Raw genomic sequence first — 71,459 nt, forward strand, 5'->3', positions numbered from 1 at the left:
TTTGCAGTATTCGGAGCAAGGGTGGGGCGGAACAACATATTTTGCATATCACGTGACGCCGTATTAACAAATCAACAATTACCTACCCTTTATTCTTCAGGAGTTGCTAAAACGCTTGCAAGAAACGTTTGAGCGAAGCTCCATGGAAATGTGTGAGCGGAATCCTTTAAATCCGAGCTACGTTGGTTCTCTGTTGAATTTTGCTCCACCTGAGTCGCTGTATTTCTCCAACTTGCGGGGTAATGGAGCCCACATACCCGGGCTGCATCAGATCCCTTACAACAGGAGAGAGGTGTGCACGCTCCCGTGGACTTCCTCAAGTTCGTGCACATCCAGACCGGCAGCACCACCAGCACAGAGCCGCGCCTTTGGCGGCTACTGTCCGCCGTTTCTGTCCAATAACTCTGTCTCTGTGAGCGCCAACTCCTCCGGCGGCCACGTCAAGGCGCATTTGGAGGAGTCGGTTCGATGCTTTCAGGACACAAACCACAAGACAGAGGGGTCTGGGAGGACAGAGGAGGTCTACGGCGGGGAGCATGGGGCAGCCAGTGACCGCGGATACTCTGATCTGCACGGCCGGTCTCACGGCTCAGGAGCCCAGATCAATGCGGATTCTGCAGGGGCGCTAAATGTGAACGGCACCAAACTGGAACAGAACTGCTTTCAGCCGCCATCTAGTAACACATGCTCCAGGACGACTTTTGCTGAAGGTTAAGTAGCATGTAGTATTATTTTCCTTCAACAGTTCGAAAATTGTGTGATTATATGTTAAAAAACATCGCAGTGACAGCACAGTTTAGGAACCTGATGTGTGCCTCTGAATAGTCAGCCTAAAGTGCGGCTCATATTATGGCAGTTACCAGCTTCCTAATTACAATAGACTACCCAAAATATAAGCCCCACTGGCTTATATTTGGAGATAGGAGTTATATAGTGTGTGTAGTTGCATAGATTCATTTTTTATTCTTATTGTTGTAAGTTTGCATTTCCTGTGGAGTTAATCTTATTTTGACATTCCTAAAATGTCCTGATAGAAGACGCAGTTTGTAGTAATAGCGCCATTCCATCCTGTAGAAGCTTCAGTGGTCCTGTCTGTAACATTAAACCATTTTACTCTGTTGTGAGCAGCTCAGTAAACAGGATTGCTGTATAAAAACCTGTTTTCACCTCTGCTGTGTTCAGGTGCTCCCTGGTGCTCGTCTCAAGTGAAAACAAGAAAGAAGAGAAAGCCTTACTCGAAGCCACAGCTGGCTGAACTTGAGAATGAATTCATGATGAATGAGTTCATCAACAGACAGAAACGAAAGGAGCTGTCAGACAGACTGGACCTGAGCGACCAACAAGTGAAAATCTGGTTTCAGAACCGGAGGATGAAGAAGAAGCGGCTGATGATGCGCGAACAAGCTTTCTCCGCGTACTGATGACCTTTTGGACTTGATCATGACCAGCTGCGAACACAACCTGTGTTGTAGCCTTGTATGACTGTTGCAGCACATCACCAGCCTTGTCGGTTTGTGGCACTGACTTGTATTAATGGCCAAAATAAGTGTAACAGGATTGTAATCCAGCCACACGACATGGCTAAAGTCAATGAAGTCACAACCATTTCAGTGATATTAAATAGCAGGCGAGTAAAAAAAAAAAAAAAGATTTCAGTCAGGATACAACAGATTTTTATCCAGCTGCTAGTCTCTGATCGAGATTCCTTAAATGCCCAGTTGGCCCTGACTCCTGCTGGGCCCTGGAGTTGTTAAAATACAAGACTTAAGCCTGATTCTCCTTTCCTTTTCAACATGTCGGGGCTGTTAGAGCAGGATTACAGCTCTGCATGTTTTGGGCATTTTTACTAAAGATGGCCTGCGTATTTAGCGGAGGCCCACTGTGGAAGCAGTCAGTCAAGTTCATGTTTACAGAAGAATAAAACATTAACAAAGTCTGTATTTCAAAATATATTATCACTGCATGCCGATTCCCCAATTGCTGCTATTTAGTGAAATTGCAGCCCCCCTCCCAAACTTATTTTAAGTCTGTTTAAATGAGCAGTGTTACATTTTTGTCTTGTGGCCGCGGCCACATTCAAGTTCGGTCTGTGGACAGGAGTTGCGCATGTCTGTGAGTTCAAATGTCTGTGAAACAAATGGGTTTGTGTATGTGAAATGTTCTGGTTGTGTCAGTAAAAGTAACAATTTAACTGTACTGAATGAAGGCCTACTTTTTATCGCCAGAATCGGTTTTGCGATCGTTTATTCACACATCAGATGGTTGCATCAGAACCGCTCTTCCTTTGAAAATCTATCCGTCATAACTAAACACAGACGTGACTGATGTATTTTTAACCTTCAATTTATTTAAAAGACAGTCACGGAAAACATGTTGCAGGCAAACAAATGTGGATGAGACACTTTACGCACGGACCAGCGGTCTTTTATAGTTAATGCAGGCTGCAGATGAATACATTTGTAAATAAAGTACATTGCACATGACGTGTAGCTACATTATTGTGCCTCATGTGGGTGCTTTAAAAAAAAAAAAAAAAAAAAAAAGTACATTTATTAGCTGGGGTATTAAATAGTAACTTTTGGGCTCTCTGGTTGATATTATCATAAATATAATGTATAAAAGTTCGCTGCAGCTCTTCACACCAAATTTGGCTTTTTTTTTCTTTCCCTTGTTTCTTTTCCCCTTTCCCCCTCTTTTTAAATTGCATAATGCTCATATGGATTTATTGAGGAAAATCGATGGAAGACGCAGCGCAGCTGAAACAAACAACCCCCTCACTTTATAAATGACAGTTTTAATATGCATGAAGAGAAAGTATTTGTTGCATTTAGACTCCAACACATTAAGGTCTTCGCGCCGAACGGCATATTCAGATTTTCCTTTGGCAAATATCTGTCATCTCCATCACGAAGCTTTATAAAGAAAAGGATACACGTTTTCATCACAACCCACCGCGTGTTTTGGCGAGCCAAGCTATGACAAAACCCTTTGTTACTCTCTTGGTCCAGATTTTACTAGTAAATACTTAAATACTTACTTAGCACTTTAGCACTATTATTTGAAATCTAAATTTTTACTTATATTTTTGTGTGATTTCAAATTTCCTTGTCATGTGCCTTTCTAATATTCAGCCTCCCTCCCAGTGCAGATTCCTCCTCCCAGCTAAAGCATAATACAGCAGCAGCTCCCTCCTACTGCCAGCTGGAGGTTCCTGTGGCTCTGCGACCAAATGGATCTGCACGAACTCACAAGTCACTATAAGTGACTTTTAATTTCCCTCTATGTGCAGCTACACATCACATCATTTCAGAATTTTGTTTATTGGCCAAATTTGGTTCCACTGTGCGCGTTGGCGATAATTTGGTGACGCATGTGTTAGGACCGCATAACTGTTGGTATTTACCATCACACCAAACTGTTTTGATAAGTGTGGTCCACACTACGGTCGAGAATTTGCAGATTAAGGTTGCAGGTAATAAGTGGTGAGCGGCTAAGGCTGCAGCTATTAAAGAATACCAACCACCAACAGACTAACATTAGTGGACACTGGATCTATTAATGCTGCCTCCCATTACATCATGATCACGTCATCCTCACCTCATTAGCGTGGCTATTTTGTTTCTGTAATACCGCATATTAAAGATTAATGAAAGAAACATTTAAACCTATGACCTTTATAATGAAGAGTGAAGAGATGGTTCTTCCATCTCAGTGGCTTTTATTCTGCAGAACTGTTGAAGTGATATGTTTCTATTTTTTGCCAGTCTTTTTACTTTTATTTTTTGTGTTTTCTGTAATTTGACATAATCTACACTGGGGAGCTGCAGGCCGCTAGTTTTCCAGCTCGGTGGTCGTCTACTCCTTCTTATCCTGAAATCCCAACCACACGCAATCTTTCACCTACGATTAGATTTTATTGGTGAGACTGTTGTTGAACTGCTACACCAAGCTTTCTGTGCAGTACACAACGCTTTCCCCTCAGTATTTGTTGCTTTATTGCTTTACTGCCAAATGCAGCCAGACAGCGCCATGTAGCTCAGGCTAGTCATGATAGTGGGGGCGCCAAAACAAAGTTAAGGTCAAGTTAGTAGCCTTTGCACTGATACCTCCACCAATATCACAGTGGGAGAAAGTATGTAAGTAATTCTCATGAAAGTGAAAATTTCTCTACAACATGAAAAAGGCTGCAGTGGCTTCTTGCCCTGATTTGGTAGAATTGCAGTATTAAGACGCCCGTAAACTGGTTCAGCAACACATCTGGCTGTTTCCAGCGTTCGCCGGCAATGCAGCTTAAAATCTGAAATGTTGAACTGAATTAACGATACACCTTTTTTTTGATTGATTGCAGCTATAATAATTCTGATAATAATGATTATTTAGAAATATAAAAATAGAATGCCACATAAAGCTATAAAGCAAAAGATAAATGAAGAGCAACAAGTTAAATGTGACTATATATATATATATATATATATATAAAAACAAGTTAAGTTTTATTTGCTATTCACTTCTTTAACCTTTTTCCGGCAAATGTAACAGGCAGTTTTTTTTGTTTTTTGTTTTTTTTTTTGTTTAGTCGCACCGTATAGATGTATTTGATTAGAAATGTCCTGTTTTCAGTTATGTCGACTAAAAAAAGAAAATCGTATTGTGCGTCTATTCATTTTTAATGAATGTATTTATTTATTATTGGGTTTTTTCAGTTTGTTTGTTTATTTATTTATTTTTATTTTTTTCTGTTTTTCTTAAGTGCCTGCAGGAACTGGACGTAAAGTCCGGTGAAGGGCTGAAAGCTGATTTTTACCCCCAATAACAATAAACTCAGTCGCCTTTAAGCTTCCTCCACATTGTGTGTGTGACCTGAAAGCTGTGAAGAATCTGAGTCTTTCAGGTCGATCTACACTGAGCTACAGTGCTGAAGGCTCATTTAATGATCCCTGTCCAATACCAGGCTCTGCCAAAACTGTTTTCTTTCAGCATTTCCCTTCCGTTTCTTACCTTGTCGTCAAGAATAAACAGAAAAAAATTGTACTTACGTAGATAAGAAAAAATAAATATTGGTGGCGGCTTGCAGTTGTGAGATTATCCGTGGAGCCCAGAGACGAAGGCCTGGAGACTGCAGGCATGGTTGCTTTCGCGCAATAAAATGATTTGGGTGCAGAGGCTTGTTGGTGAATGCTTGGTGAACATCACCTACACCACAGATGGTCAGAGCTGGTTGTTTTGGACTTGGCAATGCTCCACTCAGTGATTCATGCTTGCAATTGATTCAGCTTATGCTTTTGTTACATCCAAAATCAACTTCTCCTGCAGTCGCTTCGCCTGCATACCGAGGGCTGTTTTATTTGGCTGTTTTCAAACGCGTTCATCTGCAGCGACTATTAGAGTGTAACAAATGACAAAAAAAAAACCCAAGCAACAGTTGATCTTTTAACATTCTCATGCAAAAGGGGATTTAAAGTTGAGGCACACATGGGGCAGTTCGCACGCACAGCAACCGTTTATATAAAAAAAATATAGTTGTAAAGCAGTTCTTGTTTTTTCTCTTGAGTCGTCTCCGCTTTCATTCTGCACAGCTGCAGCCAAGAGCCTTTTATCTGACAATGATTTTAAATACTTTCCTTCTGGCGTTTGTTTGTGTGTGTGTTTAACTGTGCTCCAACCATCGTGGTGCCCGGTGATTATATGCAATGAACCCTAAAATGTATTTGCATAAAACCGACTCAATGGGTCGCTTGTGAATCACATGCAGCCTTCTGCTGTAACTGTGCAGCGACGGTGCAGGCGCGGTGGCCTTGATGCTGCTCTCCTCGGGCTTTGCATTAAGCGCGGAGGTCAACTTCAATGTTTTCCTGCCTAACTGTTGCTACAGAAAAAAAAAATCATGCCTCCTCCAAAGTAGACAAATTAATCGTGGAACGAGCCTGTGCCATTGATGTCATTACATATCATTACATGATGGAGCTGGTGCTGCTGCAAAGCTTTAAATCAAATATTCCAGCTGTGGTTCACAAATTTCTCTTTTTTTCCCTGAGCTATAGGGCAGAAGGCTGGAGAGGAGTTTCCTCTGCAGCCAGGGAGCCAATGAAGTCTCTTGCATGCGCTCACATGAGTTTCTCCGGACAGTTTTTAATGACTGATATTGATGTATGGTAATTTCTTAGCTGGATCACATGACACAATTACCTCAAGAATCGATCAAGATGTATTGCAGGTCTGCCTACGTTTCCGATTTTTTCTCCCTGGTGGGGTCTTTCCACGCGCCTGTGGTGCTATAGATGGACAAAGTTTAGCACAGTCAGGCTGCCAATTCCTTTCCTCTCTTGCAAAGAGGGAAAGGGAAGAAGAGATATGACGGAATACGATGATCGCAGCTGTGCGTCAAATATGTATTTACCGAGCTGCACTTATTACGTTTCGACGCCTGATTTCACATCAGTCTCCTCCTTTTTACCGCAGACCACATCGTGTCAGATTAATTTCCCCTATTCTCCCAACATAGCCCAGGTCCAACCTGTTCGAGAAGTCGCTTTCAGGGATTATGGACTGGACCATCCCAGCAAATGGCACTACAGGGGCAATTATGCGTCTTACTATTCAACGGAAGAGATAATGCACCGGGACCTAATCCAGTCCTCCAGCAGCAGAGCGGATGTGATTTTCAAAAATGAGTCCTTGTACGGGCACCACGGCGGGACCAGCTCGCCGTGCAATTTCTTCACGGGAGTCGGCCGGAACGGGGTGCTCCCCCAGGGCTTCGACCAGTTCTTTGACACCCCTAACTCGGACAAGCCCGGCGCGGATCTCCCCAACAGACAAAAGACAGACTCTGGCGCTCCTGGAGATGCTGCAAACACCAACCAGGCTTTAACCAAACTAGAAGAGCACAAACCCGACCCGAGCGGGAGCGTGGAAGAGGACTCATCCTCCAACTGCGGCGACAAGAACAGCCAACAGAGTGAGTAATCCCGTTTTGTGTTGGATGGAAGGTGTTCGTTTTAGACAATAGGTCCTCCTGACTACCGCGTCCACCTCAGTAGCCGTCCAGTGTTATGTGCCTCTTTATAAGCATGCAAAAGCTTTTATATCCCTATAAGATTTGCTTTACGGTTGTAAAGGTATTTACAATGGGAAACAGTCAAGTAACCATAGTTTAAAGGCTACATGGTGTCCAGAAACAGCTCGTGCATGCGGAAATTGATTTGTGTGGTTGAAACTCAGCCGTTGTTTGAATTAAGTGTGTTTTGGCGTCTTTTGCGTAATCCTGTGAAGATATAATAACTAAGTAATTTATGAAATAGACTATAACGCGATAGTCTGTATCTGCAAACTCCAGCAAGCATATTGTACAAGTTTATTCTCAGCGTAATTCCAATCTAATGTTGTTGTCTAGTTCTGTGTGTGTGAGTGAGTGAGAGTGTGTGTCTGTGTGTAACGACCTTTGTGCAGAAATTAACAAACAAATACATTTGTATGTGTCAACCTGTTAACTGCACTTCAGTCAGAATATTGTGTCCAGATCATTGATTTTGTCAGTAACAGACTGTTTTGTTTTGGTTTTCTTGTGCAGATTCATCGACCAAGTCCAGGAAGAAGAGGTGCCCTTACTCCAAATACCAGATCCGAGAACTTGAACGAGAGTTTTTCTTCAACGTGTACATTAACAAAGAGAAGCGGCTGCAACTGTCCAGGATGTTAAACCTGTCGGACCGACAGGTGAAGATTTGGTTTCAAAACAGAAGAATGAAAGAGAAAAAGCTGAACCGTGACCGCCTACAGTATTTCACCGGGAACCCTTTATTCTGATATCTGACATAATACTACTACATGACATTAACACACACACACACACACACACACACACACACACACACACACGGGAGAAAATAGGAGGTATACACACTCAAATGTTTGAAAAACTGCTCCCCTCGCCATATTTGAATCATGGTCGTTTTATTGATCAGTTTCATTTCCAAAAATCTGGCATTGGGGAGGAAAAAAATCCCAGATTTTTGCAAACAATTCTAGCATTTATTTATTCGTGTTCATATATTTTCGCGTTATTGGCAACCAATAGCTATTTCAGTAAAGTACTCGCTGTACTTCGAAATGATTTCTATTAACTATATGTAGGCTTCTTTTTCCATTGTGTATATGCATTTATTAAGACGCATGTAATGTTCGTTGTGGTGTGAAATAAAATAGACACGACAAATGTTGTATCACTAAACCTGTCGCATAGTCCCAAACAAGTCTTTAAAAAATACATACGACGATTCATCAATGGTGAAGTTTGGCACTTGCAGGCCTGCTGCATGGTCCCGTTATTTCCTTTGCTTTCAAGAACTGAATTGTTTACTAAACCTTGAACCGTCTAGACAGTATAATAAAAGTAGCTGTAAATGTCTAAATAGGGGGCTATTGGATTTTGGTACCCCAACCCCCAGACCACAAGGGGACAGATTTCCCTTCCTTTCTCGAATAGTTTCACTTCAGACTACAAAATGTTTGGAGAATTTGAAGAGACTTTTGCGCATCTCGTCAATATTTGGCTCTTTTTTTTTTTTTTTTTATATATTCCGGGTCATTTGTAAATGCTACCAGAGTAAACAAAGGAACAGGGGGAAGATATTTTAACCAGGACCGCCTTCTGAGAGGATAAGTAGTATTTTCAAGTTTATCTGCTCATCCTGCCACACAGAATAGGTAAATTGTGGCTTCCGAATCTAATACTAATTAAAAAAATGTCTAGGGCCGAGAAAAGCGAATTTTCCTCCTGAATGGTTGCAGGTGAAATGTTTGTCTTTGTGCAGCTCCTCTCCAAGATTGGTTGGTTCTGCAAGAAATGAAATCCTTTCGATACATTACCTCAGCAGTGTTTATTATTCTTATTTTTGTAATCAACAGAGGTACGGACAAAATAAAAGCATTCAATCCACACAAGCACTCTCTTTATTGATAATTCATGTGATCCCAGTGGATGATTTTCACCTCAGGTCGATGCAGCAACAATTACTGCCCCAGTCTCTGCGACCTTTATGAAAACAACGCTGTGGGATTGATGCTTATTTCATGTGCGATGTTGGCCTATCACGTCTCCAGTAATTTCCCAAAAAGGCTATAAGAAAACGGAGGTTTCATTAAGCGTTTAATTGGGTTGTCATCATGTCCTACAGTGAAATTGCATTACCAACTGTGTGGGGTATTTTCACTTTGTTTCTCGGTGTATCCACATGAGGGCAGACTTGCTGCTCTGGACTCAAGTGGAAATGCAGAGTTGAGGCTAATTGAACATGGACCCTGCCAGTGAATCAGTCAGTGGAGGGTTCATTCGATCTGATCAGGTTTTACTTAAAGTCTCATTTGAATTCCAGCTGCACCCATTTGCCCTGATTTTGTTGTGTTCTCATCAGACTTTCGCTTAAAAAAATCCTTTTCCATTTGCAGGGAAAAAATGCACCTGGTTTTATATCACAAGTGTTCAAATATGTGCATTTTCTCTGGAGACCTGAGAACATAAATATCTAATTGTATCACACACTGTGTTTCCTCTCGCGGCTAGGCTGCAATGGTGCAAATCCCGCGCGCCATCTTGCAGGCAGTAACTACATTTGCGAGTCATGTTCAAGTCTTTTGAAAAGGGCAAGGTGAACAAAGGAGAAATAATTCTTCTGCGTCTCTGCCGTCTTCAGCTGAGAGACTTCACCCTCAGCCTGAAGGCCGCACGATCCTGCAGGCCACTGCAATCCGCCTGTGTAGGCTCCACGTATTTTTGGAATAGTTGAGGGATGGTTGACAAAAATGGTGTGTGTCTCTTTGGACCTAATTTCATGTTGCAGCTTCATAAATGTTCCACATAAATTGCCGGTTATCTGTCTGTAATTACTGTGGAGTGTTTGCTGTAAAACAAGCTGAAGGCTTTCCTTCACTTCGGGCATTTTCGCACTTTCAAGCTTTCACTTTTGTCTGAAAATGCAACAATGTCAGTGACTTTATTTCACCCTATCTGCACTTCTAGATGTTGTATTTTTATACGCCGTGTCCTTGTGTTTTAAACTTCAACATATCCACTGATTTATGAATAATAATATTAGTAGTAGTAGTGACCATGTGGACCAATTTGTTTTTCCACTTCGGAACCGGACCAGTATAAGTGTGTATATTTTTTGAACGTGTGTGAATAGTTGTTTCTACATGAGGAATAAACTTCCATATAAATGACTTTTCTTGCTGCGTCACATGATGTGCATAGTAGCCCAGTGTTATGTCTCTGAGCAATTACCGTCATTACAAACATGATTAATTGAAACAGAAATGTTATGCGTGTGGTCAGATGTCACAGTAAAATCATTGTTCTTTTATTTTTCATTTTATTTTATTTGAAATAACCTACTTTGGTACAAAGACGAATGTATTTTCTGAAGCTTTTAAATGATAATTATTAGGATAATAAACAGGCCTGTGCTTTGTTCTCAGTCGTGTCGTGTGGTGTTGCGATGATTTGCATTTCTACACTTACTGTATTTAAAAACAAGCCTTGATATTTTAATTTATATTGAAAATAACTCGGTCGACATCTACATCCCATCAAACATTTCGTAATAATACTAAAGACACAACCATTTCAAGCTACATTCAGTGACTTTTGTTTGATTCGTACCAGTACTTCTGTCTGATTAGAAATATTCCGGTCTGAGAATATTTTCACCCCCAAATGTTTTTTTGTTTTTGTTTTGTTTTTTAAGTCCCCTCTAGTTTAACTAGACAGTCTTTATTTTGAATACGTTTTCCTTCCTTTCAGACAAAAACAATGGACGTCTGAGCCAAAATAGTCCCTTGTATTTAACTGCTTCGACACCTCCAGCACAATATTATTTTCAGCTTTGCATTCAAACGTCGAAAAATTCCCACAACTAATTTGTTGTGAATAATATGCGCAAATAACGAGACGAATTTTTCGATCCCGGTTTAGTGAACTTTATTTCCTCTGAGCAGAGCTCTGCATGTTGACCTTCAAACATTCAAATCTCAGAGCGGCTGATTTCCTCGTACTTGTAAATGGGTGGCTCACATTTGACCGCCCAGGTTCCTTATTTTAATGCTGCCATTATGCAGGAAACGTTAAAGGCCGTCGTCCTTATTTCGAATGAAGCTTTAACAAAATCCTGTCAAAATTCACAAACATTGAAAACTTCAAAACGAACTTGAATAGGGTATAAATTAAAGAAAAGAAGAAGAGATCAGGATATTTATATAATCTCATCCTTATCCCTTCGTTTGCAGTCTTAAGACAAAGATACTCGGGTCATATGCAAATACAGTAATGGTGGGTTGGGGTCGTGTGAATGGATGATATAAATAAAAAAACAACAACAACAACATAAAATTGAGTAGAGCTGGTTATATTCTGTGAAATAGTCCGCAGTTGTCGCCTGTGCACCATGTACACACACACACACACACACACACATATTTCCAGTCTCACACAAAGGGACGACATCTTTTGGTGATTTTACACGTTTGGGCGATCCACAGAGTCTCTGCTGCCGAACATGTGGGAGCCAAATCATGTTGCACTGCCTGTTAATGCCGTTCAGAGCGTCCTTTACATGCGTCTTCTTCACTTTGGCTGAACAACCCCTGTTAAAATCCCTGCTGTCTTCGCTCTGCGAACCAATTTCAAGTCCGTGTAGTAGGTGTCGCTGTTGACCACGTCTGCATCCGCAGCAGGAACGCGTGCGGGGAGAGGAGGCTGCGTCTCAAGGCCATTTTCAAATCTCATTGGTGGGCTTGTCATGTGGTCGGGAGGCATCCTGACTTACACGGAGATTGTTTTTCCTAGATATGTCAGCTTACAAAGGACATCTCTCTCCTCTAAAGAACTTAACCCCCAAAAATGTCCTTCCCCAGTAGCTCTCCTGCGGCAAACACATTTCTTGTGGACTCTCTAATTGGTGCATGCAGGACGGACAGCTTTTACTCCAGCAGCAACATGTACGTGCCGTCCGGCTCTGAAATGGGAACTTACGGAATGCAAACCTGTGGACTCTTGCCGTCTTTTGGCAAAAGAGGAGAGGCCAACCACCAAAACGTGGGCATGAATGTCCATTCGTACATACCTCAGATAGATAACTGGACTGATCCGAACAGACCCTGCAGAATAGAGCCGTCCAGTCAGATGACAAACTGTTCATTTTCACAGAGCATAAAGGAAGAGAGTAACTGCTGCATGTACTCCGATAAGAGAGTGCAGAAAGTCAGCCTGACAGAGGTCCACGCATATTCTAATGTTGGTCCCGAGTCCTGTCCGGTCGATGGCCCCGAGATTCCGGTCCCGGGCTATTTCAGACTCAGCCAAACTTATGCGAATGGGAAGCACCAAGAAAACTACTGCCATGAGCCGCCGAGCCCGAACCCAACACTGATGCAGCTGAGCCGGCTCACCCCGAAACCGCAGTCCTCCTCCTCGTCGTCTTCAAATTTTGCAGAGGTGGAAAAGAAACGTGAGGACGTCCAGCAAGACCCCGAAACCTCAAGGACCCCGGTCCCCCCGCCTGCAGAAAGTCCGGATCCTCCAAAGTCATGCTCGGAGCAGAAAAGCTGCTCCCTGGAAGCCCCTGTGTCCAGTCCTGAGCTGCAACAGAAGGAAGGGAAAGGTGGGTTGGCTACAATGAAAGCTTTTATCTTGTGGCGCTGTGCTGAGAAGGCTCCAGCATCATAAAACCAAGTATAAAACACAAACAACCCTAAAGTCGTAATGTTTAATGAGAGTCTTTCTCAGGTTGCAGTGATAGGCAGCAGAGAATGCTTTTAGCATGCAGCATGCAGACTGCCCTGTCCCTCTCATATTTAAATTCAAACTGTTTTTTTCCCTCTATATGGGAACTATTTATGAAACCTCAGTCTCAGTCATGTGTAGAAATATTGATCTTTAGAAATATTAAAAATATAACATAAGCTGCCCAGGTAATTATGCTATATATTTGTCTTTAAATTAAAATTTCCGTGACTGTGGATCTTAAGAAACTGCAGTTGCAGCTGTTATAGTTCAGTCTGTATCTTTAAAGAGCCTCGATGTAAAAATCATTGTATTGGACACATTATTTTAACAATTTGGTCCAAGCAGAGATTACATCAATGATGCCTTTTAATATTTCAGGAAATTTATTACATTCATCATGTTTGACGGTATATAAAAATGTATGCATGCAGTGCGGGTTGATCAGCTGGGGTTTGCTTCATTTTTTCCTCATTAATGATGGCATGCATGTGGCTAATAACCCCCCCACCACACACACAAACACACACACACTCTCTCTCTCTCCCTAGAAATTATTTATAGTGGGAAAGCCTTTTATAATGTCTTATTTCCCAGAGGTGAAGTCTGAAGCAGTAGGTATGATTTTGATCGAAGGTGATACACAGGACTGAAATAACATCTCTGATCTAAATATTTACAGATTGCACGACTGACACCCCGACGAGCAACTGGTTAACAGCAAAAAGTGGGCGAAAGAAGAGATGCCCCTACACAAAGCACCAGACCTTGGAGTTGGAGAAGGAGTTTCTCTTCAATATGTATCTGACCCGAGAGCGCCGCCTAGAGATCAGCAGGAGCGTCAACCTGACCGACAGGCAGGTCAAGATCTGGTTTCAGAACCGCAGGATGAAACTGAAGAAAATGAACAGGGAAAACCGCATCCGTGAACTGACCTCAAACCTCACCTTCTCGTGAGCGCGCATGCATCGGTGCTGAGCTATCCGTTCTTTTTATGTCTCTCATATTCAGTTTAATGCTTTGGTGGCATTGGACGTTTATCTTCAATTTCAACGAAACTGTGACTCTATATATATAAATATATGCCATTTTAGTACTTCTTGTGACTGTCGTTTTGTTTGTGTTATTTTATCACAGGGTAACACTTTTTTGGTCTTAACTTATTGGAGTAGATTTCCTCTCTGTGTCGGGATGGCGAGCTGTGCGGAAAGATTGTTACTTTTCTTCAGTCATGAAAGCACATTTATTGTCCTGAAGTGCAACATTTGTTTTACAGTGAAGTGCAAGCTATTTGCTAAATAGTGAAATGTTTCTATGGGCCATTGCAGTGGCGGAAAACAATGTTAATCTGTGAATTTACTGCATGTTTGTAGCATGTATCTTGCAATAAATGGATTGTCGAATAAAGCTTGTTTCTAAACTTCTCTTATTTATCAGTAACCGGCAGCCTTGTCTATTTTACTGCGGGCGCTATTTTGCTTAAAACGGCGATGAGGCGGAGGAAGAAAAAGCAAGAAAATATGCATTTTCTAAGCGAGTCTCGTGAAATAAAAGTGGTGCTAATGTTTGTAATTTCACTGGAGTGTTTACAGCTGTGCTCTAAACTTCGTGTGACGATGGGTCTACAAGCTTAATAAAACAAAATGAGTTTGCGGGCAATAGCAGCTTTAACACATGCGGGTTTCTGGTGTTGGGATAAAATAATGAGTTTGTCATTACAAGCTCCCTGAAGACAAACTGAAAACTTCACATTGATCTTTGTTAAACTGACAGTAAGAACAACAATTTAATAAATAACCCCCCCCCCCCAAAAAAAAAAACAAAAAACAAAAACGAACTAAACAAGAAAAATGTTGAAGCTATTTCTAACGCTGTTACCAAAAAAAAAAAAAAAAAGCTTGCAGCAAGGAGACGCCAAGAAAAAAGAGGCGGGGGCCGTCTAATCAAATAAACATGGTGTTGATTTTATTCCTAGGCCTGTTTGTGACTAAACTAATAGTCTCTATAAGGACTCGATCAGGCGGGGTAAGTTATGGTCAAGCACAAATCCACAGGCAAGAAACAGCTCGTCCTTCTTTGTGAGCGACTCAGGCCTGAGTGGCCACGTTGCATTTCTGCTCATTGTGCAAAATAACTTATATGAATGTCAAATATATTTATATATTTCATCCTTATCTGTCATAAAGTATCATGGAGCTGCAGCTCTGACCTAAATCTTCACTCATTTATCTGGAAATGCTTCCTTCTCTGCTGAACTGAAGGTCATTCAGATTCTGCTTTATGGTATTCAACCAAAACAAATTCACTGAAACTCAGGGAAAAAAGATGACATACATATAGATTAGTTTTAAATTAGCCTTCACTTTTCAGACACAGATGGACTTCACTTTTCCAAGTCTTTTTTTTTTTCTTTTTTAAGTGACGGCATGTATAATCACACGCACCTCATAAAACATTTATTGATACATAAAGATATTATTGCCCTCCTTTGAATGAATACAATAATTTCACAACTGTCATTTCCTGCTTAACTTTAAAAATTCAACCAACCCAGGAAAATGTTTCCTCACCGAATATTAACAATGGATTCCCCGCATTGTGAACGGAAAATGGCGTCTGTTATTTTACAGCATGTTATTACATCTATTTTACGAGGACTCCGTCAGTCTATAAAGCATTTTACTAGCATTGAGAGTATCAGGACGTTATTATAAGAGTTTTTTTTTTCTCAAACATTAAGATGCAGGGAATCCGTCTCGGTTAAGTGTGTGTATATATGTGTAAGAGGAAAATGTCTTATTCCTTTTTTGTGTGCTTTTTTTGGTTGGTATTGTTGCAACATCCTGCAGCCTGAAGCTCATGAGAAACAGAAAGAAAGGAGTGGAAAAAGAAAACCCATTTGTAATTATTTGAACGGTTGTTTTCTCCCTCTAGTCACATCTGACGAGGCTTTTTATTATTTGTGAAATGAAAAGCTAAATTAAACCTGACGAAGGGAGAAAAAAAGAGAACAAGGGCCGGATTGATTTACTCGCTGTATTGGTAAATATGACCACGTGATCCATGTAACCAATCCCTGTAGATGCAGGCCAGCAAAAATACTATGATTGTTCATAGAGAGAAGCTTCCCGTAACAGTGCAACCCTTATTTTATGAGTAGGAAGAGATCAAAAATGTCTTCCAGTGGCACTCTCAGTAACTGCTATGTGGACGCTATAATGGGGCAGGAGCCGGAGGATGTGTACGGTGCTCGCTTTATTCAGGCTCCGCACACGGTGACCCCGAGGCCGTCAGGTGCTGGGGACAACGCAGACTTCTCCTCTTGCAATTTTGCACCAAAGTCCTCCGTCTTTTCCTCATCTTGGTCCTCGGTTCACCCGCAGGGGCTCTATCATCCGTACGTGCACCACCACCACCACCACTCCCACCACCACCAGTCCCATCTGCCCGCCTCGGACGGCAGATATGTCGGCGTCCGCTCCTGGATGGACCCCATTTCCAACCACGTTTCTTTCGCCGGATTTCACTCGGGCTCCGGGCGGCCGTACGGGACGAAGCCAGAGCTGCTGCCGGCCAAAGCCGCAGCCGCCGCCGCCGCAGAGTGCGACACGTCGGAGGCAGAAGCTGCTCGGCCGCTCGCCGGAGAATTTGCGTGTGGAGGAGTCTCTGAGTGTCCAGAAAAGACGAGCAAAGAGCTCAGTGGAAGTGAGCTTTCGAGCCACAGCGAGCCCAAAGAGGAGAAACAACAACTTGACCCAAGTAAGTGAACGAAATAGCCAATCCTGATTTACAGCCCCAAGAACTGTAAGAGCTGGGTGTGTAAAAGCTCCAGTTTTACTAACCTATAAAAGTGTCTGGGAGCGTAGCGCGGCTCGGAGAGGGGAAAAACCCGCCCTGAACGGGTTATTACAGGGAATCCTAAACTGCTGCATGTCACCGGACACCCAAAATAGACCCGCATTGGTGCTTTTCGATAAGATTGGAATTGGTGCTTCCAGACGAGATTTAGGCCCCAATTTCTTTCTTTTGTTCGGGGAAAGCATGAAATCGAAATGCTCAATCTTTGCGCACTGTCAATCAAAACCAAACTCTCGTTTTTCTTTATTTATTTATCTGCTTTTGGTTTTTCCTGCACCCACACCATCGACCCTCGACCCGTCCAGCTCCCAGAGCCACACTTTAGGCAAATTTTTGCATTAAAGTTGAATTTTGAATTTCACCCACATCCTCATCACATGTGCCCCCCCCCCTTCTCCTCCTCTGTGTGTGTGTGTGTGTGTGTGTGTGTTTCAGACAACCCTGCAGCAAACTGGATTCATGCGCGCTCAACGAGAAAGAAGCGATGTCCCTACACTAAATATCAGACTTTAGAGCTGGAGAAGGAGTTCCTCTACAACATGTATTTGACAAGAGACCGACGCTATGAAGTGGCCCGCATACTCAGTTTAACGGAGAGACAAGTGAAGATCTGGTTCCAGAACAGGAGGATGAAAATGAAGAAGATGAACAGAGAGAGGAGCAGCAAGGAGCAGCTTTAGTCCACTGTTGCTGCCATCTCATACGTTTTGACCTTTGTACCAGCGAAGCCATGTGGACAAATACTTTTAATTTGGTAGGAGCCTTGGTATGCATTTTTCCCCCTAATTTTATTTTATTATTTTGTAGAAATCCTAAATCGACAATATGGAATGTCAGTGCCATGACGCTGACCAAAACAAGCATCACATGTTCAGGAATCCCTTTTGACGAGAGGCTGGACAGACTGATATTTTCTGTTTTTACACTTTAACACAACCGTAAACTGAGTTGTTAGTGCAGTTCTGTTGAATTAGTTAAACGCCCCCCCCTCCCTTCTCCCTCTCTCCCCGCCACAGTATTGGAGACCTGTCCATTGTATTGCTTTCCTAGTTGTTGGTTGTTGTATGTAAAACATTTTCACTACTAAAGTGCAACACAGTTGTGCAGAGCTGCTGTCACTTTGGCCGGCTGTAATTGGTGCCCTTCAGGTGGAGTTTTAAATACGGCCGCGTTGCCTTCTCAAAAACCCAAATGGGGAAGCAAATTCATTATTAAATCAATAATTATGTTAGAAAACTTTTTCCTTTAATTGATAGCACTTCCACTCTTTCGTGTATGCTGCTGCTTTAGTCTGGGCATATTTTATTTTTATTTTTTTAGTTTGATTTCTTTAAATTAAAATGAATCCCTGAGGCCTTGTTTGCACAAATACTGCCTGACTCCAAAACTGTGTCCGGCAGGTGAATAACAGTAACAGCAACACAAAATCGAACCAGGCAGAGTCATTTCCATGCAGTTCACTTTTCTTATCTGAAGCTCTTTTTTTAATGCAAAGTGAGGTGAAAACTGTATGCTAAATTTCACTTTTCAAACATTGGATTTGAATGGTAAGAACAAGTAATAAAGTGTTTACGACTGGGAGAGGTGTTGCGCGGATTTCCAATTTATTGTCCAACTTGTACGAATAATTGTTTTAAAACAGGAAGAAACGTGGTCCAATAAAGCTATAGAAATGGCTAGACGTCTGGGCTAAATGAGTTTATGGGCCTGGCCAGTAATTACACTCTCCTTTGAAACCCCCTTTTCTTGGGCGTTTGCGTCTGTTGCTGACAAACAGAATGTAGACACTTTTCCACAGGGTGTCTGCTCGATGAATTGTTATAGAGGAAATCACCCCCACCTCAATGGTCACGTTTATTCATCAACTCCACTTCCCACCGATGGGAAAAAAACTTAACTTTGACTGGTGTCCATCATTGGCTGGATTTCTTTTATTCTAAAATGGAAACGCAGACTCGCTCTGTGTCCCAGATTTACCTCTAACATGCTGATCTGGGGAAACAGACCTGAAGAGACTTCTTGTCGATCTTAAACTCGAGCTGATTGATGTGTGCTAACCTGTTCAAAGCCTTTAATCGGAAAAATGAATAAATACCTATTTTTTTTTTCTTTAAAGAAGGGAAATGTGAGTTTAAACAGCATCTGTTTACTGGGCCCCAGGTAACGGGAGCGCTAGAGGGCGATATTGTTCTTTTAGTCTCAGCAGTTGGTTTCTAACCTGCACACACAGACCAGTCAACATGGACCACAGAAGGTGGAAATAAAGTAGTGTAAATTGTAAAACTATATCATACCATTAACTTACAAAACAGAGGCTTATCCGCTTGAAATCCTCTAGAAAGTCCAGAGTCCAAACGTGGCTTAATTTTAAAGCTCCAACATTAATAACACTTTTTTTTTGGCCCCGGATTTGTATCGAGAGCTGCTTTTTATTGTAAAAACTAAACTAGTCTGGCCTCCATGCTATTTGAACAGCTAAAAAAAATGCGACTTTTAGGTCATGTTTTTAAAATCTTATTACAATCGTTTTTCTTTTAGATGTAGACTAATAATGTCAGTTGCTTTTGCTTTTAAAAGTAAAAAAAAAAAGCAGTGATACCGACGGAGCAACCGCCAACCTCAGTATATCACAATTTATTTAGTTAAAAAAAAAACAACCTCAACATACAAACTAAACCCTAAACTTTCCACAGAGGCTACACACTCCTGTGAGCGTCATCAGACTCAGTTTTCTGTGGTCAGTTTTATTCTAACAAAAATGGCCCCTTACTCCGCTTTTGTTTCTCGGTCTTTGGGTTGAAATCGTGCAGGGAAACAGCGCAGTTGTGCTGCTGTGCGCTGGCGGAGCTGCTATATTGGGCCCTGGGAAGGAAATAACCTATATCATTTTTTTTCCTGTTTCGTCAGCAGAGCCGGCTCCGTTTTTACTCAAGTCTATACAGTTAGCTACAGAATCAGCACTAATACTATCGACGCATCTACATGATCTACAGTGAATTACGCTAAAGTATGTTTCAAAGACTCCAACACGTCATAACACAAACTCACTTCAGGCCTTTATTGACTCTGTTGATTTCCATTGTCTGATATAAACAGCTTGTGTCTGTAGCAGCTACTTATCTGTCTCCTGAGCAGTTAGAGGGAACATTGCTTCAGTCACCGCCCTTGGCCAGCTATGAAGGTCAGAAGGTTTGCAGTTGTTTCACATCACTGGCTCAGAGCTCAAGATAGACGTGAGGTATTGAAGCAATTAGGAGAAAACGTGCAGTTGATCATCTGCGTCCTGATCCCCGAGCGGTGGCGCGCAGGCTTCATGCGTCATCAGTACAGTGGCCTGTAATCCAGTGGGCTGTTACCGATGAAAACTTGACCCCGGGTGTCTATGTTAAGTTTATTTATTTATTTTATTTTATTTGGACATGTATGACTATTCAGTCACACGGTGCTGACACGCGCACAGTAATCGGATTAAAGGGTTTCTTTGATGATGAGAAACGTCCCATAAAAAGCCGGAGATGCTCAGAGAGGGGGATTTCTGTCATCCTGTCTCTGCCCGGTCATGTGTCTCTTTCTTTACAGGCCACGACCAGGGTCAGCTCTCCTGCTCCCCTTAAAGCCTCCGACTTAGTCCGGTGGTACTTCTGTCAGGGCTGCATGTAGGCCCGGACATAAACGCCGTGACAGCGAGCTGGCCTGCAACTCAATCCAGATAATGTTGAGGCTTTTCTTGATCCGCGTGAAATACTGTATTTAAATGTGCGTAAGGGACAACATGGCTGAACACGGCAGGAAAGTTTATTGGAGGCAGCCCAGTCATAAAAAAGCACGAGTTGTGTGCGTGTAAATAGAACTGCACATTCATACTTAGACATGGATATTGTTGCATTTTCCCCATAATATAAAGTTTAAAAGCAAAAAATAATAATTTTAATAATAAGAAGAAAAATTGCACACACACAAAAAATATATATATACACCCCCCCAAAAGTAAATAAATGAATTTTAAAAATCCATAAATTTGCTGTTCTATATTAATCCCCCTCACCACTACTTTGGTCATTTGAGTGCCAGATAACAGACACCGATGTTTAGTTTGGACTCTTCCCCTGAAAACACAATAAAAGCAGCTCAGACTGTGACGCTGTTGGACAGCCTGCACCTTCTGACGTACAGGGACCCTGTTAACCCCTAAATTCACTGACATGGAGCACAAACTGAAAACATGAGAGCCACAACGCGGCCTAAGTAAAAGTAGATTAACTGTTCATTGATTTATAGTTCTGAATTATTACAGCTGATATAATCATCACTGCAATAATGACTGAAGTGTGGAGGTCTGGTGTAAACAGTCCATTTGATCTGATGTTATCTTAAACTAATCTGATCTGAGCCAAATGAATGTATCCTGCTATACTGAATTAATCACTGGATTAATTAATCTTGTTTAACCCCCCCCCCCCCCCCCCCCCCAAAAAAAAAAAAAAAAAAAAAAAACAAACACATAAACATATATTCAATTTTAAATATCTTTTTGGAATACAAATCCACCAGATGATGATTTGATTTGGGTTTATATGATTGAAATGGATAAACTGTGCTGTGAGGAAATACCAGCCCTGTTTACTCTGTTGGTGCAGCACACTGTAGGTGTCTGACAGTGTTGCTGCTGTGCTGCAGTCGGATTAAACCGCACCCAAACAATCCGGCCTCCACCCCACCGACCCAGAGATGGCACACCGACGGCATTTCTTCATTTCTCTATTTCTTTTTTTTTTTTTTTTTTTAACGTCCATTGGTGCAAGCTGTTGCTGCAGGTTTACTTTGGGCTGGCCCACCTTCACATCACATACTGGAGAAAACATTGTTCTTCCAGTGCGACGTGGCGCCCCTCTTTCCATCTGTGACCTGGAATAAAAGGCGGGAACATCATGTTATGAAGGAATGAGCCTACAAATACTCCCGTATCTTTGGACCGAGACTAAATCGACTAAATCCAGATTTTAATTCCCCTCCAATAAAGTAAAGCAACCTTATCCCAACAGATTACGCCGGACTATACGGTTACAGTGCTGTCATAGCGGTGTAATGCAACAAATTCTGATATCTCTTGCATTACACACACACACACACACACACACACACACACACACACACACACGCACGCACACACGCTATGGGGCTATAAGACAGGAAACCAGAGACAGAGCCACAGCCTGACCATAAATCGCACCGTGCTGACTCTGGCATCCCACCAGCTGAACAAGAACAAAATGAAAGAAATTATTTTTTGCTGCAGAAATGTTCACACAGACGTGGCTTTTTCATTTGCAGTGTTTAGCCTTTAAATCTCAAGGGGTCAAAAACAGGAGGAGGAAAAAGACAAAACAAAGCCTGTGTGCCATCATTTATCCCTTTAGTTTTCTCCTCATATTTGTGCGTAACTGAAGGGCCTGCAGCAGCGCAGAGACAACCACGGCCTGTAATTGTGTGTCCACCAACACTAGTGTGCCTTTCAAACATCCCGTGGCCCAAAACAACACAATGTCAGTCCAGGTCACATTTTTATTCCCTTTTATTTTCACTTAAGTATCAGTTGACATTGAACATAATAAGAAATTATCAGGAGACAGTGTGTGCACAGGCCGCTCCTTGAAATCCAGAAATAAAAGACAAAAACACAGAAACTCCTTTTGGTGTCGATCCAAATATTTTCTATTAACTTGTAAAAAAAAAAAAAAAACTATCTGTAAACAGCAAAGTACTTTCCAGTGTGAGCAAAATAAAAATGGCATCATTATGATTTTGCCCTCAAAGAAGGATAAATTCAATAATGCTATCTTTTGTGTTATTTTATACAAAACTAGCATTTTGTGCAAGCTAAAACATTTAAGGCCACAGAGTAACTGCTTGTTTGCTGTAATATTTGGAGGCTGAGGAATAGAAATAGAAAACAGGAGGGAAACCGTCTTGGTTCTTTTTTATTTCCTTTGTAAGAACATGGAGGGGCTTCAGCTATTATGCGCAAAGATGGGGAGAATTGCTGCAGTCCAAATTCCTTTTTGTGAGAGGACAATTTACAACTTGGTAATAGACCTTTTTATGTGCCTCCATCGCCTGTCATTGGATGCCACTGGTCATGTGTGAGAGGCAAACGTCTTCATGGCTCTTTTCCTGATTTCCCAGGCGATTTTTTCCCCCCACTGCATTCTGCGTCTATAGTGTTCAAACCGATACGCCACGGTCAGCTTTCCCCTCTTAAAAAAAAACTTAAAAAAAAAAAACAAACAAAAAACAAACAAACAACAACAACCAAAAAACCAACCCTTCAGCCATTCGTTTCATAAACGTCTGGTCTGCTCTTGTATCTGCGGCACAGCGCAGCTCCTTCTCCTGGATGACAAGAGGAGCGTTTTCAACTTTGTCAGTGTCTGATCTCCTCACACACACACACAGCAGCTCCGGCTCTCTGAAGCTTTATCAAAATGCACAGCTCAGGTAAACACCAGAGAGGCAACATGGATTACCTCCCGGCTGTAGGTAAGATTTCTGCGGGATAATGGCTTTTTATTTTCTGTTGTGATGTCTGCACGTGAAGTTTGACAGCTTCCTGATTCATTAGTCATGTAAATGAGCTGCAGGGCAGCAGCTCTCAGGTACTGCGGTGATTTCACGTGTTTCTGGGTGCGTTGAAGGAAATAGTTTCAGTTCTCAACAGGCAGAATAACTTGCTAGTGGTTTTATAATGTGGTGTAACTGCTAATATTGTGTAAGAATGTTGGAATAATATTTAGGGCAAATTCTGATGGATTATCAAATGGTTTCCACGTGTACAGATTTTGGCTCGTATCTTTATATTTCACGGTTATCCTGCAGAAATGTGGTTTGCTTTTGGTCCCTGCTGGCGGTGTCTGACAGGTCTGAGCAGATAACTGAGGGCAGTCGTCTCCACAAGCTGCAAGTGTTAAACCAACATTTCCCTTTTTAGTGTTTTACTCTGAGACAGACATGCTAGGCAAGCCTTTTCGTTTTTGCTCGCCTTCTGTTTGTCGACAGTGTGATCATGACTTGTGTGATTTTGCATTTCTGCAGCTAGAAAATGTGCTTTGATCTAATGAATGTTTGCCCGCCCATTAGAAATGTTTTTTGTTTTTTTTTTTTTTTTTACTTTAAACCTGCTTTGGTGTATCCTACATATGCAACAGTGGCAGAGGAGGTTCGGTTTTCATAGCTGTGCTGTTCAGCTGCCTGGAGATGGGGCCAAACTGAACAAAGACAGTATTTCACTGCTGGCTGACAGGCAGCTGCGAAAGTATTTACAGCCTCACTGCAATGCGGCAAAATGGACCCTGGAAGACACCAGGAGCAGGCAGAAATCAGCTGAAATTAGACTCTTTCATGCTTTAAATTTGATAATGCACATCCTCCTTCTGGATATGTTTTATATTCGTAATAAAGTAGGGAAATGTCTGAGCACAGGCCCTTTGAGACATTTGAGCTGATAGCTGGTTCCATTAAAGTATGAGAGCTTTTCTCATCAGCAAGCTTCTTTATGTAAGGTCATTTTAAAATGGCTATTTTTTATCATCACATCAGCTTCAGTGTCGTTTTCCAGCCAGCTAAAATGGTTATTTCATTGACTTAAAAAAAAAAAAAGTCGTCCCCACCCCAAATAATTTTTGCAGCTTTATGTTCTTGGTGATCAGTGAAAACACACAGCTGTAATATGTTCATCTTCACCGGTTGGCCGGTGACATGTTCAGTCTGTGGAAAAGGCTGAGGGATGCTTTGGCAGCATTTTTATTTGTTCCAGTAGTTAAATTAAAGCAGTTAATGCAATTTCTTCAGCTCTGAGAGACCTTCACTTTGCTCTGCATATATTCATACTGACTGATTTTCTTTGTGTTATTGCGACGACTTCTGTCTGTTTTCAAATCTCCTGCAATCGTTTAGTGAGACATAATTGTGGTGAAATGACTTGTTAGGCTGAATGAGCCTTTTTTTCTCACGGTGGAAACATTGAAGGGCCAGCAGAAGGCGCTGTTGTCCAACACTCAGCCCCTCTGCTGCCTTTCTGCAGCCCCTCACCAGCTGCTTCCTGAGCGCTGGGATTGGCTCAGACGCCCGGTCACGTGATCCGTTTCATTTTTGAAAGCATTCTTACAGAAAGTGTAACAGTAAAAAAAAAGCAGCAGCTGGAGGGGCAGATCAACTTTTTTTGGTGAGCTCATACTTCATGATTATCTATTGCTTGCCCGTGGTGGGGTATTAGTGAGACCCTTATAAGAACTCAGACAGTTCTTACTGTCATGAATTCATCTTGTTCATCTTGTTCAGATATCACAGTGGACACTTTGTTTTCGGAGGGCACTTCATTCAAATGTAGCGCTTGCAGTGACAGCTAATGTTCCCACAATTTTCCAGACACTTGAGAATGACACCCTGCTCGTGATGAAGGGGATGCTGATGCTGATGGAAAAGGAGATGAGCTTCTGATCTCGGTCTGTCCTACCTGTCCAACACTGGCAGCCACCCAAAGCTCAGCACCACCAGCTCGGTCCTGTTTGGACAGGAAGGGAGAGGAGGAGCCAACAGGGGGCCGCTCTCTCTGATTGGCCCGGAACTATGACTGACATCAGTCTTTCTGTGGCAGGTTCACTGGAGGCAAACATATTTTAGTGTCCTCTGGTGATGTATGTCTAACGTTTGCGTTAAAACTTCCGGTCAAATCAAATGTGTGATGAGAAGAACAACAAAGAGAAAATTTTAATGAACAGATGAAATCAGCAGCAGCTATTAAATTGATAGAAATGCACAATAATAAAAATGTCACACTTTTTTTGTTGTGCATTATCTCAACATCCTGAAATCTAATAGCCGTGTTTATTCCAATGTGGAAATGAAAATTAAACATTGCACTCCTGTTCTCATTTGTAATCGGACAGTTGCAGCCCCCAGCTTCCTCTCTCAGCCACTTTGCCTCAGTGCACATCAGTGTAATCGGCCTTATTGAGTAAGTGCAACTTTGAGGATTATTTATGGGACTGCGCCGTGTTGTGAATGGCTGCGAGGAAACACGTGACGCCATTAAAGTTTGTTTTATGGCCTGAGACTTGACAAGCCAAAATATAATTCTCATTGTGTATTAGTAAGGGCGTCCAGATGGGTCGGAATAGAGCTTGAATTGGCAGGGAGCTGCAGCCTGGGCAGGCTTATTTTTATTTATTTTTTTTGCTCCTGCATGGATCGGTGTGCTGAGCACGGTGCCATGTGCTGCGATCTCTGTGGTAAGCTGTTTTATCATTATCGGGCTCTGGGCGTGTGATGTCACAGACGTTTCCTGCCTCTAAAAGCTGCAACAGCGAGCGCTCCGGACAAACACAGTCTGGTTGGTGCTGCGTCTCAGCCTGAGATCACTGTGAGCTGAGGGTCACTTTGGGTATCAAACCTTGGTTGGTGCTTTTTGTACTGTTGGGCATGATGACTTTTAAGTTGAAGTTTAAGTTACTTCTTATCACTGGGCTGTTTTTTTTTTTTTTTTTAATTTATGTCTTGGATAGGTGGATAGATCAACCTGTTGTCATCAGATTTTGGTGAAGTAGCTTTAAAACATTGTGAATTGAATACGAGCTCATCAAATCAAATGAAATAAATTTTTGATAAATTAGAATTAAGTTTTAATTTGTTTGTGTTGTACTTTAAATGGAAACTAAATTATTATTATATATTTTTTAATAATAATATGAATACAGCGCCGTTATTGCGGCAATAAAATTCAGTTCTAGTGTGTTTATTTATTTTTAGGAATATAATTCACATGATGTAGCTGCTCACCTCACTATAGGCCTGAAGCATTAGGCCTTAAATGATTCATTTCGCCAGTCATTGTTGATCTGGAGCCTCCTCACTGAAGAGGATTATTAGGTCACTTTAGTTTTATCTCTTACTAATGTCAGTCCAAAAATCAAAAATCAAATCGCTGTATTTCTTTCTTTGAAAATGAGATTATTGGGAGGCCTCGTGTCTTATGGTCCCAAACATTTAGACAGAGAGAAGCCCGTGAATGTGTCCAGACTGGAGCTGAAGCCTTTAGCCTTTTGCTTTAAGTCGAGCTGCAGGAAACGCTGACTTTATAATTCTTTTGTTGTGGATCTCGGCTTTGACCCGTCTGAAGGACGAGCAGCACAAGGTGAAAGGCAGGTCAGCCTGTCTCACAAATATTGAAATGTGAAGTGCAAGAGCGATTTTTTTTCTTCAGTGAGTTTCCAATTAATATTTTTCAACTTTTATTTATTTTATTTTATTTTATTTATTTATTTTGAGAATTTAAAAGAGAACCAATAAGAGGAAGTGTAGTCACCCCCAGCTGCTTTAAACCAAAAAAACTCCTCCTGCTTCCGCCTTCTTCAATTCTCAGCTTTCGAGGGCCTGAATTATAACTTCAAAGTATATTTCAAGATGAGAATAAAATCTGAATTCTTATCTATCAGACGTGAACCAGTATCTGAAACATCTTGGTGCTTTATCCTGGAAAATTTCAACTATTAAAACTGTATTCGTTTGTTCTTTTTAAGACAAGAAACGGCTTTTCTGGAAAGTTCAAAATTTTGATTAAATCGGTTCAAAACTGAGTTTATAAGTTTTTATTTAACCTGACACTGACTGGCTCAAAGCGTGTTGTAGGTCCTAAAGAATGGACTTGTGGTGACTGCTGATGATTTAATATCTCACATTCTGGCTCTCGTTTTGCTTCATGCGCGTGTTTTGATAAAATTACACAATAATATAAATAACTTACGTCCCTTACAAAAGAAGACGGTTGGTTTCTGTTCATTTATAAGATAACAAATCGATTGAAATTGTCCTCAGCGTTAATCCATTTGTAAAGGAGGATTTGCAGCAGCTGCCATGCTGGTTTGGTAAATGGCTGGCGAGGAATCGGTAAACTTTTGCACCCATTGAGCTGTCAGCAGCAGCCAAAATAATTGAACTTTTTTGATCAGATTGTAAATGATTTGGTTTGACCTCGGTGGCCTCAGGTCTCATCTTTTGGTTGCTGGTGATCAGCAGCGCTGCGCTGTGTTAGCAGATCTGCTGATGCGTTCACGGTGCTGACCTGCTGTTGGACTGAAGTTCATTTTGACTTCTGAGCTGGAAACACATTCTTGTTTTGTTTTATTTTTTTCTAACGCTTGTAAAATGGACTGCGATGAATTGAAGGAGGCCTGAGTTTGACCTGAGTGCTGCTCTTCTTGTCATTTTACAGCTGAAGCTGGCAGCACAGCTTTGCCCGTGGGCCTCCACTTTTCTTCACAGGGAGACTGACAGCACAATTGAAGCTGCTTTGTTGATCCAAGTCAAACAGCCCAAAGGTCATTAAAAGGAAAGTACAGTACTGGAGGAGAGGAGGGGAAATGATGAAAACGAAAGAAAGGGGCTGCTTTAATGAGTGAAACACATAATAAACGTTGACAGTAAATAAAACGACACCCATATTAATCTAATCAGTGTTTTACCCATCTGGTCCTGATGCTCGGCTCTCATTTCCTTGTGTAACCTTGTTTCTGCGGTGGTTTGCTTTGATTTTGTTTATCCTGACTGGGAGGCACTTTTTGGAAATGTAGTTGGTGAAGTCATGGGAGTGCTGTGTGGTCATGGGGCAGAGTGGGCACTGTCGCTTCCCGTCGTCTATATATACCCTGTAGAACCGAATTTGTGTGATAAAACCGCAGTCACAGATTCGATTCTAGGGGAGTATATGGTCGATGAAAAAACTTCGATTTATTGACTTTAATCAGGGATGTTTTTTTTTTTTTTGGGTGCCTGATGGGCGGTCAGAGGGCTGCACTGACAGTGCTGCTGCTGAGTGAATGAGAGTTCATCTGACAGCTCCACACATTTCAGAAGAAGAGCTCAGGGCGTGTTGGAAATCTGATGCAAAATGTTAAACGCGAAAATAAACATAATTAGGAGAAGGAGATTTGTGTTTCAGTTTAGCTCAGTGTGTTGGAATGAGATGGATTTAGTTTTTAAAAAAAAAAAAAGGGGGGGGGGGAATTAACCCTGAGCTCTGTCCAGCTGTAGCTTTTCTCTTCCGTGGCTGCTTTCTGCCTCGACATTATTGATTCCCAGAGGCTGCTGCTGCTGCTGCTGCTGGCCAATGGGCTCCTCAGACTCCTCTTTCAAAGGGAAGGGAGCAGATGAAGTGATGAGATTGGTGTAACTTTTGGATGACCCCATCCTGACAAAGACAGTGTCCATCAATTGTCCCCAGTCATTATTCGCTGCTTTTATGCCAAGGGGCTTTTTGTATCTTTTGTTGGTTTCTCTGTTCAACACAATGCCTTCAAGTTAAACTTTAGAAACTGATACATTTTATATATGGGTGTATAAAACAATGTTACACCACTGTATGTTTATTATTATTTTTATTTTATTCCTTTGGAGTCACACATTGATGGGCTCCTGTGGTTTATGCGTATTTTTCGGTGCATTCTTCCAGCTTTTTACTTTCTACTTTCTGAAAGTGCAAACAGACGTCTTTGTGGCAATGTTATTATTTTTTCCCCACCAGGGTCTAATTTTGGTTCATCTTAAGTCAGATAAAATTGCTCTTAGTTGTATGTTTACTCGTGTGTGGACTTGCATCACCTCCATTGGCCGATCTAGTCACATGGTTCGCTAACTTTATTCAGTTGACACCAAGTAGGAGGGCTCTATGGAGGGAGGAAAAAAAGACAACTCGAGAAAAATTAGTATTTTCTACCTTCAGAAATTAATGGCCATGAGTTCGTATATGGTGAACTCTAAGTATGTGGACCCGAAATTTCCTCCGTGTGAGGAATATTCTCAGAATAACTATATACCTGAGCAGGGCTCGGGCTACTACAGTCCACCGCAGGACACAGACTTTCAGCATCCAGGGATCTACCCTCGGCCAAACTACACGGAGCAGCCCTTCAGCTGCAACACTGTGCAGGACTCCACAGTGCAGCAGCGGGGTCATGTGCACGAGAGATCCGGCCACCAGAGCCCCTTTAGCGCACAGACTGAGCAGGGGCCCCCGGTGCCGGTGTCCGGTCCTCGGACTTGTGGACAGCAGCAAAACACAAAGAGCCAAAATGGGATACAAGCCAAACAGCCAGCAGTAGTTTACCCCTGGATGAAGAAAGTCCACGTAACTACTGGTAAGATTTCTCTTTCTTCTTCCTCCTCTTCTTCTCTTATGGACCAACTGAGACTTGCACTTTAGAAATCATTCAGTGCAATATTTATGGGAGTCTTTGAAGGGCCTCGCCAATTACACAAGTCATAAATTTTTATAGCTCAGGAAATAGGCCGCTAGGTGAGCGCCTGAAAGCTCCTGCAAACACACATTGACCGCTTGTAATGGCGCTTAAATCTGCGGCAAATCTGCTTAAATTCACTTCAAATCTTTCATTATTTCCTGTCCTCGCTTCCCTGAGAATTGTCTTAAAGTTTGAGCGCCCCGGGTACACAGAGAGGGAGAGAGAGAGAGTGAGGAGGGGAGAGAGAGGCTGCTCCTGCATTGTTTTTGCCTGCATGCCACATTGGCCACATTTGGTGACTTTTCTTTTTCTGTTGTTTTCTTTCCCAACAGTGAACCCGGATTACACGGGATCCGAGCCCAAACGGTCCAGGACAGCTTACACCCGGCAGCAGGTCCTGGAGCTTGAGAAGGAGTTTCATTTTAACAGGTATCTGACCAGGCGGCGGCGGATTGAGATCGCTCACACTCTTTGTCTCTCCGAAAGGCAAATCAAAATTTGGTTTCAAAACAGACGGATGAAATGGAAAAAAGATCACAAACTGCCCAACACCAAGGGCAGATCTGCCCCAGCCTCCAGCCATCTGCAGAGCATTCAGAAGGATAACCAGACTGATATCACAGCGTTATAAGGCAGCGAGGAGGTGTCACGTCTCTAGAAATTAACTGTACATAAAAAAGACAAAGGTTGCATCTGACTTTTGCATGAACTGATGTCGTTTTTTTATTTTTTATTTAACAAAAAATGACCCCAGCAGTTTTGACTCACCAGTCAGAAAATCAATCAGTCTTTGTAAACTCAGAGGTTTGCAAGTTGAGCCTCTTTCGGGTTTAATTGCCACACATCGAAACTTCACATATTTTTTTTTATGATAATTTTTTCCCTTTTTTATTTTTGGACGTTTCATCTCTGGGGACTTTTAATAATCAACCTCGGCGGATTTCGTGGATTTTAAACAAATTGTCTCTGCCCTTCTCACGTGGATTCCCGCTGGTTTAAAGGTTGAGACGTCTTTATTCAGAACAGGGAAGCCCTTCGTTCAAAATACACACACGCAAAGTTTATTTCATTTTCGCCCCCCTCCTGTTGAAACTCCACGTTAAACGCACAATAAATAAATCTATAAATATATACATAGGCCTATATACTTGAAGCAAAAGTAATTTGCATAAAGGCACGCCAGACACAACCCAACCTTACTGTTAAAAGCCCGCTGAATATTTCAGTCCCACTTTTCTTTGTGACTTGTATGTTTTTAACTTATTTTGTACAATAAAGCTTTGAAATGTTCTTAGCCTAAATATTATTCCCGAAAACCAAGACATTCCTGTGTGCATACTATTCTGAGTGCCCTTATAAATCTCTCCTGACATCTTTGTAAACAGTGTACATTTTCAGAGGCTCTCTCACGCCATTTAAAACTCTCCCATGAAACATAATTTGTTTCTTGCATGGCATCAAATTGATATTGGATGTTTCTCATCGGAAATAATCAAATCCAGGATATTTAGGATAATAATTGTTTATATTTCTTGACATGATTTCTACGTCTTTATTTATTTGTTTAAAAAAAAGCCAATGTACATTTTCGTATAGCACACATACAATTTTTAATGAAAAAGTATTCGTTGAACTTTAATTAATCTAAAATATTGTGCATTATTAGCATGGCTTTATGCAGAGTTTAGTCTTAGTTAATGTGGGAATATTATAGTTTTTCATTTACAGCAGGTTAACTGGTGGAAGGGGAGGTGGGGGGGTCTTTCACGTCACGTTTAAAGACAGATATTTTTTTGTTTTATACCGTCATTGTCTTCGGACACACACAAACACACACATACAAAAAAGCCCAGAAGCTTTCCCAGTCCGAGGAGGTCTTCTCTTCTTAAGTCTTCACCATGAGAGAGTTGAAAAGGTATTTGAGCCGAAGGTCGACAAAGCAGCAGTGGCAGGTTCATCCAGGGGACACGTTTCAGCCGCAAGGACTGACCCCAACACCCCTGACCCGCCGGACAGGCAGCATTTCTCTCCCAGGCGTTCCTCGCCTTTTCCACAGAAAAAGAAACAGCTCAAAGAATTCAAAAGTAAGATTCAGTGCGTGAAATCCACAACCCCCCCCCCCTACCCCCACCCCGCGTTTTAACAGTATTTATATCAGGCGCAGCCCCCAGACGCTTTGGGTCTGTGCGTTTGTGTCCTCATGTCAATATGCAGTCTTTTTTTGGTTTTATTTTTGTACATGCTTTCTACCTTGTATTGTGCTTTGAGATGTGAGAAGTATATTGAAAAAAAAATAAAGATTTCTACTGATTATGCATTTGAATGATTGCTAAATACATTTTTGTCGCGAGATTTTTGTTTGTCCTGTTCGATAAATATTTTGGCTCTGAGAAAATTTATTTTCTCAGAGCTCCTGAGGCTTTTTTTTTTTTTTACTGTCTCAGATTTCTACATTTTATTTTTCCAGTGGGTGGTTTAGCTTCTTTCGTTTTGTGTCTTTCACAAAAGGAACCGTTTTGTTGAGAAAACATCTTTGCCCAGTGGTAACAGGCGTGTGAGCCACTCGGACCTCCAGCTCCCTTTTGCAAAACATACAAAAGAACCAAATGTTGGCTTCGTCCTGTCATGTCTGAAAGTTAAAAACATGACTATAATATTTTTGCAGAATGAGTGGACTTTGTCTTTGGAGGGAAGATGGAGAAGGAGTTTTTATTCCGCCGTATCTTCCTTTCGTTTGTTCCAAAGCAGCGCGAACTCCGCGCAAAATAACATACCTCCGAAAATGCTATGGTGCTCCTCTACTGTAGCTTTCCAACGTGATTTAGTTTTGTCACCTCTTCTTACATTTCATGATTATTATTTGTATTTTTTTTTCTTTACGTGACTCTGGTTATTGTAAAACACACTCCCTAACGTACTTCGCTGGCCCAGTAAAACTTGTTAAGAACTGGTTTTCCGCTCCAAAACCAGATTAGCCTGATCTACCTTCTCTAAATAAAAAACAGGCATTTATGATGTACAGTCATTCACTTTTGCTTCATATGAACCCCCCCCCACCACCACCACCACCACCAATCTCCAATAAAGTTCAGCCTTTATTGGAGGTGACCCTCTGCAGCAGTGACCTTCCGCCCTTCACGCTGCAGGACCAGCCCTAATCCAAACAGAAGTGGCCATAAACAGACATGTGTAGGGGCAGTCAGCAGCGCTGTCATCCCCGCTGACCACTGTCTGAACAGCCCCCACTGACCACATGGGCCCCGCGGACCTGCCCGGCCGCTTATATGCCTCTGAATGTGTGCAATAGAAAACTTTGTGTCACATGGCCTCAGAGAGAAGCTGAGACGAAGTGAAGCTTTCAATCCTCCATCCTGCCACAAATGATCTGCACATAGATGCTGAGGAGAGGAGAGGAGAGGGGAGGGGAGGGGGGAGTGGAGGGGGTGTGGGGGGCAACTAACCTACCTAATATATATTACTAGTCTTTAAAGGAAACCAGTCATTTCTGTTCTTCATTTATTATTAAAGAGCCATTTAATATAACCCCCCTCTGTTCTGAACTCCCGATATTAACATTCATTGAAAATAAATAGATCAGATCAGCGCTTTCCTGGCAGCTATCAGGTCAGAGCAGCCTACTACAACGTGCAGTGTGTAGCCACACTGACCTACATGTCTGAGCAGCAATAAATGGGAGCCAAAGGCAGTGCCATTTTCAATGACACTGCACCCAGTGCAGGAATACAACGTCGTTGCTCTCCATCCGGCCATATTTGATTTCCAGCTGGTTTCGCAGAAGCCTCTCCTTGCCAGACAACCCCCTAAGATATATTAAAGTGCGCTGTCTGCATTCAGAGATATAATCCAGAGACTATACCACTCCGCTCTCTATTCCAGACCACGTGATTGTCTAAATAATTAATGCAGCACGTCCCCCTAGAAACACGGCGTCGTCATTAATCGCAAGGACTCTATCAGACTTGAAAACTGAAGAGATCCCCCAAGAAAATAATATCCGATACCCGGCGCAACCGTAGCCCCGCACTTTAGCAACACACCCGAACCGATGGATGCTTGGGTAGGTAAATATTTCAGCATTTTTCATGTTGCCCCAGCTGCTAAATGACGATATCAAATGTGGTGATATTTGATAAATTGCTCCCTTTGATGTGTGTGCTCTGAACAGATTTGTGGTTTGTCGCTGTGTGCATGATTGTTTTTTTTTTTTTTTTCTTCTTACGATATAAATTATATTAGAAATGGCCGAATTTTTGAGTTTGCTGTTTTACACATATATCTTGAAAGGGGACTGGTAGGATAGATGGTAAAGAGGAAAAGACAGTGACGTGTATTTATGTATGCTCACTCTGAATAAATGCTCTTTCGGACACATAGCTGAGTGTGGCCCCTGCACTGGGCCCATTCATTCTCTCCCATTCAGGTTTTAACCAATTTGAACCCCAAATAATAATAATAATAATAATTCAAAAAAACGAAGTGTTTAATTTTCTCGGGAAAGACAACATTGCATTTACACATGCATGCTGCGTCTTCTTTCCTGGGAAATTATCCTGATTCATAGCCGAGGTTTTCAGAAGAAGATAAATAACTTGTTATTTATTACCTCCTCCAGTTTTGCAGAGCAGTCTATATTTATATAGACGAGATGATCTCATTTTGATTTCTAGGAGGTAGCTGAAGTTTGGCCAGGCTGACAGTTCCAGCTCCTTGTAAATCATTCTCAGTAATTCCTGAAAGGGTGCGAGGCTGTTGGGGGGTCGAGCGAAAACTGTAAATCTTTCACTTTTATTACCCCCTGAACATATGCTGCACCGCTACCAGTCCTGCACCTCTTCTTCTTCTTCTTCTTCTTCTTCTTCTTCTTCTTCTTCTTGGTAAAGACAACCCACCGCTGAAACAGCCGACGCTCTGCGATTCCAGATCAGCCTCTTTCCAATGTATTTATTTACATCGTATTAATCCGTGCTATTATTTTATTTCATTGCCTTTTCTCCGTGATTAATATTGAAAACAATGCAGAGGCATGGCTCCCTTACTCTTTGTGTTTCAGCAGACGGTGAAGACAGACACAACAAACAAAAGATGATAATGTGGTTTATTTGAATACAATCCAGTCCCATCTGGAAGAGGAAGAAAAAAAAAAAACCCCAACAACTTACAATTTCTTCCATAAATCATTTTCCAAAATGAACACCCCACATAATTGTAGTTATTGAGCGACTAATCAGAAAGTAGTCTGGTATTGTTAAACAATATCAGACAGAAATGCGCGCCTGTGGTGCGTTATAGGCCCATTTCACAGGTTTTATTGCGAAATTCCAGATAGTTTCTACATGTGGACAAATGATGTTAAAATCCCCTGAAGATTTAAAATTTCAACACTTCTGTAACATCCAAAACGCACAGATCATTTTACGCAAATGCAATGCCACAGGCTGAAAACACACCGGCCCAGTGCAGCACGGGGAAGACTACATCTTTATTATTAGTTGCCAAAACCAAAGCATATCTGCTTTGTGTGTGTGAGAGAGTGCAGGCGAGATGTAAAGCTCTCCGTTCAGGGGGAGATGAAAAGGAAATAGGCAGTGGAACATTTTCACACAGTTGAGGAGGAAATAAACGCCACCCTTTATCAAAATGGATTGGTGAGGTAAGGCTTGCTTGAAGAAGAGAACAATCACGTGAACAAATATGCTTGTATCTTAAGGCAGCGCCTTTATTTGTCACCATAAAGCTTCCGAAACACCAAAAAACCCCCAATGTTAGCTCCATATCTGCACAGGCCTCCCCGTTCCTCGATTCCTGTAGATTTCAATGTATGATTGATTGCCAGGGATTTTTTTTTTCTGGAATAAGGATACCTTGTTGGCTTTTTATTGGTAGCTGAATGCGAGTCCTTCCATTCTTTCGGGAATACTGTCTCCACTGGTATATGGAAATGTCTGAAAAACAGCAAGATCAGGTTTAGGACAGCATTGTCTGCAGACAAAGGGTGAAGGATTTATTCTCGAGACTGCGTGGAAAGGAGCTGAGACTGAGTGGGAAGCTGCTTTATGATGAATTGATTCGCAGGTAAGCAGCAACCTTTAACCACGGGTTAATACAACGCCGGGAAATACAGACGTGATTTATTCCGCTCAGGAAAGAGGTGATGCTTGTTAATGTCGCTCTCACCGGCGACCGCGCAGATATGGAGTCCAGAGCTGCCTCCTCAAAGGCAGATTCATATTTATATCACTTTTTTCCTCAAATATTATCGACACGTTGAGCCGGAGCTTTGCCCTGCAAGCTGCTGCTGCTGCTGCTGCTGCTGCTTCCACCTTTCGACGGAAAGCGCTTAAAAAAAGCAGAGGAACTTTTCTATTTGACTGTCGGATCGTAAATCACATTAATTTGTTGTCTTATCGTCACAGTGGCGTTTGCCGTGATTTATGTGGTTTCAGACTGTATGGCTTTGTTAACCTGAAACGTTATATTAAACACGAATTCATATTGGATGTTTTAAAGGATTGCCGGTTTGGGCAGGCAACAAGGACAAAGGCAAATACTTAGATTTCCATACTATTTGGACACTTCAGTGTTTGAATTGTTGGGTCCACTGTGGCTCATGTGCTGATTTTCTCTCTTTAAGTGTCTGCAGAGGAACAAACACCAGGCCTGAGCCGCAGAGACGATACAAGCTTATCTTTAAGTCGATTATTCCCGTTTTAATAACAGATTATTCAATCATTGACAATTAATTCGAAATTAATTCATCTTTATGAACAATAAATTCGTATTAGCTGCAGAGTTTGAGGTGAATTTCCGCTGAAATCCATTTTTGTCTTTTGATGCAGAAAGAAAAATTCCCGCATTTTGTGAACAGCCGATTTTGAGCAGAAATCTGGTATTATGTTGGATATTATGAGGCAACGTTATTCGGTGTATATTTTTCAGCTGTCCCACCACCACTCTGCTGTCGTTTAACTTGAAATATTAGTGGACTTTGAAGGGATAAGCGCAGATAATAACACTCCACATTGAGTCCGACCCATTGTGTGAAGTAAACTTACCGTAACAACGCGTAGGCGAAAAACACTGCTGTCTGAAAAGAGGACCATGTCGGCTACTAGCAGCCCCAGTGTGCCCAAAAAGCACTTGAGGCGCAGATTATCGACCAGCTTTAACAAATATTCCACATCCGAGGGATTTTAAATCTCCATCATATTTAAAATCCATTATCCGCAAATGCAAACAGGAAAATGAACAAGGTTTCACTTTCACGGTGGAGGCGAGGAAAAGAAAATGAACAGAAAATGAATTCTGTGAAGTTTAATTTCTATTTTGTGGCCGTCGGCAGAGAGCCCTCTCTGCTCTGTTCACCACCGCTCAAATGCTGCTTTGGATTTACTTCATACTTGGTTCTTTTACTTGCAGCCAAACTGCTCGTTGTTCATTAAACTTTGTCTTAATGCTGAATGACCCAAGGGTCAACTAAAACAGCTTATGGCTGCTAAATGTTTGGTCTCCTCTTTGTGCGCAAAAGTGCACATGTAGGAGTTTTCATTCTCCAGCAAATAAAAGCAGAGAGTTGAAAAATATATTTAGGGCCATGTGTCATATTTGGTCTACTCTGTTTTCCACTTCAGTTAAATGAAACAGTCTGAAACTGTCCAGAAATAAAATTTTATTTCAATATTGTTTACTTGAGTTATAAATACATTCCTAATATATTTATATGTATTTAAGCCTAATTTTTCATCTTTATGTAAACACTATAACCCACAAAATCACTCAAAGTTAAAGACCACAGTCTGCTGCGATTCCAAAAAATAGATAAAAAAAAAAAATCAACAATAAGAAGATGTTTAAATTTCATTCTATTTCCCCTCCAGGTCGAGGTGAGAGCAGTGATGAATGCGTGAGGGAAGTGGGAGAGATCCGCGCACATTTCGGTGAGTAACACTTCTTTAATGAAGGCAGCAGACAACACAGCCAACTGCTAACCAGGTGAAAGGGTGATTTGTTATTAGGCCGAACATTAGCACTCTCAGACTTTCACAGGAGGCTTAAATCATGTAAACAGACATGAGGGATGACTTTAACTTAACTTGGATGTGTAATTATTTACGCAGACCAGAGTCCCATTTAAATATGAGCCCCTTATTTCGTTTTGAACAGACTCGCCCGCATGAAGCTTAACGAACTAAACATTCATTTTTGCAACTAACAAAAATTTAAATATCGCAACCCCCGCCCCCCTCTCTCAAAAATCACAGACATACATGCAAAAGATGAAATAAAAAAAATTCACCACTCCATTCCCAGGATTTGCCCATTTTAGCAGATGCGCCTTCGCCAATATCCCCTGCCTGTTTTTTTCCCCTTTTTTAAATAATATTTTGGAGATCATCTGAAGCAGCTCCGGTCTTTCACCTCGCTGTTTGGCTGCAGGAATGGAGGCATCATTTATAAACCGGGCCTCTGTATGGGAGAAGTCGCCGAGTATGAAATTCTTTCCCTTGCCTTCCTCCTACGCTCGGTTTTACACTTCTGAGGGCTGAGAGTCCTGAGGAGTGTTTTGCTTTTCATTCCTCTCTGAGGCCGTTTACAACCATAACATTTGCGGTCATAAATTTTGCCGCGGTCCACACTGACAGGTGCAATTGTTATGCACGGCGCAGACTGCGCCTCCTCCAGCCACCAACATACAGTAGAGAGCAGGGCCCTCTGATATTTTAGTTTCGGCCTGCTTCAGATGCTGACATGCTTTCTTCTGTTATATTTGTGAAATAAATGTAGCTGCTGGGGCAAAAAAAAAAAAAAAAAAAAAAAATCCACCGGAGTATTTGCGTTGTTTTTTCCTCCCCAGCTGTATCTGAGTCTTTGAATTAAAGGTGAGTTTTGAATGAATGGGACAGAAGAGGGAAACAGAGAAACCGGCCAAAATATATGGGTTGATGCTAATGAAATATTATATTCAGCTCCCTCCCACCCCCACCCTCACCCATCCATCCAACCCCTTCCTCTCTTACTCTTCTCTCCGCTCTCTCTCTCTCTCTCTCTCACACACACACACACACACACACACAGCTATCACCTACATCCCGGTGCTGATATTAATAAACAGTGCAGGGCTTCAGTATTTAACATCTTGGATGTCTAATCATGTGATCCAGCTGTGTGTGCGCGGCCTTGGTGGGCTATATATTACTGCTACAGGGAACAATGCATGACGGGCTTTGTCAGACCTTGTGATTAGTGAAAAGGGCATTGTGTGTGTGTGTCAAACGCTGATTCAGCTGATTTCTGAGGGACCCCTAAAGCCTCCCAGAGGGTCACTTTTTGGCGCAAGTTAAACTTTAACTGTTTTGTGCCACAAATGAATCAGATGAGCATCTCGGGTCTGAGGGGCCGTTTCACTGTTATGGACAGTGTGGGGACAGTTGGTGCTTTTGTGGTTTAGCAGCTACAGCCAGAGTCTGAGCTGCTTTATTGAAATCTCACACAGGAAACTCGGGGGAAGGTCCATGTCTGATGGCTGAAGGCCTTGTTCATAAATGTGCAGGTGAATCTGATGTATTTGGTCTCTGTAGGTCACAGACTGGAGAGAAGGTGGGAAGCATCAATCACGTGAATAAAGAACACACATGCCATTGGATAGAGCTGCTTTGGCCTGAATCCACAAAATGCAGAAAGCAACATACTACGATAACTCTGGACTTTTTGGAAGCTACAGCTACCCTAAACCAGACTCCTACAACTATGGCCCCGCACATCAGTCCTACCCCACCTCCACCATTGAGACTGACTACCAGGGCTCAGTGTGCCCCATCCAGACCTCTGCTGTCCGGCCACCAACTCTCAAAGACAGTGACCTGAACGGAGACTGCATGCGGCAAAGTGGCAGTCAAAGCAACGGCAGCAGCCAATCCACGAGCATCGGGGAGCAGCAGGCTCCTCCACTGTCCGCATCCTCCCCCAGCTCCAACACCCCGGCATCCCAGAAGAAGAAGTCTCCGTCCGGTAGCTCCTCCAGCTCCGCCACACCAGCCCTCACAAAGCAGATCTTCCCCTGGATGAAGGAGACCCGGCAGAACTCCAAACAGAAGAGCAACAGCTGCACCTCTGCAGGTAGAGACCATGATGGAGAAGTGGGTGCATGTGCATGTGTGGGATGGTGGGTGGAGGGGGGGTGAACCTGTGACATGGCCCTGTTGCGTTTCTGAACTAGTCGTCTTACTATCAATAATATGGCCCAAAAGACAATAAGATGCACTTGTTGGTTTGCAGGTGGTGAGGTGAGTGATGAGAAGAGCCCCCCCGGACCGGCCTCCAAACGGGTCAGAACTGCTTACACCAGCGCACAACTTGTGGAGCTGGAGAAGGAGTTTCACTTTAACCGATATCTGTGTCGCCCCCGGAGAGTGGAAATGGCCAATCTGTTGAATCTCACCGAGCGCCAAATAAAGATCTGGTTTCAAAACAGGAGGATGAAATACAAAAAGGACCAGAAGTCTAAAGGGCTCGCTCACTCCCCCCTGGGGCACTCCCCGGACAGGAGCCCGCCGCTCAGCGGCCCCAATCACATTGGATACTCCGGGCAGCTCCAAAACGTGAGCAGCCTCAGCTACGACGCCCCCTCTCCCCCGTCCTTCGCCAAACCCCAGCAAAACATGTACGGTTTGGCCGCGTACACGGCACCCTTGGGTGGCTGCATCCCGCAGCAGAAGAGGTACCCGGGCTCCGAGTACGAACACCACGGCATGCAGAGCAACGGCAGCTTTGCCAACGCCAACCTGCAAGGCAGCCCCGTTTATGTGGGCGGGAATTTTGTTGATTCCATGCCAGCCTCGGGCCCCATGTTCAACCTCGGCCATCTTCCCCACCCCTCATCCACCAGTGTGGACTACAGCTGTGCCGCCCAGATCCCAGGAAACCACCATCATGGACCCTGTGATCCCCATCCCACATACACAGACCTCACCTCTCACCAAGCGTCTCAGGGAAGGATTCAGGAAGCGCCTAAACTCACACATTTGTAATATGTGGTTTGTGTGTATGTGTGTGCGTGTGCGTGTGTGTGTGCGCGCGTGAGTGAGTGTGTGTGTGCCAAAATTACGTTGCGCTCTTTTTATTACCTCACTAGTCTAATAACTACACTCTAAGCGAGTCGTGTGTATTATTACAGTATTATTGATATTACTATTAATGCTATTGTGTAATTATTTTCTAAATAATACAGCTTTGTCCATTTCTCTTGAATGTTTGGGGATGCGCAGAGGCTGACCGGCCTGGTGGTCTGTTACCTTTTTTTTTTCTCAAGTGCAATGCGCTGATTTTTGACTGAATATTTCATGCCGTTACTTGAAGGTAAGTCTTGTAGATCACGAAAAGTAGAAGCTCATCTTTAGAGAGAAAGACTTTTTAGGGAAATTTTCGTCTGTTTTGTCAGGATCTCATTTTTTTCCTCACGGGCATCCTATTTATTTATTTTTATTATTATGCTGCATAATCTTTCGTACTAGCATATAGTCTATTTATTATTTAATTACTTTTGTATTGCACATTATTTATCGTTTATATGCGAGTATTTATAAGTGGGATTTTTTTTGTAAGATTGGACAGATCAGTGCACTTAGAGGTGTTGGTAAAACAGGGTTTGGAAATTACTATGACTCGCAGTGTATTGTTGAGAAGAGCATTTCTAATTGTAAATCTGGGATAAATGGGGCATTTTATAGTGTATAAACACCACTATATGTCCATGGTTAATCTTGTGTCAAACCTTAAGCAAAACGTAGACTATCGACGTATCAAATATTATACACACCAGCATGTCATTTTGTGTAGTCCATTGCTATTTTTTATTTGTCACCCATTGTTATTCCACTCAGTTGGATATCCATAAATTTATGAAACCCTAATGATATTGAAATGTTATATTTTATTGTGTTTAACATTTTGTAAATAAAGTGCTCAAACTTGTCTCTTTCTTTCTTTTCATTTATTTATTGCGTTTTAATGATTTTGTTAAAGCCCCGCAGCAGGAGCACATGACCATCCGCTGCCTTTGCATCACTTTAATTCCTCATTCAGTGAAACTGTCAAGTAACAGTATAGCGAGGAGGTTTATTGACTCGCATCTCTACTGTCCAGTCCAAACAGGGAGAGCCAATCGATAATTAGACACCACGATATCTAAAAGTCATCAGACGGCTCTATGCTCCCAATGCATACTGCATTTCAGCAGAATAAAAGGCCCTGGAGATTATTGATGTTTTATTGGGATGAGGGAAGTGAGTCTATGGCTTATTGCATCTTCCACATGTCACATCATTATTTGTTTATTTATTTAATTGTTTCTTTCTCTTTTTTGGGGGTTGTTTGTTTGTTTGTTTGATTTGAGACTTGGCCACATTATTACCTTCATATCCACTGGGACAAGAGAAGAGGCCTCATTTTCCTTCAGAACCTAAGCTGGCTGGTTTAATTGATTGGTACACATTGAGACGGATTTTCAGAATAAATTACATACATTGGCAGAGTAGAAGTATAAAAATATGTCCATTCGTTGATGGTTGAGGGAAGGCATATTAGTGACAATAAAGGGAGAAGACGAGAGGAAAAAAACATGGTGCTTCTTTGACATTGAAAATGATGCAACGATGGATGCCTGTGTGTGTGTGAGAGAGAGAGAGAGAGAGAGCGCAGTTCATCCTTTATTGCTCCTGGAGAGCCATTTCAAAGCTCATTAATCAAAAACTCGTCGCTTTCAGACTCCTCGCTGATCCCTCCTCCTCCTGAACAAAGCATTTGCATTCCAGATCCAAGTAACACATTTCAAACCGAGCATCCCGATCTGTAATGGTGGGGGAGAGTTGGGAAAAAAAAAAGAGTCCCACTGCTTTCACATTTCCTAAGATGATATATCCTCGGATTTAAAAGCACATCAAGGCAAATGAAACTCCTGTGACAGAACTCATCAGTGGCTTTAGAGCCACACAGGTTCCACAGTCACAGTTCCCCCTCTCCAAAAACAAAAGTTCTAGCCAGTGACAGTGAAGTGAATGTGACTCAGCAAGCAGGTATCGCCCTAAATCCTCTAATGACAGCCCATAACCTTATTTCATCTCACTTCATGATTAAATCCATCCTGGGTTTTGGCTGTGAGCTGCTACAAGAGGCCACAAATCATCTCTGTGTTCAGTGGATGGCAGCCATTTTAACCCTGGGTGAGCTCCTCCTTTCATCTCTGCTGCTGCTGTTTGAGCCACGCCACTCTTTCATTGAGCCCTTAAAGTAGTTTTCATCCAACAGTTTTAAAATTTCATGAAAGACTCCACAAGGATGATCAATAATTAGCTTTAAAATGATTGTCTGCAATCAATATCATTTAGCAAAGATAAATTCTTGAATGGAAATATACAAGGAAGGATCAGCAGATGCAGTTTCAAAATTTAAACTTGAAACCAAACATTTAAAAAGAAAATCATCAATCATCTTTGAGATGATGATCAAATACAGTGGATGGATAAAATCACAATCAATTAGAAATAATAGAAGTCCCAATCTCACTCATGAGGTACCAAATGGAGCAATTGAAGTTGCAGATTTTTATCCTTTCTCCTGACTCTGTGATTGGACATGGTTGTAGTGGAGATCAAATTCACCAGTCTGGCAGGAAAAGGCAGGTTTCACCTCAATGGGAAACTGCAGCAGCATAGTTCCCCTTAACCCTCCAAGGCAGAAATCCTGCTCTCCCCTCAGGAAACCATGTTGGCTTGCACATTCAGACTTCTGCATGAAACATGTTCACTTCAGACCACAGACTGTTATTCATTGGCCAGGATGAGGGCATATTAGAGAAATGTGAAATAACTTGTCCGAATGAACTCAGAGGGTCTTTGTTGGAGCAGGCAGCTGCAGCTGGGAGCTCAGTTTGTGGCCCTGATTGGATGAAGGCAGAGCAGACCACGCCTGCTCAGTGGAGGGTAATGTTTACATATGGGGAAGTGCAGGCTAGTTCTGCTGTAGGGCTAACTATTAATGAGAGCAGGTCCAGAACAATCCCTCCTCGGGACATCCGAACCAGGAACATCACGGGATCTCTCTTTTGTTTTTTTGATAGTTTTCAGTTTGCTTGCTCTGAGAGGATCGCAGAAATGTAGCTGTCTTTGGGAGAGCCTCAGGCTGTCATCCAAACTGTTTCTTCAGCTGAATGAAAGAGGTAAAGCCTTCCTCCTCTTCTCTCTCCTCAGTGCACCAACATGTAAGCAGCCCTGTGAAAAGTTGCTCTGCTCGCCGACACACAACATATCGCGATGATTCCGGTGAGCTGCGTTCATTTCCATCCCAGGAGGCTTTTCCCCTTTACAGGCGCTGGACTCTGGGGAGAGGGAGCAGCGGCTGTGCAAAGGTGGCACAAGAAATTAAGAGCTGTAAATACAAATAGGCATCGTTCATTTTTGAAAAGCTTTTCTTTAAAAGAAAAATAGGATCCGACTTGAATTACCGTCCCCCTTCCTGATTTTCCATCACCGAACAAAATTGTGGATTATCGTTGGGATTTAGCGATGAAGAGGATTTTCATCTGAACCCACCCTCACATAAACAGAGGACTGGTCCGGGACTCGAACAGAGGACAGGTCCGGGACTCAACAGGGAGCCTTGGTCCGGGACAGAGACGCTGGTTCAGGAGAGGCAGGGAGGCAAAAAAGAAACAAGGGCCACGAAGGTCTGCTTGGGTTTAATCTCAGCATCAGCCATATTTACTATGCTGGAAAATTCATTTGTCTAGTGTGTGTGTGTGTGTGTGTGTGTGCACTGATTTCTAATGCTCTCTCCTTTCTGAGACACCCACTGTCAAAGCCAGGATTCATTATTGCTGATGGTTTGTAACTGATAAAATTGTACATGAAAATGTATCTGGGCTCTAGTTTCTTTTACTATTTCAGATTTACTTTGAAATGTTGTTTTGTACGGTGACTGTAGATTCTTTTCAATAAATGTGAAGAAACATGATAACGTTGTGTATAAATTTATTATTTACGTCTCTTTATGGCCATGTGTGAACAACAAAACCGTTTATATATGACTGACACCAATTGGATCCTATTATTATTATTATTATTATTATTATTATTATTAATGCGAGTAAACCTGATTACCAGCTGCACATCATTTGAAAGAAAAGATATCTGAAAACCCAAATCTGTTCACAATAAAGGACTTAATCTGAAATTTCACACACATCTTTTCTAAACTTTTCATAGTAAGAAATGAGCACAACCACTGTTTTTATTTTTATTTGTAAAAAAAAAAGATACCATTTTACCCTCACGGTCATCTATAGCCCTGCACAGTGACATTCTTTTTAAAGGGTTACTATGAATGATTTTACATCCCAAATTTGTGTTTCAGTCCATTAAACTGGCAATGAGATTTCATCTCATTCCTCACATGCGCCGATTGGTTTCTGATGTTTGGTAACCCTTTGGTACCAGACAGAAGAAGGAAGGAGGACGTGATCTGCATCGCACACGCTGACCATCTGTAAAAACTGACACAAGATGTGGATGTGAGAAGACATCATCATCGCAAGTCCTTGCTGTTCTCTGGCCTCTGCTGTCATTAAGGATTCACCGCAAAGTGTGTAGGTGAATGACTGTTGACACTGTGACGTTATTCATAGTGGGTGCATCTGTGGTGTTTAGCAGCTCAAAAAGTCTACAGTGTATTTGTCCTGGAAGCAAAAAGACAACAAGAGTGTCCACCGCAGGGTTACACCACAGCCATGTAAAAAGACTCATTATTTGTCTGGTGGGTGCAGCGGGCTACGTCTGTCTCTCAGAGGACGGCATATAGTATGCATGGGGAAAGTTAGTTCATAATCAAACATGTAAGAGTGGCTTGATGAAGACAAAGACTCTGAAATGAGACAGCAGCACTCCAAACAGGACAGAATGGCTATTTGATGTAGACCAGCTCTCATTTTTTTCCCAATCCACATTTGTCACACTTAATAAAAAAAAAAAAAAAAAAAAAAATCTCCGTCAGCTCCCACTCTCCAGCTGCCTGAAATGGATTTCCAGAAAAGCATAGGTGGCCCTTTGTTTTGCACCCTCACTTTGCCATAACAGCAGACTTAGGGTTAGTCCTCTCAATGAGAGAATGCAGACGATAAAGTGAGGAAAGGCGAGCTGTGTTGAGGTTATAGTGTTGCTGGATTCCTAAAATGTTTTAACTTTCAGAAACCTCCAGCCAAACTCTTAAGAGTAGCAGTAGACCCTCCACACATTGATCGTGGAAGTTGTCATGGAAATTGATGTGCGTGGATTTATCGCAATCTTATGTGTTAGTGATATTGATATAATTGTAAGTATAATAAATGACTCACTCCTCTGGGTATGATTTAGAGGGCTTGGCCAAAAGGCTGCTCTCCTCTTTTCTCATGTGAAAGATAGCTCAGTGATGTGAGGAAACCTAAGGTAACTCATACATTACCAAAGCCTTGACTACAATGCACTGGTAGTCTATATCAAAAAGCATTAGTGCCTGTACCTCTTTCTGATGCCTATATGGATTTCTTTCACAACATTTTCTGTATGAAATTATGAGTGAATAAATTGCATCTTCATTTATCTTCGAAAAAACCCTTCTGTGCTGACTGCGATACTCAGCTCTCAGCATTTTACATAATTATATTAGTCTTCTGCTACACCACAAAATTGATTGCCCAGGAAAATGAACCTGGCTTTGCTATAAATTACACCTATGGATCATAAGAAATGTGTTATTTTGTTTAAAATAGTACCTAATATAATTAGAGCTCTAATTCATGGCAAGCTACAAGTGTGCCTATTACAGTAACAGGGTTTGGAATTTAATCTGTCTGGTGGATAAAGAATGATCCTGTGTAGTTTTCATTTGTAATCCCAGACACATTATTTCAGTAAAATAGTCTAGGACTTTTAGATATGAGAGATGGATTGTTGAAGGAATAACTTTATTCATAAGTATCAGTATTAACGTTAAAGATTCGTCCATGAGGGAAGTTTCAGTATACAGCCCACACTGCGTCTTGGAGAACTTTTCACAGGAAGTCAAAAGCAGAGCTGAGATTGGACCCAACCTCACTGGAGAGCTTGCCTCTGCCGAAGATTTGAGAACTATGGAATACTGTCAAAATCTCTCCTTTAACAAATTAAATCAGAGAAAATAAGATTTGTCCATATTACTTTTTGCTCATTATGTCTTGAGCACAATATGGTACAGTATGTATTATTATTGTATTTTAATGTTTAAAAAAAAAAAAAAAATCTTATAACCCCTTTCATCTTTGGTGTTATTCATCTCTGCCAACTGCAAACTATAGATGAGGGTTGACATCTCTTACATTATTAAACAAACTAATGCAAAATCGGTGTCCATTACAGTTCATTTTGAGTTTCATATTTCAACTAGTAGTTTGGTTGGGATGAAAAGAAAATTGAGGGAATTTCCATTCAGAGTAAAAAAGCGAGGACCATTTATTTTCTTTTAATATGACCATATTTCATCAACGGCAGCACTTCACCTTTAAAGGTGGGTTCATGCAGATGTGACTCATTTTTTAAACAAAATCTCTGGACATAAAAAAGATTATCCTTTATGATGGATCTCTGCTTTTTAAAAAACATACAAATCTCAGTTTTTCTAAGCTTCACAGAGAAGAAATATTTGTGAAGCACCTATTCCAAGGCACATTTTCTGCCTCCATTGTTCTCCTTACCTACAAACCTCTGCATAACAATGTAAAATCCAAGAGCACTGTGGCAGCACACAGGGTTAAGTAATTCTGCACCACTGAGAAAGACATTTGATTTCATTTGGAGCATGTCTCGCAGTAGGTGGAGGTGAGCCCACCTTTGGTTGCAGGAGGAGTGAAGCGGCACACATATCTAGTGCTGGGAGACACAAAATTGACAATGCATTTATCTTTGAATAATGTAAATGTCCTGAGAATACGGTGGCAGTGGTCCTGGTGTGTCCACTGAGGGCGCAGGGCTGTCAGACTCCGAGATCTCTGGCCCTGCTGCAGCATAATGTGGCCTCCGGCTCCTCTGGAGCATCCCGCTGCTCTGCTCCGCGCCGCTCTGCTTCAGGCCCACATTCCTGCCTCGGTGCACTACACTAGCTCCCCACTTAATTTACGCTCTGGTAGGAGAGGGAGTTAATGTAGAAAAGCTTGCCAAGAGAAATCTTATGTGCTCTCCCTTGTTAAAGGTGAGCTCCTTTAGAACACAATATATTGAATATATATCACTCATTTGATCTATGCTTTGATCATTACACATACAATGAAACCAGGCTTTTGTGTGATGAGACTACACATTTTCAGTGTGGAAATTGCTTCTATTATCTTAAGTAGTTGGCATAATTTAAATGCTTCTTTGAATACCATAAGTTATTGTGTCCAAGAAATGTGCAGCTCAGTGACTAAAACACGTATTGTTTAAAATGGATGGTTCCTGGCAGGCTGACAGTGTTGTTCAGTGAAGCAAAGTGCCAGTAAATTGTTTGTCTTCTGCAGTGCTGCCCTATAATTCTTCTGGGAACCAGTGGCATTGTGTTTGCCAAAGAGAATAATGATAGATGGGACAAAATCAAACTAAAGGATTTTGGGATGCACTCTGACCACCAGGCATAATCTGAATACATTTGTGTCTCTCGGTGCCAGTTGTTATTCTTGTTTCTTGCCTGTATTTTTTCTGTCCTCAATGGAATAACTGATTTGATGTTTGTTGTTGTTGTTGTTGTTGTTGTTGTTGTTGCTGTTGCAGTTTTTTTTTTTTTTAAACTTTGGGTGATTTTTAAGTAATGAGAAATATCATTGCCTTTCTAATACAATCCTTCCAGTGTTGATCTGTTTATGCCTAAACTGATGTATTAGAACATCTGTACATTCATGCATTGACAGCTCCAGTCTCTGCTGCATCTGTCGTGGACTAAATCTCCTGAATACAACAACGTATGCTGTTCTGTGTGAAGTTCTGGCTCATAATCTTTCCAGATCTCAGGCACAAATGTAAATGTGCAATCTGCTTGTGCCCTGTTGGCCCAACAACAGGAACACGTCCCCATCTGTTCTCTCTCTGGAGTGCCCAGACAATACATTTCCCCCCACCAGTCCGTCCCATTTGCTAGAGCAGAGGTTTTGGAGCCATTTCTAAGGTTACAGGGAGGGTAAGTGCCTCTACCATGTGCTCACAGTTTTCTGATTGGAACAAGTTGGTCCATATTTGCAGGTGGAATGAGACAAAATTTTTCTGATGCTGAGTAATATTTAAATGTGCTGTTGTTGGCTTTTAGGCTCTATTGTTGCTGTTGCTGCAGTTCCACAGGAAGCGAGCAGCAAAAAGGCGAGTGTGGCTGTCAGCGGAGTGTGATTTGTTGCAAGCCCAGCCTTTCCAACTGTGAGGCACTGAGGTGTGACCACGGAGATGCCTAACATCTCCAGTTGCCTCAGGGCCAGCCAGTCAATTACACAATACCGTCTACCCTGAGCAATGGCATGTGCTCAATAATGGACCAAAGGTAAAACGGAAACACATCTCGGAGCAGTTTATACCAATGGTCACGCAACACAGTAGTAGCATCAGAATAGTGTTGGTTAAATACATTCTCAATCTAATATATAGTACTATGGCCAATGTATGTGTGCATCTGCACACATGCAGTTATATCTGTAGATATCTACAGATATATTAGACACTCTCTCATTCATTTGAGTACTTACATATTTATACAACTGAGGGAGGGAGACAGAGAAAGAGATTTCTTTCCAACCATTTAGCTCAGAAGACTAACATTTAGGTTATGTCTGCAGCTCAGCTTAGCTGTTTATGAAGACCATCTGTGGGAAAGTCAGAGAGGGTCCTTGTTCAAAGAAAGCTGCCTCTCCTTTGTGGAACACTTTATCGTTTGGATGCAGATGTGCTTTTTGTTGGAACCTTGCACCTCATCCATTACCCTCGGCCTGCCAGAGAGATAGTGGAGAGTGAATCCATTCAAAAGGACCATGACAGAGCCTGCTGCTCGACTGAACTCCCTATGAACTAGGCTCAATAGCAGGATCCATGGATCAAAAAAATAAGTAATTTATTTTTTGTGCTGCTCTGGCCTGTGTTTCATACAGATTACTACTATCAGCACATCCAGGATCCTCATCTATCAATCCATCAATGTATTATTTGTGTGAGAAGTGTATCTGTCTGTGAAGATCCAAGTGAAGTAGAGACTGCGAGTTAGCTGGGAATTTTGTGACTATCTTGTCCGGTTGGATCAAGATTTCACTGCACAGCCAGTCCAGATTTATTTTAAAAACATACAGACACAGCCACTTCAGGGATGTGAGTAAGTGACTAAAAACAGCTGTGGGTTAATTTTATGTTTAAAAACTAAAGCCAAATGTAATAACACTAATTCCACAAATAATAATAACTATAATAACTATAATAATTTTCACTTGCTTGGGATGAGCCATTGTTCAATCACAGAAGTTTTTTTTTTTTGCTCTTGAGACAATTTCTCTTTCCACAAGCTCATAGAAGTTACATAAAAAAATTGAAGCTTTCTCAAAGCTTTCATTCAAAAATGCAAAAAACTGTCATTTGTTGCCTACCAATTGTGGGAGTAATCTTTTTTCTTAGTGAACTTACCTAAAGTTAAAAACTTAAATATTACTATGAAAAATATTTCGTTCAACATTTTTTTTTTCACATTAAAAGGTGACAAAAATGGAAAATTGGTACTGGAAGCACGTCTGTGTTTACTTCCTCATTGGCTACGTCAGACCTTAGGCACCGCCCACCGCCGCTGCGTCTGTTAGGTGGAACAGGTGAGCGTTTCAAGATGGCTGCCCTCCAAACATTAGAGCTACTTAATCACATGCTTGAGACTAAGTCAGTTAGTTGAGGAGCTTATTATGCGCTTAAAACAGCAATGCACCAGACCGGTAAATATGTTTACTTGTTTCTGTTGTTTGTTAGCCGGAGTTAGTGGTGGTGGCTAATGCTAACTGTTTTTGTGATCAGGTTATCTGGGGCTAGTGGAGAAAGGAAGCACGTAAAATCTGACCCTCCGTCAGAGTCAGGCTCTGAGGAGGAGTGTGTTTTTGTTGGCCTATATGAAAGTTCAGTGCTGTTAGCACCTTACTGGTTTATGCCCTGTTTTAGCTTGTAACTGGCTGTGGCTGATAAATCGTTAGCAACAGTGCTAATGTGTCACTCTCCCCCTCTGAGCTGATGAGGATTCAGGTTTGGTTCAGCTTGACATGATTGTTTGCTTGAGTATATGATTCATGACTCCCTGGTTGTCTGGATTTTCTTTATGTGAAATTCGGTTCATTGGTTTACTGTTTACTGTCCCATAGCTGAAATGCTCAGATATGCTAACTGCTTAATTAGCTCAACAGATGTCCTTCTTTATTTTAAACCAGCTCAGTTGTTCAGGCCTAAAACTCATTTAACATGATCACATTTACATTCACAGACTACTTAAATTGAGCGCCCCTGTGGACATTGGCTTGAATAATGCACTGCTGGAAGTTTCATTTTTTCTTATTACCAGAAATTGTAACTTATAATAAAAATAAATAAAAATAAATGTAAAGGGTTAATGTACACTTAAGTAGATCCTAATTTACTAAATACCAATCATATATAACGCTGTGAGATGTGGCTGTTGGGCAGCTTACATTTTAAATTGGCACCTGTGAAAAGGCTTGACAGATATTTATCTGTTGTATCACAGCTATTTAAAAATAGTTGGCCCTGACCAAAATAGACCAAATTAATTGAATTTCTAAAATAGGAGTTGTTTAATTTTGAACATTAGTTATTTCATTTATATTACTCTTCATGGGGCAACAAAGCGTTACATTTGTAAAAAATGTACACTACATACAGAGCTAGGCTACGTTCATGATTAACTATTCCATTTTAATACAAAGGCTGTTATGTTGACTCTCCTAATGTGATATTTCACAGCTAAAATGGTGATGTTCTTCCTTTATTAGAAATTGCTCGAGTGTGAGAGTAAGATAAAGGAAACTGAAAGGTTGACATTTTGAGTATAGCCAGAAAGGATATTTTGCCTGCTCAGTAATGGTATTGAGGCTCTGGCACTATTGACAAAGACCTTGGGTTGCTATATGAAAAGTCAGTGGACACAATTTAATTTCTGTCAGCAGTCAGGCTCCACAGCCACAATGGATTTCTTCCATGCCCCAGCCTCTGACTCTCACCGAGCATTTGTGTGAGTGGGAAACACTGATTCTACTAAAGCCTTTCCTCTCCTCCACCCACTGCCTCTGCCCTTAAGGTGATATCTGAACTTCTGCCGATAGTCTTGCTTGCCCTGGGGAAGGTGCTGTAAAGAGCTTACCTAACTATGACCAGGCAGCACAGACCACATAGAGTTGTACGAGTTCATCAATCTCTTTCCTTTCTACAGAATCTCTAATGACTGCATACATAGAAAAAAAAAACCCTCCATCTGAACACTTCTTCTGCTATGAAATGGGCTATGCAAAGGATTTAACATAATGTTAAAATATACTTATTTCTAGACTTACTGTGTGTTGCACCATGTATAGCTTTCTTTACCTATTGCTGTGAACGCTTCTAGCACTTTATTTTTGTTCCTTTAAGTCATAAATGTCCCACTGGCTGTTACATCCTTCATCCGCTTGTGCTGAAGTAAGGTGTTGAACGCTGCATTATGCCCAAAAGCCCACAAACATGACTCCCACATGAAAAATAAGTCTCTAACAACCTGGCTATGCAACTAACTCATGAAAATGTGACTGTTTCTGATCTTAATGGTATGTAGTAGAGCAGTGTGTTCATGGCTCAGTGTACTTGTGGGGACTGACAGTGCTCTAGTCATGTCTGGCTGACAGGAAAATGAATGATATGATTTTCCTCTTGGGAAGCACTGACATTAAACTTCTTTAGTCAAGGGTTGAAGGAATGGGATTTTCTACTAATATGACTCGTGTTCAGAGCTGTTCCCTGATAGTGATTATGTGCACAGAACAATGCCACAAAATATTTAGTCTCATTGAGCATAACTATATCATTCTGTATCTTTTTAGAATCAGACCTGCTTACAGGAAGGCAAGAAATCTCTGACTTCCAACACATGAATATGAAAAATAATCTTTGTTTAATTAAACCTATGTTAAGATTTTTATATGAACGACTGCATAAGATATGAAGGACTCAGTAATGCTCCAAATTGCTTTGGTTTTTAGCCCCATGACCTTATTGTTTTGTTCACAGTACTGCTGCTTTCAGTGAACCAACTGTGATAAAGCCACCGCAAACTTGCTGACCAGCATCAAACAGTAGACAGATAAAGTCAGCAACAAGCTGTTGAACATAGTGGAGCAACTAAAGAGACTGATTTTCCCCTGAGGAATTGGTGAAAAGCAAATCAGAGACAAAAGGAGAGTATTGGACTTAAATTTGTCAGGGACCTTAAGAGCTGGATGATATAAGAAAACAACAGTGATACAGTGATACATCAGCTTGTTGCTGTTGACTCCAAACTGACCACAAGTTTTTAGTATCAAACTCTATTGTGGGTTAATGTAAAGATATGACTAAAGTATATATAAACTGAGCAAAAACACAAGATGTCTATTTACTGTGGCACCGTGAAGTCTCATTAATGTGATTCTATATGTGACTCATGATTCTAACCTTTTCTCATTCCTGTCATTAATCACACCACCTGTCAGCACGCTTTTGCCTCGCACTGTTAAAACCACCCAAGTTTTTGCTGTTGTAGGTGTTGCGTGTATGTTCAACTCTGTGAGAAACTCACAAATTTCTCGTCATCCATTAGGTGGTCAGCAGTACTTCCTCCCTGCTCTGTGTCCAGCTGGTTGTCATGTATTACGAGAAAGCAGCCTAAGAGACGGTAAGCTCTCTCAGATCGTTTGTCTTAGTTAAATTTTAATGAAACATGGCTCTTTGTACTATCGTGTCTTGCAGCTCATGAATGAAACATCCTACTTTGTAGCATTACTCACACGGTGCTCCATACATTGTACATTTTAGGCTGTTGCAACAAATGCTAAGGCAACTATAATATTTTAAGGGCTTAATCTATCAAGTTTATAATATTAAATGACGCTTTTTAGGACTGTTGTGTTGTGGGAGTAATGAATTATGTAGGCCATTTTGAGAAGTACTGTTTATGTTTTGTTTTTTAAATATATTTCATGGGTTTGATCTGGTCTCTGGTCGCTAATCATACAACCAGGTAAAGCTAAAAGGCAGTTAAACGATAGTAATGCTTTATTTTTTACAAGCAAGACTTGGTTTAATAACAGCAGCTCAATTGGAATGGAGAAGGAACGTTATTTGAGTCTTTTTTTTTTTTTTTTTTTTTAACTCGTATCTATTGTGGGAGAGGAAGATGCTCCCATTGTGCCTAGCTGTAGCTCTCTCACTAGATTTACCTCTGGGGGAAGCAGAAGGAAAATACACAGGCTCTCGCCACTCAGGGGGGCATTAAAGAAGTCCATATTTTATTTGCCTGTTATGTTATTCACGATGGTCCACCCAGCTAATGTGTTGTTCCTCTCTCATGATCTCTGTTCTGTTTTCACTGTCCACTGACCCAGCTGATGTGCAGCCCTTGAAAATGTTCAAAAACCTGCAAATAAAATTCAAAGAGCTTTCATAGACATAAGCATGTATTAATATAAATTGGATCATAATAATTTCTTTTTTCTCAGAAATTGGTGACATATATTCAAACTGTTAAAGTGACAGACCTCACAATATTCTGTTTTTGGTTGCTTTATAAATACTGCAACAGTTTCTTAGGGTCTGTGATCAGTGCTCAGGTTATCGGTTTCACATGAACTTGACAGTGTATTTCACAATGTCTGACTTGTAGACAGTTGTTTTTGAAATAACGGGTGGGAACAGAGTGGAAAATGCATCATGTTGTCATGTTTGTAAGATTTCAGAAAAAGGTGTGCAGAGCTTTTAGTGATGATTGCATATGGCTGACAAATATATCCCTGACACATATATACTGACATGTTTGTAATGAGCTTTGTTTGTATGTACTGTACCTACCTCCATAATGAGAGGGACTGTGTTGTTGAATGTTAATAGAGCCTCTGCAAATGTCCTTGGAGGCACAAATGCTGCTTGCTAATACGAACCAGGTAAATCTCATTCAGTAGGCTCAAGCCTCCACCAATTCAGTCTGGGCTCTGCATAAGTTCATTCTGTTAAACTGGACAGATTGAACAATTTTTGTTACAGTCTTGATTAACACAACAGTGAACACTGAAAATCACACTGCAACTTTCTTCGGGTGGAATAGAAGTCTGTATTAAATTAGGTGTATTAGGCCAATTCAGCAGAAACATGTGCAAAATGTCTAACACCACCTGAATTAACTGTACTTAGACTGTCAGAAGTACCCAGCAACTACTCCTCTTCTATATCCTCTCATAATATGCTACTTCTCCACAAGTCGCTTCATTTCCAAATACTGGCAATATCCTTGCAATGTCTCTCATGACGTGGTGGCTGTGTTTTGTGCCCACGCACCTGTCTGTTTGCTCACTGATGTGGATCAGTGGGAAAACTGAGTGATCTGAGTGATGTCACATAGCATTATCCATGACCATTATTCTATATAATTTATCCGATTTTAATGTTTTCATATAACATATTCAAGCATTTTACATGACAAATTACATATGTTTATAGACCAACACTCACTCACTCTTATTGTAGTTTTAAATTCAACGATGTAACCTAAGATGATGAATTCTGAGATGGAAGAATTTTATGAGGTGCAAATTACAGGTAAGGGTCATTAAGGATGATTAAGGGTGATCTAATGAGTTTAATCCCCACCTTTGTCTAATATTTGGCTATTACCTTCCTCCCAACTAGCTTTTTAATGCTCTTGCCTTAGAGCTTTTAACACAAATTAGCTAAACTTAACCTGACCTCAATATCTCTGTATTCCTGCTTTAATTTTCAGGTGACAGACCGTCAGTGAATAGCTGTGGACAGTGATTGGTTCACAATAGATTTTTGTGCTTGCTACATGCACACATCAGGTCTACCCTTTGTTTGAACTTTGGATAGCTCTCCTTTACCTTATTTTAATACAATCTTGACTTTGCATTATATATTGCAAATTTTTTTTCTCTCTAAAAAGTCAGATGCTGTAAAGCTTTATTTGTAGATATTCAAATGGTTTAATACCACTGAACCTACTGGAAATCAAAGTATGTTAATAGATAGAAGACTGTAACAACAACAATTTTTTTTTTCCCTATTGATTTGAATTTGTTTTGAGTAATCAGATTCCCGAAACTACACATATCAGTTTCTGTAGATTCAAGTAACCAGATGGACAATAGACATCATCTTCAGCAGTTCATTGTAAACCATGTTTCTCTTACAGACAGACTTGGTCTCAGGGTTGAAGAAACAGTCATGCACAGTCAACACAGCAATGCATTTCAACATTTGCCTACTGCACTGCTACTAGCACCAGTTTACACTCATAAGAACAGTGTGGCTGCCTGTTTGAAAGTTGTCAGTGTGTTTGAAACGAGATAAACATGTTTCCACCATAGACGTCTTGTTTGGAATTGCTAAAACAGATCACTGCTTACATTTATTGAAAGAAAATACAAGAAACTTTTACTGTTACCATTTACTGATCATGTCATACACATTTTATATTTTATAAGAACCAGTACACCACTGGTTCTTTGACACTTGTTGCTGAAATGAGACATTGCCAGGCTTGCTTTGATAAGTGGAATTACCGTGAATTCGGTAGGAATTGTGAGGCACGAACAACAATGTGATCTAGACAAGTAAGTTCTGCATGAGGTGGTCTTAGTGGCAAAGCATCAACATTTTAACTGCTCTGCCACGCAGCTGAAGGACAGTCAGTTGATATGAGTATCACGGTGCATGACCACTCCACTCTCTGCCTTTTACTGTTGGCATGTTTTTGGGCAGTGACGCAAAGCAGGTTTTTTTGTGTTTTCTTTTTGGGTTTTATGAAATATGATGAACTGGGTGGAGTTTCTGCTTTGAAGGGTATCAGCAGAGTCTGAGTGCTTTCGTATCCACATAGGCTGCAGAGAAGACCTCAGAAATGGATCCCTGGTTCCGTTTGCATAATTTACTTTCACAAAGGGTGAAGGGTAAAGCCACTGGAATGATGAAACATGGTTACCCAACTCTCATTGTTTTTAAGGGGTGCCTGTATGCATTCACATTTCTCTTTAACTCTGAGCGCGGGGGGAAATTATAATTAATCTGTTAATGACAGTCGGGGCTGTCATAAGCTCAGGGAGTGTATAATAAATTGCTGTAATAAAAATTAAGATTGCATGCATCATTGAGGCCTTCAGAGGGTTTGTTTAATGTAGTTACAAAAATGGTAGCAGCTGATGTGGCGTCCACTGCTATACCAGGAGAACGCTAATTTCTGAGTGACACTTAACCTGCTGTAGCTCAACCACGGCTGAGGGAGGTGAGGGGAAACCTAATGAGTTTTTCCTTCGTCCCATTTTGAGAACCACTGAACTGGATGGCCTGGTTTGTTTCCGAAAGGCAAAAAAAAGAACTTGCATTGTTCATGGGAAATTAATTACACCCTCTGAAAATCTATCCAAATCCAAATTCAAGTGAAAGAATTCATTATGGTCTGCTGCTCAGGACAGCGATTGGTCATTGTTTCTGAGGGCACAAACTTTAGACAAATCACCAGCGGCTCTGAAAAGTCATCTGGGGGTTGAAGGTTGAGTTGTTCACTTGTCCCTCTTCCCCTTAACTGGAACATGAAAGATGCTGCATCATGTGTAACATGCATTTAGAGCAGCTTGATGTAGTTGCAGCAGCAGAGGACTTCCTCCTCTTTGATGAGAGACAAAGGTTCCTCTGTGCTGCAGTGTCCCATTAGGAGGGAAACCTTGACTTCTGCCTCGGGGGAACAAAAGGAACAAATCTTAAGTGTTGTCGTACATTACAGGATTATTGTTTCAATTAATGTAGTTCTACTAATAGAACCATTTACATTACCACATGCTCTCCATTTCAACTATGAACTGCTGCCATCCAAAATGATAGTGGATTGACTGGTTTCCTGTCTAGTTTCGGCAGCTGTCATTGCTTCTGGCCTTTTCAACTAGAAATATTTGTCAAGGAGGAGACTTGGAACCTTATCTATAGTTGTGTTGTTTGGGACACAAGGCGCCTCGTTTGGGGTTTAGCCTGCGGGCAAGCTGGTATATTGCACTTGTAGCCCGACACCAGTTGACACAGCATAGTTGCCCAGGTCACCTTACAAAAACATTGCTCTCTGTCTGGATGAAGCGACTGAACAATGGAGATATTTTTGTTGACAGACAGCCCGTTATGCTCTATTTGAAACTAAGCTCACTCAGCTGGATTTTGTTGTGAAGTACTGTTCTGTTAGAAGATGTAGCAGGTTATCTTATCCCTGGAGCTCACTTGTTTGATAGAAATAGATCAATTAATTAATTACTGAACAAATTTTACTTAAAATCAGGCTAAATAACATCTGTTTTAGTTTAAAAGACCTGTCTTAGTTGAAGTTCGGGCTTTGAAGGCTGTAACCAGTAGTCTGTGCCTGAAACATAAAGCTTGTGAGCTGAGTCTAATGGGACCTCAGTGGAAACTACACTGCGGTAGCAGATCGTCCATTGTGATTCATATCCATTGTTTTGCTGGTTTGTTACCTTTCTCTCAAAGAGTCTATTGCTCCCATGGATCCCACAACAATTATCACCCGCTTGTCTCTCAGTTTGCCTGAACACCGTGTTGATGTCTCGGCTGCTTAGCCACCGTCCTCCTCATCATTGTATTTATCTTTACGTTGGCGGCATATCAGTCTTATATAAACCTGTTATGCACCTCCTACCAGCCATGAAAGATAATTATAGACCAAAAGGAGCAATGGGCTTAATTTTACAAATTAAGTGAAACTTAATAATACTTGCTTATATCCTGGCAGTGATTAATGGCTGGCAGAGGACCAGGCAAAAATGCTATGTACATCCAGGTTAGCTGCTTTGCAGGGTAGATAAACAAAGCATTATTTTTCTGAGCATTCCTGGATATAAAAAGATACATTAACCATCATTATATGGAAAAAGATTATGAGAGGGAATAATACAGATATGTATATTATTATATTTGTTGTAATTCCATTGCATTTGCATCAAAGCACAAATAGGGATTTTACACTGTGTATAACACCAAAGCAGCTAGCACCACCTCAAAGGACCATCCACTTTTTCATACATTTAGGGAAAATATAATCATTCTTTTTAATTACTGCACCTAGGCACTCTATTAAAATTCTAATTCACCTCATCCACCTCGATTGATCTGTTCACAGTGGGTGGCTGTGGTGAAATGCACTGTATAATATTCATGCTGGTACGCCTTGGTTGTGCTGTGTGTCAGAAGCCATCTTGCAGCGAATTCCTCACCCACCTTGGAGCGCAGCCTGTGGAACTGATGAGGTGAAGAGCATTGCTCTGCAGCTCCATGCTAGTAATCACGGGACTGAAGAAACACATACATCATCTGCCACACAGGTTGGCATGGCGAGTGAAAAGCCTTCACATCACGTAAGATGTTGGACAAATGATGGCCATACGCGTGTTTGTCTCCTCACAGATGGCTGTGCATCTTCAGTCAGGAAAAAGCTGAGCCTGGCATTTATTCCCCTCCCCCAGTCCACTCCTCTTGCTCCCTCTTCCTCTCTTCCTCCATCAGTCTTTTGTAGCATGTCCCTTTTTTGCCTCTCCTCTGCAGGAGGTTTGATATTGGCAACACAGTTAGTGCCCTCCACGGAAATAACAGTGGAAAAAACTGACATAAATTATTTGCTGATTGTTTGACACATGCAGGGCATTGTCCTTGCTATAATCATCAGCACTCTGTCACCTGAAGGTATGAACGGTGCCATTGCTGCTTTGTGTCTCTCTGCTAAGCCTCCTGGGCTGTTCAGGGCTCCTGCTCTCTTCAATAAGAGCTATATGATGAGCTTTTCCTCCAAATAGAAAACAGGAAGGTGGAATAAATCATATTGTGATTTAAAACATGGAGCTTCAGGACTGGCATTTGCAGATATGCAAAAACATCAGACTAGTGCAATACTGAAAATGTGTAGCAGTTGCACTTGTCTTACACATACAGTATTGCGGTAGTATCTTTACCGTCTAGTGACACAGTTTGAAGTTGCACTTGGGCAAATGCCAACAACTCACTGAAGGTAAATATTCAATATGAAATCATGAGAAGCAGGATGCTCAGATAGTTAAGACTAGAGGTGATCCTCTAATCCTCTTTTAATGGCACTGGAGACGACAAGCTGACTCTCTTTTTCTTCCAATGTCAGAAGTTATAAAATGGCCATGAAAAAAAAAAAAAAATATATATATATATAAAATTAAATCACAAATAGCCATTTAATTAAATTCTATGGTTGATTAACTGTAGAAAAACTGTAGTGTAGCACCAGATTCTCTCTAGCCTCTTGCAGCATTATTAAAGATGAATCAAGTAGGGCTGAAAATGCCCCTGAAACAACATTATACCCCATCAGGGAAGAGGTAAAATCACAACAGACAGTGTTTAATATTTCTAGTCCTGCTCAACAGTTCACGTCTAACGTAGAAACTGAATTTTCCAGTTGTTTTTTCCCTGACAAAGAAATTATACTCAGCAGTCTATGCAGTTCGACTAACAGTGGTGGCTCTATGCGTGAGAGAGCCCTGGAGACAAAACTCTGTTTGTTTATGTGTCTTAGTGTTTGGTTTACTTTCAAAACGCTTCCCAACGTCAATATGAAACACATTTTAGTTAGCCCACATAAAGACTATTGTTATTAAATTGTGGATTGTGATACATTGCAATTCATACAGCATGTAGCATCCAAAGAAAACAAGAAGATCTTCAAGTGGCACAGGCACAATGCTTGCACAGTACACAACATATTATAGTGCATGAATATGAGATATGGTGCTGGATCAATATATGATTTAGCTAGATGAAGAATGATGTGCAGCCTAGAACAGGAAAATACAACAAGAGCAGAAAACGGTCCCTCCTCATGAAAAATGCTCATTATCAATGGGGGAGGTGTTTTGTCTAGATGTAATGAGATACTGTCATGCTGTGGCACAGTGCAGAACAAGCAGAGCCACCCCTATGCAGCCTGTACCATTCTATAATGTCCTTGCCCTTGATCAGTTCCCGCTGCCTTCAATTGCACTGAAACCCATTATAAATTAATCACCTCATCTTGCAATTTGCATAAAACACACAAAGCACCATTTCCATTCACCTCTATCTATGAACTGGATTAGGAGAAACTGCATTAAATGGCACATTAAAGGAGAGGACACTCATCTGTATAGCCAAAAGTGGTAATTTGGTGACAAAGGCTACAGAACGATTCTTGTGCGCGGTATAATTTATGTACACCTCGGAACTGTACATGGGGAACAGCTCAGTGTATTTGGGAACAGATAATAGAGACAGTTCCCTCTTGCTTTGTATAACTTCTTCATGATACAATATGATTTTGCTGCCATATGTTTTACTACCTTTTTCCCCCCCAAGTAGTTCACTGGCCTTCGTCTGTTTATTTTGGCTACACAAGGTAGTGAGATGGCACCTGCTTGCTCAAATTATAACAGATTTGCCCTGCAGTGAGGAGGTAATCAGCTATCTGAAAATGCCTAGCGATTACTCAAACAACGAGGAGCCAGTCACGACAATAAACTTAACTGAAAGACTGAAGATTGATCACAGAGTTCTTATTTAGACAAACACGACTTTGAGAAAAAGGCAATACATCTGATCTGTCCTGCTATATTATCCCTGTGAATCAGCAAAAACAGAGAGGCCATCCCTGACTTGGAGCAGAAAAAAGAGCATAAATCATGTAATTACATTGTCAAAACAGCATCTGATCTTTGCGCACACACACACACACTTAAAAAAAAAAAAAAAGTACTTTAATCTTTATGCTCTGCTTAGATGTTCCTAATTAATGTAGTTTTCACACTCACCACATGCTCTCTGAATTATAAGCACATCATGAACCTTATAACCAAAACAAATAATCTTTTGCATTCACAGATGTTTAAGCCAGTTGTTTATGGGATTTGATGTAAAATCTAATGCACAGTATCTGTGCAGTTGAACATTTTATCATGCCTTTTAATGTTTCAGTTTAGTTCCGAATAAGTATAGCTCTCTTACATTTCTCTCGTGGTAAATCCTCTGTTATAATACAATGAGCAATTTAGAGGCAAATGTTTTGTTAAAAAGAGAGGGGGGGGGGACTACAGCAGTTCAATTAGGAAATGATCTGGCTGTGTAATGGACATCAGGCTCTGAGAGCTGACTGCCCAACAATCTAGTTTGGCAGTGAGGAGCCCATATTAACAACACAACAGTAGTTATTCTCCTAGTGCTTTGCTAAATGTCACAGTTTGCATTTGTCAGATTGCAATGTATCACTTAGAGGGGGGTGATGGGAAACCCTCCAAGAGTAACCTTGAATGGCAGCCAATCGGCACGGGACCAATGGCCTCCCATTCCTCTGCTTCAATGCGCTGCACTGGTGCTGCGCTTTACAGTATATTTAAACACATGCCGACACCCAAGAGGAGGAGAAATAGCACCTGACCCCTTGAAACTGATACCCTCGCAAGCAAGGGAGAGGGGAAATTGTTTAATGAAGATGGATCACAGTGATGGCTTTACATTTCATTTCTTAACAGCGGGCATACGGCTTTATTACAGCCAGTCCTCACCTTTGTCCTCTCCCTCTCAGACGAAGCACTCATGAGGCTCTGTATACTCACTTTAGTTTTGGTTTTAGTGCTTTTTTGGGAGGCGTGTTTGTCTGTGTGTATGTGTGTGCGCTTGTGTGTGTCGCCTCTTGAAAGTAAAAATCAGCCTGCATTGTGGAACTTGCTTAGCTGGCTAGTCAACAGGGAAATGTTGACAATTCAGTCCAGTTCCATATGGTCACATTCTAGCTGCTCTGTGAGGTCTCCTGTGAAATGTTGTCCTCTATGAGCACTGAAAGTCAAAAGCCCTACACCATTATTACAGAAGAAGATCACCACAGACTTTAAAAAAGGGAAGGGATTCAACATTTCTATTGTCTTTTATTCAAATTACCCCCCCCCCAATATACAGGATGTAAAATAGTTAAAAGGGTTGAGTATTTTAATGCCAACGATGCACCTACAGTAGAATTATGAAATGAATACAAGATGATGATGATTGAAATGGTTGTTTATGTGCTTTGTGGAAAGCCAGACGTTGTCACAGATAGGGGCCGAGATGCGATGAATCATTTAAATGTGGGAGTAATACCCAATGCTTTCAGCTCCTAGAAGGCATCCACAAATTTACTCTTAGTTGTACACAAACTGTGAGCTTGGTGGATGGTTGGGTCAACAAAATGTGGGAGCACAATTCCAATTTCTGCTGACGGGATGGATGAGGGCATCTTGATGTCTTTAGATTCCATTCGATTTTGATTTGACGGCAAAAACTGTGCATCACAAAAGCAAACTATGTAAACTATGCTATCAATATAGTTTATCTTGTATCCACACTAAGTGTTTGACCTACATCAGTAAAACAAATTTAATGTGTACATTACATCAAATTCTGGTGCAGTCTGCTCCCCTTCCCACTGAAGGCCTTTACAAAAGCTGAACTCCCAAAGGAGTGGTGTGCAGTGTTCAGCCTAGGCTGGGAGCAGCTCTGAGCAGCTGACCGTACTCAGATCATCTTGAGTTGTCATGGGCTTCGGTGTCATCAAGTTCACGTGGCTCTAAAAACAGCCATAAACCCCCCCAAAACATGTATATTGTTCTATTGTTCTGCAGTGACTGACACGTGGCTGGTTAAGGTTACTAACTGTGACTACTAACTACATGCAGAATTTCTTGGATCTAGCCTCTAACCAATAGCCTTCTTACCACTTTAATCTGCAAATATCCCAATGAATCAGATTATAACTGTGTAACTGTGCTCATCTGTGTACTCAGCAATACTGTGGATGTCTGAGAAGGAGCAGGGTGTGCACCTCTGAACTGCACCTCTGAACCCAAACCAAAGGCCGAGTGTTCAAATGAACAACAGTGCCCTCAGGCAGTAGACTGAACTCCTCTTACCTTTTGATGACGGAACTAAAGTGCACAATTTTGTTGCAACTGAACAATTCATGATTTGTATTGTGTATTTTTACATCATGGAGAGATTTTAATCCACTTATGGCACCAAACGTTCTGAGGATTTGAGGCTGCACTGCAACAAATTCAATTTAGCACCACAGGTAATTCATTTTTGTCCAGCGCATTGAGATATAGATGGACATGGAGGTATGGTAGTTCCTTATACAGTACCTAGTGAATTTTAAATGAAAGTTAATGGAAGTTTCAGTCAACAAAAAACTCTGAACTTGCTCTGGTCATAAACCAAGGGGAGCATTTGTCTGGTATAACAAAGATATATGAGTCTTGCAGTACACAGCTCGCTAGCCTTAATTAGGTAGCTACCATCAAATGAGAATTGTATCATCACATTGGTAAGTGTACCACAACATGCTCGCCCATAACCTTATACATTTATGAATTTCAATATTAACGGGGACATAGAATACTTAGAGGAATAATTAATGCTGTACTAAATTGGGTTTGAAAAGCCTGTGGTTTACCGTGTCATTGGTGCACACTGTCAGCCAATTGCAGAGGCTGAGGGATTGGGAGGGTCAATGTGTAATGTCCATGCAATGAGTAGTGCTGCTTTACGACTTCCATTTGCTCCAGTGTGGGCAGCCTTCCCACTGGTCCTCACTAATGACGCCTCTCTAATGCTGCATGCAAGAGCAGAGGAGGGTAATGTAAGTGGAGATAGGGGAGCCACTAGGGTAAAAATTAAAATGCGATAATTGATAATATTTCAATGTAGCTTAACGGAATTGCTCCATATCATGTTCAAGAGGATTATCAATGAATAATTAATAAAACATTAACGTTCCATAATTGAAAGATATGTGCATTGGTTGGTGGGCTGCCGTGTGTGGAGGTAATGGCCAAAGTACAGTATGAAAATACAAAAGCTGACAATGAAAATATTGTTGTAATTATGATTGCTTTCAGTGAACACTTGGCTCAGTTGTACAGTTATTTTCCAACAATGACAAACTGGCTTTGTGTTGCTTTCTGCTCTTGTGATTTAAAGGTATCAGCGTTCCGTATTGCTGATGATGTCAAGGGCCACCCACAAATCTATCTTTCTCTACATCTTCCTTATTACCACAGCAGCTTCTGATTCGAAGACTCCCATCTTGTTATCATGTTCAGCCACAGCTCCCGACACACCGGTCCCCTCGTACATATATAATGTCCCCTTCTATATCCTTCATAGACTCTGAAATGTATGCCCTTTTTAACCTCCATGCTATTTGCTTTGTTGTGCATAGGTGTGCTGTTTTATGGACCGTGGTGAAGGTAATGGGTTAATAATTGGTGGGACCACAAGCTGTGTCCCCTAAAATGATCATACAACCAACTTCACACCTCTTTAATGTGGTTTCATCAAATACCTTCACGTCAGGAGGATTTATTCGAAGGGTGATGTGTTAAAATAATAGAAATACTTAAATATCTAAGGCAAAAGTCATTATCTTGAATTAGCCATTTTTGTAGATTAACATGTGAGCAGCATGTGAGTGTTGTAGCTGGTCAGGCAGGAGCTTCTTAACCTGTTCAATGCCTTGTAGTTTCACCTTTTTTTCTGCTTTTATATGATTTTGAACTAGAATAGGTTAACAGTTGTCCAGACACAACTATAGATGAACTGGTGCTAAATAGGGTCAACCCACAGTGTCATGGTGCTATAGGCTCTGATGGTGTTCTGTTTGGAAGTAAAATAATTGCAGGAAGTGAGCGACCCAGATAAATCATGCCAGTCTCGGGGAGGGAAGGCAGCAGACGGGAACTGGACTATTCACCCGTGATGCCTATAAGTGCATTTCCTTTGCCATGCCCCCTCTGATCCAGCTGTCCCTTATATCAAAGATGCTCTGTTTATGTTTGGAAATCGATTGATATTGTGCATGATGGATGAGCTGTTGGCAGACCTGCCCTCTCTTTGGAGTGGAGTCAGAGGTGGCCTGATTTAATGGATAGCTTGTCGTCCTCGAAACTAAATGTGCAACTATCCTGCAACATAAAATATACAGGCAGCGTTTGCTTATTGATATGTCATGATATCTAGAGTGAATACGAATACCATCAGTTGTGTGACTCTTTGTCAAACTACTCTCAGGGATGTATTTCATTCCGTGTCTTGTAAAATATCTTGTCCAGAATCTGCAAACATTTCTCTGGCTTTTTCTCGACTTATAATAAATTGCATAGATCACATGCTTGACAAAACACTGCCTTATTAGACAGGTGAGTTTAAGGCATATAATAGGTGGCTTACTTGGAGCTGTGGTGCCGTTTAATGGAGCTCCTGTTGCTTCTGCTTTCCGATAGTCTGGGATGTATAAGACAGATAGGTGGCCTAGATTAGATAAAGCTGTGTGTGTGTCTTCCCAGCCTTATACAAATAGGGAGAGCCCAGCAACAGCCATCATTTGAACGTACACTTTCATCCTTGTGCTTTTTCTTGCCTCCAGCGATGGGAGTGGATGACCTTTTACTGTCAACTTCTAACATGACAAATTACAGAGGCTGGGTGACCGTGTTTTTTAGGAATGCAAGAGTTCACTGCCTGGTCAGGCCGCTAGCAGGGCAGCAGACCCCTACAATGGAGACAGATGTATTAATTGATAGATAATAGTCATAGTAGATATATTGACTGGGGGCGCCATATTTCGAGGCTACAAATATGAGCCCACAACCCACAGTGTCTCCACAAAAGCTAGATCATCTACCCAACATCAGAGGAGATGACTTCTGTGATGGACCTCCACAGTGCCTCCAATGTGGCTTTGTCTGAAAATAAAGAGAAAATTCGGTTCAACCATTCCTTCTGTGCTGCTTGTGTGTGTTTTTCCATAATGGGCTGGTGGTGAAAGCTAAGAGGGTGTGTGTGACATGTCTTGGCGAGTGATCCAGAGGTGGTTCACATGGTCTACTCTGGTGGGTGATGTCAAGGCCTTGTTTAATTGGAGATCTGCTGGGCCAAAGGCAGAGAAAGCTTTGCTTTCTGACCTCATCTGGCTGATCTGTGCCATCCATTCAGCCCGCTCTCTTGCAACCACATCAGTCACAGGGCTGTCAGCTGGCACAAACACCTACTAAGTATTTACTCTACTGCTTATGTGTACTGCACTGATCTACGATGAACTGGTATTGTAAAATGCTCACCTGATCCCCACCTAATTTAAAGCACTTCCTCTCATTAGCCGATCATTGATGGGGTCTAGCGCTGACCACACTGGCAACTGTACAATCAGGGTCATTCGTAAGGCGCAAAGAGGTTTTCTGTTCCTCTTGTCAGATATGCAGCCATGTGGAAATAATTACATATTTACTTGCAGTGCTCATTCTATCCCACACAGATTGCATCATTACATATTCCTCATTTGTTCAACACCACCACTGTATTATGCAAATGCTTATTCTAATGGATTTAGTCCCATAGACCAAACATTACTGGCTTAGTTATCACATATTGCAGTGTAGCCAACAGTTGGTGAGCTGAGAAAATGAAACAGAAATTGCTCAACATCCCATCCGCAGTTATAAAACTGAGCACTCTGCATTGTGGGTAAAAGTGATTATTTCATCTCCATGTTTTTGAAACACTTGTAAACAATCAGCCAGCTCTCCACGCAAGCAGACACTTATACTGATATTAACTCAGATTCTTTTGGGCTACAGTACAGTTATTCCATAAGAATTAATTATACTTGTTACATACAGCAAGTATTTAGTGCTTCAGTCATTTCCTCATCACAATTTTGCAGCAAATGCAAAAAAGAAAAAGCAGAATCCAATTTCTGTTACAGAGATGAAATATAGTATTTGACAATCATAAAAAAGACATTTCCAGAAAAACAATAAAAAGTGAATACACATCTGTTTGTTATTTTCACCATTGAACAGGAAATACAGAGTTCTGGGCCTCTTTTTTTTTTTTTTGTTTGGAGAAACAAATGTTTTGCTCATAAAATCTCTCATGCAGACTGAGAGGCTCAACCTCACTATGGCAATATCACTGAAGGCTACCTAGATTCATGGCTAGTTCTCCAATAAAATAAACAGCCAATAAAACATCAGGCTGGGACTCCCTTGACAGCACTTTAACATCATTACACTTTCAACAGGCTTTCATTGAAAACTTGAATATATATTTGACTGTTCCCTATTACTTGTAGTCGACCACATGGGTCCGGACAAGGTTTTTATGGTGGTCTACTTAATATCACATATCTCAATGCTCTGTGTGAAGTGCTGTGTGCTCAGTGAGTGTGAGCATCTTGTGGGGAGATCTGGGGCTGATTTGCGCTCACCATTGCTTACATAAACTCCACTTCCACCTAATCACTCTGCCTTGACATCAGTAGCCACAGAGCATATGGAGCATATACAGTTTCCATCCACACAGGATTTCACAGGGGCTTAACTATCACACAGGGAATTATATTACAGGAATTAAAAAATAATAATAGCCATAATAATATGATTATGCAACAATAGAAGATTATGAGAGAGAAACTTGCTCATTAACTAGAAAAAAAGAAACATTAAAATGTCATTATGCCTAAATAAAGTTTATCACTGTTTGCATTATGTTTTGTTTTCATGTTGAATCATATTCTTCTCTTAATATATAAAGGAAAATCTAAATTTGGAACAGTGCCATTTATCTCCCTGATTTTGAATATCATTGAGTGTAACTCTAATTATAACTAACACTAATTATGCTTTTTTTTTTTTTTGGTGTCATTGAAACATCATCAGATCAGTTACTTTGAGGTTAATCCCTTTGACTTTTGCTGTTACTACAGTATTTGACCTTCTGTGTATGCAAGAATTTTCAAGAGGATTACAGAGGCCTTTAATGGGGGATTAGCCAAATCCTCATGTTATCTGTCCCAAATTCTGTTACACTCAGATATTAGGCCAGAAACAATAGCCGAAGGCAGCTGAGTTGAGAAGGTGACGACGTGCTTTTTCGTTGTAATCGGCTTAAATAGTTTGTAAGGTTGACAACATTTTATAAAATTAAAGGCTTGTCTCTTTACACTAAAACTGTGGAAATTTGAGAAACACAGCAGACCAGTACAAAAAATTGTTTCTCACCTCTTTTGAGGGGAAAAAAAAATCTTGTTCAGATCTTGCTTGTTGGAGTTTGTAATTACAAGCTGATGACAGGATTGCACATTCCAGCTGTGTGTGTGTGTGTGTGTGTGTGTGTGTGTGTGTGTGTGTGTGTGTGTGTGTGTGTGTGTGTGTGTGTGTGTGTGTGTGTGTGTGTGTGTGTGTGTCCCCTCCTGACACAGAGGCGATGTCAGGCTCCCCCTATAGTATGCCTGAGAAACTGCATTAGTTCACTGAGTGCTGAAAACTGAAGAAGCATTTTAACATGGCATAGTAAATCATAAATAAGCAGAAAGTTATTCACGTATTGGTCATGAGCTTTTTGTAGCTATAGCTTTTATTTTTGTGGTAGTGTTTCTTAACATGGGATATATGTGGTTGCCTGTTTATTTGATAAATGTTGTCTAAAATAATATGCAAATATTTTGCAATAGTTCTCACTTTCGTTTGAATTATTTTCAATTTTTATTGAAATTGATGAAATTTCATTGTCATTGTGGATGATACATTTTGTGGCACTTTTGAATTTCTTTCATTATAATGATAGGTGTTTCTAATGTTTTGTTCACCCCATTCATATAGATGAAGGAAGTTAAGAGCCAAGTATTTAATAATATTAAGTCTAACTTTATTGATATGAATGGGCTGGTCAAAATATTAGAAATACCTCCCTGCGTAATACAATATAAATCAATGGTAACGGTTGAATCAGCTCCTCTCTCAACGTGAAGATAAGATTTATTGCAAAGCTGCAGTTTTAGACTGTTTAAGTTTGAGAGAGATGTACCTATTAAACTGGCACCATTTCCCATGCTATAGTGTGCAATGTAAATCAAGAAAAACACAATAACAAAACTGGTAATGTTGGAGTAATAAGCTAAAAATTGCTACAACTGGATGAGAAAAAAAGTATATGATAAATAATTGGTTATAAAAAAGTCAGTCAGGCTATGCACCGTTGGTGTATATGGTGATTCCAGGGAATTATATTAGACCTTTGGCTCGGTGTACTAATAACTAGAAACTCAGTCCATGTGTAGATGGCAATGATATTTATAATACTACTCAGCGCAGCACATGCAGTCAGTTATCATGTGTATCATCTAATTCAAGAAACCTGTCGACACCATTACCTCATAATAGCCTCAGCAAGACGCTGAGAGACCATGTTACACTCAGCTCAGGCTATAATGTTTGCTTCTGTGTGTGTTTGGTGAGGTAGTAGTTCCAACGGCGAGCACAATCCTTTCCACTCCAGATCATGTCCTTCATTGTTTACTTCTTGAGAAACACAAATAACTCAATTTGTTTTCAACTTATGTTTTTATGGCATGGCTGCTTGTCAACTGATATTCATGGAATTTTTCAGTGAGGGCGTCACAGTGAGGCTGAGCAGAGACGTGGGGAGGCTGACAGCGCTAATGGCTATAAAGATAAGTGGAAGAATGTTGATGCTTGAGAAAGCCACAGGCAATGGAAGAGGATGAAAGAGAGAGTTCACAACTGAGACTGCTCCCTCTCAATGGGGGGACACAACGAGTATTTATCAGCTCTCACACTTCAAATTACTGTCTTTTGAATGCTACTTACAAGAATGAATAAACAAAGCAAACTTACGCAATCCCACAAACCAACATTATAACATGTTTTATCTGCAAACGTTTTTGGCCACTTGCCTGCTGTTTGAATGAAGAATCGCAGAGACATCAGGGCATAAATAAGCATGGAGAGGACAGTGATCACTGCCCGTTGCGGAATGCGATGTTGAGATTGGCGCTGTCTGCTTGCTCTTCTTTTCCTCCATCTTTTTTCACTCCTTTTTTTTTTTTTTTTCCCTTTCATCCCTGTCTCGGTCTCCTTCTCTCTCTTTCCATCTGCCTGTCTCTGAGGCGCAGCCAAAGTAAACACAATGTTCAACGCTCTCAATCACAGGATCTCTCAGAGGAAGAGGGGGCAGTGCCCTGGCACAGTGCTGGTGGCCAGGCCTGGGGAGTGGGAGAGGAAGTAGGCCACTGCCTCTGAAACCTTCTATCACTGCAGCACCAACAGGGAATTCACATCTATCAGAGCGTGTGCGCGC

At 41.2% G+C, this 71,459-nt stretch overlaps 6 protein-coding genes across 6 annotated transcripts; all 6 read left to right on the forward strand.

Moving 5' to 3' along the window:
* Positions 1–142: 142 nt before the first annotated feature.
* hoxd12a (homeobox D12a) lies at positions 143–1,421 on the forward strand. The gene is made up of 2 exons (XM_029530946.1): positions 143–710; positions 1,183–1,421. Exons 1-2 carry the CDS (start codon positions 143–145, stop codon positions 1,419–1,421), a joined length of 807 nt encoding a protein of 268 aa, XP_029386806.1.
* Positions 1,422–6,348: 4,927 nt separating this feature from the next.
* Positions 6,349–7,806, forward strand: hoxd11a (homeobox D11a). Its single transcript, XM_029530622.1, has 2 exons — positions 6,349–6,958; positions 7,571–7,806. The coding sequence occupies exons 1-2, from the start codon at positions 6,352–6,354 to the stop codon at positions 7,804–7,806; spliced, it is 843 nt and encodes a 280-aa protein (XP_029386482.1). The 5' UTR covers positions 6,349–6,351.
* A 4,090-nt stretch (positions 7,807–11,896) lies between these two features.
* hoxd10a (homeobox D10a) lies at positions 11,897–14,114 on the forward strand. Its single transcript, XM_029530595.1, has 2 exons — positions 11,897–12,656; positions 13,461–14,114. The coding sequence occupies exons 1-2, from the start codon at positions 11,897–11,899 to the stop codon at positions 13,733–13,735; spliced, it is 1,035 nt and encodes a 344-aa protein (XP_029386455.1). The 3' UTR covers positions 13,736–14,114.
* Positions 14,115–15,930: 1,816 nt separating this feature from the next.
* hoxd9a (homeobox D9a) lies at positions 15,931–18,217 on the forward strand. The gene is made up of 2 exons (XM_029530468.1): positions 15,931–16,537; positions 17,072–18,217. Exons 1-2 carry the CDS (start codon positions 15,931–15,933, stop codon positions 17,314–17,316), a joined length of 852 nt encoding a protein of 283 aa, XP_029386328.1. The 3' UTR covers positions 17,317–18,217.
* A 10,441-nt stretch (positions 18,218–28,658) lies between these two features.
* Positions 28,659–32,233, forward strand: hoxd4a (homeobox D4a). The gene is made up of 2 exons (XM_029529980.1): positions 28,659–29,820; positions 30,255–32,233. Exons 1-2 carry the CDS (start codon positions 29,352–29,354, stop codon positions 30,551–30,553), a joined length of 768 nt encoding a protein of 255 aa, XP_029385840.1. The 5' UTR covers positions 28,659–29,351; the 3' UTR covers positions 30,554–32,233.
* Positions 32,234–35,667: 3,434 nt separating this feature from the next.
* Positions 35,668–41,910, forward strand: hoxd3a (homeobox D3a). The gene is made up of 4 exons (XM_029529979.1): positions 35,668–36,015; positions 37,818–37,877; positions 39,519–40,056; positions 40,216–41,910. Exons 3-4 carry the CDS (start codon positions 39,612–39,614, stop codon positions 40,965–40,967), a joined length of 1,197 nt encoding a protein of 398 aa, XP_029385839.1. The 5' UTR covers positions 35,668–36,015; positions 37,818–37,877; positions 39,519–39,611; the 3' UTR covers positions 40,968–41,910.
* Positions 41,911–71,459: the final 29,549 nt, after the last annotated feature.

The sequence above is a fragment of the Echeneis naucrates genome, chromosome 21 (genome assembly GCF_900963305.1).
Source record: "Echeneis naucrates chromosome 21, fEcheNa1.1, whole genome shotgun sequence".
NCBI lineage: Eukaryota > Metazoa > Chordata > Actinopteri > Carangiformes > Echeneidae > Echeneis > Echeneis naucrates.

Bases quoted from the DNA above. Each gene is read 5' to 3' on its own strand.
- hoxd3a (XM_029529979.1), top strand. From the start codon at position 39,612: ATGCAGAAAGCAACATACTACGATAACTCTGGACTTTTTGGAAGCTAC. The intron at 40,057-40,215 runs GTAGAGACCATG...GTTGGTTTGCAG, and splicing joins CAACAGCTGCACCTCTGCAG to GTGGTGAGGTGAGTGATGAG.
- hoxd9a (XM_029530468.1), top strand. From the start codon at position 15,931: ATGAGTAGGAAGAGATCAAAAATGTCTTCCAGTGGCACTCTCAGTAAC. The intron at 16,538-17,071 runs GTAAGTGAACGA...TGTGTGTTTCAG, and splicing joins GAAACAACAACTTGACCCAA to ACAACCCTGCAGCAAACTGG.
- hoxd4a (XM_029529980.1), top strand. From the start codon at position 29,352: ATGGAGGGAGGAAAAAAAGACAACTCGAGAAAAATTAGTATTTTCTAC. The intron at 29,821-30,254 runs GTAAGATTTCTC...CTTTCCCAACAG, and splicing joins GAAAGTCCACGTAACTACTG to TGAACCCGGATTACACGGGA.
- hoxd12a (XM_029530946.1), top strand. From the start codon at position 143: ATGGAAATGTGTGAGCGGAATCCTTTAAATCCGAGCTACGTTGGTTCT. The intron at 711-1,182 runs GTTAAGTAGCAT...TGCTGTGTTCAG, and splicing joins CAGGACGACTTTTGCTGAAG to GTGCTCCCTGGTGCTCGTCT.
- hoxd10a (XM_029530595.1), top strand. From the start codon at position 11,897: ATGTCCTTCCCCAGTAGCTCTCCTGCGGCAAACACATTTCTTGTGGAC. The intron at 12,657-13,460 runs GTGGGTTGGCTA...AAATATTTACAG, and splicing joins GCAACAGAAGGAAGGGAAAG to ATTGCACGACTGACACCCCG.
- hoxd11a (XM_029530622.1), top strand. From the start codon at position 6,352: ATGACGGAATACGATGATCGCAGCTGTGCGTCAAATATGTATTTACCG. The intron at 6,959-7,570 runs GTGAGTAATCCC...TTTCTTGTGCAG, and splicing joins CGACAAGAACAGCCAACAGA to ATTCATCGACCAAGTCCAGG.